Raw genomic sequence first — 72,089 nt, 5'->3', positions numbered from 1 at the left:
CGCAGACTTTACGTATGTGAGTCCCCCAAGTTAAGTCTTTAGTGAATGTGACACCTAGGTATTTTACCGTATCAACTACTGCTAGGTCACCTCCAGCTAATTTGTAAGCAAATCCCGTTGATCTTTTAAAGAAATTTACCACTGAACATTTATTATAATTTAGAGTCAATCCCCAGTTAGAACACCATTTAGTAATGCAATCTAAATCCTGCGCTAGAATAAAACGATCCTCATCCCCAGATATCTCCCGATAGATCACCGTGTCATCCGCAAACATCCTAATGTTACTTTTCACTTCGCGGTTCAAATCGTTAACAAAAATCAAGAAAAGTAACGGCCCGATCACACTTCCCTGAGGTACCCCCGACGTGACTCGAACGCTGTCGGAACTAGCGCCATCAAGGACTACCCTCTGTTCCCGCTCTGAAAGAAAATCTTTAACCCAACTTATGGCGCCCTTGTTTATACCCGCGACCTTTAATTTATGAATGAGTTTACCATGTGGGACCTTATCAAATGCCTTTTGAAAATCTAAGAAGATGGCATCCACTTGCCTACCTCTCTCACCAGATACAAGTAAATCATGTGTAAATAATCCTAATTGGGTTTCGCAGGAGCGGGTTTTCCTGAATCCGTGTTGATTGTCACTTAAAAAGTTAATATTGTCAAGGTGTCTCATTATTGAACTGACAATTATGTGCTCTAAGATTTTACAACAGATAGAAGTGAGAGATATAGGTCTGTAATTACCGGGATCCTCCCTGTCACCACTTTTAAAAATAGGCGTTATTTGCGCGGTTTTCCAAATCTTAGGTACTTTGCACTCTGTGAGGGATTTGTTAAATATAAATTCAAGGTACGGGGCAATGTTTGGAGCTAAATGTTTTATCACCCTAGCTGGTATATTTTCGGGACCCGGGGATTTGTTGGGTTTAATCTCATTAAGCAATTTTAGAATTCCTTGTTGGTCCACTGTTATTTTTTCCATGAGTGGAGTATGTATTGTTTCTTGGAGATATGCGGTGGCAACATCATTCGAGAAAACGCTTTGGAAGAATGAATTTAAGATGTTAGCTTTAACCTCGCTGTCTGTATGAATTACATTGCTACAATCCCTTAAGCAAGCCACGGTTTGTTTACTCCCATTTACTTCCCTAACATATGACCAGAAAGCTTTGGGGTCAGTGTCCAAGTGCTCGCAAAGTACTTTGCGTTTAAATTCCAGTAAGGCGCTACGTAATTGTTTTTTGGTTTCAATTTTAGAGGATCTATATGTGTCCCATAATTGTGTATTCTCAGGAGATGATGTGTTCACGCCTGCCCTCTTTACCCTAGAGTGTAGCATTCTCTGCTTTCGAAGGGCTTTTCTAACGTCTTTATTGTACCACCTGGGGTCGCGATTTGCTTTAACGTATTTTATAGGTATGAAATCTACGATTCCTTTTTGCATGATATTGACAAATTCTGTCCAAGTTTCTTCCACGTTGACATGACTTAAGCGGGTTTTGAACTCGGGTAGTGAAGAGTTTAATTGATTGGCAAAAGATTCAAAGTCTGCTTTATGGTAATTATAAATTTTTCTTTTTGGTTTAACAATCTTTTTTATTGCTATGTCCAAATGGACATTAATTGCTTTATGGTCACTCAAGCCCTCATCAGTTGATACACTAATAATACGTTCCGGCGTGTTTGTAAGAAATAGATCCAATATGTTCTTTCCACGGGTGGGCATGCGTACTGCTTGATGGAGGGAGTTTCTTTGAACCAATTTTATCATGGAATTGCAAGATTCGCGATCGCGGGTCCCAGATTTAACGATATTGCTGTCCCAATCTATACCAGGGAGGTTAAAGTCGCCACCAATTATGTTTATGCTGTTATTATATTTACGTGTAAACTTGTGAATTTGATCGTTGAGGGTGTGAAGTGTTTTCAAATCTGAGTCTGGAGGTCTGTAGAAAGAGCATAAATTTATGTTGGGTTGATTGGTCCGTAGTAAGGTGCACCAAACACTTTCTATGTTATTATTTTCAAATGAAACTTGCCTGCTTTCAAAATGACTTTTAACTGCCACGAAAACCCCTCCTCCGGGTCTTGTATCTCTATCGTGTCGGTAAACTTTGAAATCTATTGGGAAAATTTCTTGGTCGTTTATGTCATTGCACAGCCAACTCTCTGTGCCTAATACTATATCAGCGGAATGAGTTTGGATTATGTATTCTAAATCCGCTGATTTATTTTTGAGGCTTCGGCAATTTATAACAAGTATAGTTAAATTATTTTGATGTTGAATAACGTCCTTATTAGTGCCTGACTGTAATTTAGGACGCCTTTGTGGGGAAGTGCGTGTCACATGTCTTTCTAAATCATTACCAGTGTTGTCAATGACTTTTATATTTTTATTAATAATATTATACGCGCTATCCCCAGATGTTATTGACCCACTAAGTGACCTGCCCTCTATCCTAAAAAAGGCCTACAGTGGTCGAGTATCCTATCCGCTACCTTACTCGCCGCTTCCGCCGTGTAATGGACCCCAGATCGGTTAAGGGGAGTCCTGCAAGATCGGAGGGTTGGTCTGAGGTCGACGAAGGAGGCTCCTATGTCCGAGCAAAATCTCGATAGTCTCTGGTTTATGCCTTCCACTCGGCTCCAAACCAGAGACCCGCGATCCTCCCTCGGAACGATGCTGCAGACCGTTAGTCCCAGCCGAACCCCCTCGACGCCCTGGACGCGCTTCACCTCGGAGCTCAGTTCCCTAAGGGAACGGAGGACCTCCTCGGATCCACGGTCCGTGACGTCGTTGGTGCCCACATGGGCCACGACCTGCAGCCTAGAGCACTTCGTGCCTTTGACCGCCGCCTCGATCGCCTTCGTCACCTGAGGGACTCCTCCGCCTGGTATACACCAGGCGGTCACCCGTTGATCGGCGCCTACGCGGCGCGCCCTTTCCCTCAATGGGACCATTACACGACGGACATTCGAGCTACCTATTACTACAATTCCCTCCCTTCCCGTTCCCTGACGTCTTACCCTAGGCAGTGCCCTCGGAGTAGGGGTAGGGGCTGCAGGTACGGTGGTGCTGTCATCCGACAACACCTGGTACCTGTTGGAGACGGGGATGGTATCTGCCTCCGCAGAGTCCAATCCACGCCGCAGCGTTACCTTCCCCTTGCCCCGAGAGACAACCCTCCAATCGTCTGACCTACGGACGTGAGACACTCCCTCGTTGGGAGATGGGACACGGGGTAGGTCTCTAATCGCCCAGCCACGTGTAGCATTCGGACGAATCCGTGCACCCATATGGGCGTGGTGGGTTTTCGTATTCCCACCCCGAGCACCATCTCTCCTGAGGGGAGTCCTCCGGCCAGCGATCTCCGATCGAAGCTCCCGCACCATTCTCTCCAGCATGACAATACGGGCCCTTAAAGCCGCGCATTCGCCAGTGCCTTCGAGCATGGCAACAGGGGACCTAGATGAAGCCATCCTAATTAAACTACTGAGTTCCCAACAAAAGCTAACCTGTATACACTATGCTAAAATTTCTAAGAGGGGTTAGTTAAATTTAGCTCAATCAATAAGTTACGCTTTGTAAGTAAGTAAAGAAAGGAAAGAAAAAAGATGGTAAAGAAAATAAAACACTCACCGATAACCAATTAGATTCGACGGACAAAAACCACCGCAAGCCACTAAGAGTACCCACTAGGAATACCACCAAACTATTAAAAACTAATAACAAACAGCACAAAAACTAAATAAACTAACTATTTCACAAAATTAATGCTAACACTAAACTACACTTCACTAGGGAAGAACAAACACAGAAGTAACAGCAGGCACGCAGGTAGTCTCAGGTAGGGTCGAACCGGTTCTAGGGAGCGAGCTCGAGCACGTCTGTTCTCGGCAGAAGCCAGGCAGAGAATGGATAATGGATATGCTGCAGGGATACGCTCAGGTTGAACTAGTACAACATTAGAAGGTTGATAAAGCGAATTTCTTGGTTTTTTTGGTGAAAACACATGATTTCTCCATTATACGCGAACGATCGTATAAAGTCGTCCAAAATAATGCTGCCAACACCTCATGAAATTAAAGGAATCAATGTTTTGCTGAAGAAAAACAACGTTCTAGAGGTCTTTAGTTCTCTAGTATGTCTGGGGCTGTTTCGAAAGCCAAATAAATACGGAAAAGGACAGCCATACGTGTATACCGCCCTGATAGATGCCTCGACCTTCCGGTCGGCGAGCGAGCAAGCGGTGGATCACGTGGTGTGGTGATTAATTGCAAATCCTTCTCCTCCTCCGCACTGAGGAAGTGGATTCCACCACTCACTCAGGTGCTAAGTGAGACTGGAAAATCCATTCCTCACAGGCGATCATTAGTCTCAAGATTGGTTTGGCGCAGTAATTACTATGGGCCTTCAAAAGAAAACATCTCGGAAATTAAGACTTTTCTACCTTTTATGCACTTCGGCCAGTTTACATCAACTTTTTGATGACTTTGTTTCTCCGATTGACTTAACGTCTCATGCCTAGAAACAAGGTTTGTATAAGAAGTATCGAGAACAATATTTTCCTGACGTGACTGAATGGCTCGGTGTTGGGGGGTCTGACCTTCAACACTTGCCAATCGCCAATCGCCTGCGAGCGTTCGTTCATGCTAGACTGGGTTTTTAGTGGACCCCTGTTGAGTGACACGGTTCAAGCGAAAATGCAGCATGCATGCATGCAGATGTAACGACAACGTTTGCATGAAGTGCTGAATTCAGACCGTCACGACGGTAAAGTGTACGCATGATCGCAGATCGTATTGGAATTGATAAGATGATAGCGCAACATTTTCACTGAAAATTTTGCAATGCGAAAGATCTTCGCTAAACTATTCCCGAAGATATTTGGCGGACGACCAAGAGTAGAGTCGTGTGTAAGCTTACGAAGACATTCTGCAACGATATCGCGACGATTTCCCAACCCCCTTACAGTCCCAACTTGGCACCGGCAGACTATTTCCTATTCCCGAAAGTGAAATCCTCCCAATAAGGACACCACCATGGGACCCTAAGTGCCGTCAAAGAAGCTTGGGAGCCTGCGGGTCGTGGAAAAGCCGCTGGCCAAAGTGCGTCGACGCTCAAGGGTTGTACTTTGACGAATTTGGAGGCATTTTAGCAAAATCTGAAATAAAGGCATTTTCCCTAAACTTTTCCCGATACCTTTTCTACAATCCTTGTATATGGATTTATTATATTTGACAAGCGCCTCCCTGCAAGCTGCCACAAGGGCTTATTGGCGGTGGGGTTAATGATTACAAGCCAAGGGTAACATTATTGGTTGATTTTTTTCCCGTTGACTTCCTACTGCTGTGGTTTCCAAATTTGCAAGGGAAAAATGATTCGTTTTATCGATAGACTTGCAAGCGTACTCGTATAACTTTTCAGTCGTCTCCCACTGTAATTCGGGTCTAGGATTATTCCTTACGTTTCAGCGTATGGCTGGAATCGAATCCGGGTTCCTTTTTCCTTATATCTCCCAGCTCGCTCTCTTTTTGGATGATTATCATTATTAGGCCATCTTGCAACAAAATGTATTCCATAATGTCTTTCCGTCTACCTTTTAGAGTTAATTTCAAAAAAATATTATGATTTGAGAAGTTTTAAACCATTCGGTCGGGAATATTAGTAAAAATTAGATTATTATGTAAATAAACTTATCGAGTTACTCAAGTGAAATGCTAACATATTATTTCAGGAAGCATGGGATGCTCCTGTGGAAAAAAAAAACAAAAAAATGTCCACGAAGCGACTCCTAATGACACTGCGCTTTTGACGGATTGCAAAAATTAAATATCACTCCGCGATTGATGCTACGAATGGGAAACTCGTCGCAGGTCGATGCTTTCGAGAGGCGAACCCGGTCAAAGACCCGCTCCATGCCTCGGCATATCTTCGTGTCACTTCCCCCACTTATCTACACTCCGTGACCCAAAACATTTCCTTTTTCCAAAACGGCCAACCTCAATTTCTCTAAGGCATTAGTGCGAAGAAAGACATCTTTTGAAACTTAATGGCGTTAATTTCCGTATGAACCGTACGACCTGAATAGTACTGAAAACAAGAGAGAGAAACGGTCTCTTGATGCTCATGTCGACATTTTTCGGAAAACCCGCGCTAGCCAAAGCGGTGAAATATTTTTGCGCTCCAAAGCAAAATCGATTGAGGCGACGGCACGCGAAGGGGAAATACGAAATGATTAATGCACGTTAGAATGCGATGAGGCCGCTGATGAAAAGACCATTCCGAAACTGGAATTTTCCGATCGTTTTTTGGCAGAGACCCTGTGAATGTGGAAGAGACCCTGGCGTAAATGTTTGAGGTTACAAGAGGAGTAAGTACTTCAAAGGGGACAATTAAGGCCTCCTAATTGTTCTAGGTAGGCTACTTTTCTCAAAATGTTGTATGTCTGTATACTTTCCGGAGGTACCTCGTATTTATATACAAGGTCTGTCCCAATAATAGTAGGACTAAGTCGATTCAAAAAAGGTCTTGCGAGAATTGATAATTTCATTCAAAAGTCTTCGAAGTCGCACCCTTGTGCGACCACACACTACAGCCAGCGGGTTTTCCGCCTTCTGCAATACACCTTGTGGAATATGGCGCCTGGAATACTGCTAAGCTCCCTCGTCACGGCCTGTTGTAACGCTTCCACCGAGCCGTGGTGACGTCCTTTCAGCACGGATTTGAGACAGGGGTAGAGGAACAAGTCTGGTGGGGCATTGTCTAAATAATGTGGATTCTCACTCGCGTTGTCGGGAAGCTCTTGGCAGATCAGCCTGCGAGTTACCTTTTGTTCGTCCGAGAGCACTCGCGGCACCAACTTCGTCCACACCTTTCTCATGCCCATGTTTTCGGTCAAAAGTCGATGCGCATCATCTTCAGGGATGCCAATTTCATCGGAAACCATGCGAACACTTAATTGGCGATCTCTGTCCAACAAAACCTTCACTTTTGCAAGATTTTGGTCACTTTTTGAGATCTAAGGCCATCCCGCGGCGTCGGCTGAACGTTCGGCGTTTTCAACATCTTCTCTACCCTCCAGTATAACTTGTGCCTCTCAAAACACCCGATTTATCTATGACGAAATCACCATAAACTGCCTTGAGTCTCTTTGCCGGTTCTACCCAGTTTCGCGCAAAATTTGATGGCGTAGCGCTGTTCCAATAACTGGTTCATGACGGATTGTTACATGATCACGTTGTACAGGTTTCGCACAAAAACGATCCGCACTCCATAAAAGCTGTGAGCCAACTGGCGCCGGTCTCCAGCTTTTCCTGAGACTCCCCTAACCTGAACCTTGCCAGAGAAACCGACGCTCGTCCGTCCGTCTATCCGAAGAAAATATAAGTCATACTATTTTTGGGACAGACTTCATATGTACACACCAGGGTGGCCCTTATTTTTCAACTTTCTAAAATTTTAGCTCCCACTCGCCTATCTTGTTTTAATCAATAAAAAAACGATATGTGCAAAAATTTAGCTCAATCGAATAACTGCAGGGCGACCCTCATTGACCATGAAGTTTTGCAATTTTCGCTCAGAAGGTCGAATTTTCATGTAATTTTTTTTGGTTATTTTATTTTCTTAAAGATTTGCTTTGTTACTTGTTATTTCTTCAGTTTTTAATAATCAATTAGCAAAGGAAATTATAGGACTCGGGAGTTTAACATACCATTTTTTTCCGTAGCATGTGATTTTCTATTACCAAGTTGATATAAAAATTACCAAATATTAGCCGTATGAACTATGTCATGTGGTTTATCATTTAAGACAAATTTATGCTATTGTCTGTGTGTGCCTTGTTTATTTATTTTGAACCAAGTATGGTAATTGGTTTTCTAATTATCGTTTCAGAACTGTTTGTGCTGCTGGTATAAGGTGACTTTTGTGAAGTGTTCTTCCTAGACTTGTAAAGTGGTATCAACCTCTTCAGTTCGCTCGGCACACAAGTTAAAAAAAGGTTTTTATATCAGTCTTTTTGGCTAAATTTCCAAAGAAATCGTTGGAACCAAACTTCCTTCAGTAAAGTTTCAATCGCCTTTTCATACAATCTAAGAGTTGTAAACATCACTACAAAAGTAAGTGCAGCAATAGTGATTCAAGAAGTTTGTGTTTTTTGGCAAAAAGCACGAATTCCTACTAGAAGAACTGACCACTGCATTGATAATTTAGTCAAATTCTATGATGGATGGAAAAATTTGCAGAACAATTTGTCTAGATTACAGGCAAAGAATAAGAAAAAAGAGATTTTTTCGCTGAGAAACTAGACGAGTTGTTTGACATAGCTCATGCAGATGCTTTGGGAAAATGAAAAAGACAAAAAATTCTTAATGTTTCAGCTCCAAAACAAACGACCGGTCTCCATGGTTGGTGTAGATTGATAACTAAATCACAAGGAAGAGAGAGCACTAAAGGACACTGCAATGGATATTGCCAAGAAAAAAAGAACTGATGAAGAAATGGATAGACATTTTGACTTATCAAAAACTGATCATTCCACATCAGTTTGCAGTGAAAGCAGTGATGGTGATAAAGACAGTGAAAGTTCTTCTGCCATCGTTAAGCAAATAACAGCTACAACTAAAGAGGTATATTGTGCCCCCAAACGATTTTTCTTCCTTTACACGCAACGAGTTTTCGCCTTTTGTAACTCTCGTGACACAAACTTTCTTTATGAGATTCTCTATCAGCACCGGTTTCCTCGACGAAGACCCTTAAACATGGAAGAGTGATGCTGGTTACAAAAGTGCAATGAATAAAAATGAGAAGACAGTTGCTGTGGAGGTGTCAAACTAATTCAGGAATACAATAGCATTCTCACAAAAGATGCAAATGAAAAACAAATTGTTTTGTAGATTGCTGCCGAAGACTGTAAAAATTACCCAACTGCTACTGAATCTACTCATAAATATAGTAAAATAAAAAGTCAGCATAATAAAAATAATATTCAATATTCGTTCGTTCACATATGCATGTTTTGATTCTTTCCAAATTATTTCTCTAAATAAAAATGTCTTTCCCTAAAAGAAAATTGTAGCTATATTAAAAAAACATAGTATGTTCACAATTTCCATATTATTCAAGGATTGTTCCAACTTCAAGGCGTTTGAGGGTCTTCTAGTAGCTGTCCGATTCAAAGGAAATTTTGCACAGTCTGTTTTTTTCTTTAATGGGATAAGATTAGGGGGTGGGAGCAGCAAACTTTTGACTTTCGGAAAATACTCTATAGCTAAGAGCCACCCTGTTACACACACACGTATAATGGTCTAATGACCCTTACCTCTGCTCGTAAGCCTGTAGTAAAATTTGCTTTAATCATACCAGTTGTGTCAAAACGGCGTCCTTCCAGCCATGAGTCATGATTTTAATTTTAGGAATAAGAAAAAATCGCAGGAAATCAGGTCTGGGACGTAGGGAGGCTAAGGGTGGACAGTCACATGATTTTGGGCGCTACACTGGCGAATTACATGGCTGAGTGATTAGGGGCAATGTCATAACGAGTGACTATGAGTTGTCTCACCTCAACTCCGGTCTCTTTTTGCGATTTCTATTGTGCAATCAATGCAAAATTCTCTCATTATACTGACAGTTGACTGTTTGCCTTGAGGAAAAAATCCGAAGGGCATAATTTGACTGAAATAAAAGAAAACAGTAGTATCCTGACATTGGATCGAGATTTTCCTGCTTTTTTTGGGGGGGAAGGGGGACGGAGATCCCCAGCCGCCCACTCACTATGAAGATTGAACTTTTGCCTCAGTATCGCAGGCGTAAGCACACAACTCTCATCTCCTGTACGTAATGATATTTTGCATGAATGTTTTGGTCATCGTTCCCTTGTTCAAGGAGTTGCAGGTAAACTTTGATTTTCCTTTTCCGCTCTTCATACGACGAACAAACTTAGCTGCGACTCGATGGAAGGTCAATTGTTCGGTTGTTTCATAGCACTACCCGATTGTGATCCTAACCTCCTCTGCTAGTTCTATGACAAGGCACACTTATTCCATTTAAGAATGTTGTTACAAATCTAGGTCTCCTTAAAGATAGAAATTTCTCATGGTCTTCAAAAAGTTTTTAAAACTTGCAGAGCTGTCTATCAATCCCTCCACTCCTTTAGGAGATATCAGTATGTTATGCCCATCGCATTAAAAAGGTAGATAGTTTCCTCTCTCACTATTCCTCACTTTGATTATGATAACAAAGCGTATCGAGACCTTTCCAAAGAGCTGTCAGTAAAACTACAAAAGGGCATTTAACTCATGTATAACATTCATTTACAAGTTGAAAATTACAGATCACATTACAGAATATTTCAACTAACTTAACTGGCTATTTCTGGATTCTCGCGGGAAACTCAACGTGCTGTTCTTACTCTATCAAATACTAACTTATAAAATCCATCAGAATTTCACCAATTACTTCAATAGCCTTGATAGAATACATAAACTAAATACCCGAGGTAATCATTAACTCGTTATTCCTCATCACAGAACAACTACATATAACCAGTCATTTGCAGTCACAGCATGTCGTCAGCGGAATGAGTTGTCATCCGTTATAACGAATGCACCTTCTCTCCCATCATTCAAGCCCGCACTTCAATAAATTACTAATATCCCAGCAAACAAACCAGTGAAAATAGAGCTGTAAACAGACTTCGAGATCCTTCCTTTTTCTTTCGCAGGAGCATCATACTTTGCATTGGAGATTGTATGTATAACTAGGAATATTGTTCTACAAGTATTTTTGGCATGTATTGTAATGTGTATGTGTAGTATTTGCATGTATTGTATGTGTGTATGTCGTATATTTTTTGTTATAGTTATTAATTAACTAGGCAACTAATGTATTGTGTTGCTGTATGTTTGTCCTAAGATATCATATGTATTAATTTTATTGCTAGTTATGTATAATATGTGTAATTTATCTGTAAGTTAAATATTTTAAATGTGTGACGAGGGGTTAGGGGGTAGAAGATACTCAATCTTTCCCCAAAATAAAGACGACCATCTATCTATCTATGACAATCAGGAGACAGTTTGCTCGCTCCAGATCCTTAATTTCATGAACCTGAGCGGCATCAATTGAGATCAAGGCTCTTCCTGGTTGAGGATCATCCTCGATTGATCAACGCTCACTCTTCACTCGACCAAATCATTCTTAACACTGCGCAGAGCCTAGAAGCTTACCTCCGTACGCTTGCTTCTTGAGTTTAAAATATTTCCATGCATGATTTCCATGTTTTGACGCAAAATTTCACGTTGCATTTTTGCTTCTGTAAATCGCTAATTGTATAAATCGTCACGAACACTGAAACAGCTATCGTTCAATGAACTATTCCACGGGAAGTCGGGAACTAAGCAGAATGTTAAAAAACTTTTAATGGACAGATTATGACAAACGGCTGCGCAAACCGCGCGTCAATTGCCAGGCGCTCCTTGAACGCGGGATTCAAGATGTTCTGTTAATTTATGAATTTTCATCATAGCATAGAATTAAGCTTCTGCAAAGTAAATTACATTAGTAACATATGTATGATCACCACACAGAGAAGAGCCCTCGTATAATCGGTCAGTAAGTACATAATGCTCTTACTAGATTGGTCTGATTTCTTGGTAAGCTTGAAAGATCAATTGCAACAAAAGGAAATATATTTTGAAAACAAAATCAGGATTAATTTAGCTGTGGGATACGTTATTAGTAGAACAAAGTGAAGAATCATACGCGGACTTGAGGTTGAAATAGTTTTTCTCTCTTACGCAAAGTGGCATATGTATGGAGGTGTTAAGAACGTATTACGAATGGCATCACTATGCACAAAATATATCAAAATGGCGTGTGAATAAGGGATTTTTACAGTATTCTAAAAGTATTTTTTAGTGTTCTGGAAGCCGACGCTAGGGTTTGTGGCAGGGGGTGAATGCACACCAGACTAATTTTGATCTGAAAATTTTTACCCCTACCACGGTCGGACAACGTTATTTGGATCCCTTATCGTCGGGAAAAAATGTTATATTGGGAAAAATGGCATCTACATTTATATATATATATATATATAGTACAATACACAGTAACACACAATATAGAAACACAAAAAAAGAAGAACACTCACACGTTATTTCTTGATATTTCGACGGAAACAATCCGTCTTCCTCTGAAGATATAGAAGTAATGACTGCAGTCATTACTTCTTTACTTTCTTACTCATTACTTCAGCAGTCATTACTTCTATATCTTCAGAGGAAGACGGATTGTTTCCGTCGAAATATCAAGAAATAACGTGTGAGTGTTCTTCTTTTTTTGTGTTTCTATATTGTGTGTTACTGTGTATTGTACTATTCGGCACTTCTGTGTTACGTCTACGAAAGCATATATATATATATATATATATATATATATATATATATATATATATATATATATATATATATATATATATATAGGATGTCTCTTCATCGATGTTTATGTGGAAAATGTATTATTACCCCTATCGTACTATCGTATATCTATATATATATTATATTTACTATCTACTCCACACTTAACCACTCTAACTTTATTTACATGATCTCGCCTACGTAGTACGATAGGGGTAATAATACATTTTCCACATAAACATCGATGAAGAGACATCCTTCCAATTCATGCAATAGATTTAATCTGTAAGTTATCCTTCGCTCCATTGAGTGATTCCTAGCCTAGCTCCTCTAATAATTTTATACCCTACTCAGTTTATCATAAAAACGTTTTAGGGTACCTGACAATAATGTAGACGTTTGCAATTACCATAAATGAACACTCGGGCACTCAACACTCATAATTATCCGTTTTCATTATGCAATCGTGAGTGTGTTAGAATAAAGATTTAAATATAGATATTTTAATGTAAAATGTAGGGGGGGGGGTGTAACGTTTGATTTTGTTATGATTGCGTTTAGTGCGAGGGAAGAGCGGGCATTTGAATCCGTCAGTGGTGGATTTCGTTTTATCCCTGCGATCGTTTCTGCTATCAATGTATCAATGAAATGTGGGGGGTCATAATAATTCCATCGGTGTCACAAGTGAAGTCGGGTGTCGGGAAGTCTTCAATTCTTGTTAACGCTCGCTCTCTCTCTCTCTTTCTCTCTCCTTCTCTCTCTCCTTCTCTCTCTCTCTCCTTCTCTCTCTCTCTGCTTCTCCCTCCTTCTCTCTCTCTCCTTCTCTCTCTCTCCTTCTCTCTCTCGCCTTCTCTCTCTCTCCTTCTCTCTCCTTCTCTATCCTCTCTCTCTCCTTCTCTCTCTCTCTCTTCGTTACTGTGTGGCATAAAATCTTAAAGTGAGCAACAAGTGATTCATTGGAGTCATGGCAACATTTATAGAAATGGAAAAACACATGTTTAAAAAGTAAATTATGTATTGGATATAATTAAAGAAACGGTCCACCAAACAATAAAATAAATCCAAAAACCTGTTAGTTAGGTATTCAATGCTTTCCACAACCATTTGTAACAACGAGTTGACGGTGTTTTCCTCAATGTAAACCTAAAAAAAAATTCTTCGTCGTTCCAAATTTGAAAATTATTAGGACGGAAACGAAAATTACGCGGAATTATTTTTTTCTGTAGACGATATCGTCAACTTCCATATCCACTATAATGTCCATTATCTGGAACAGTAGGTCCGCCATAACGATACCATCATGCACTGCGATTATCCTCCCGTTAAGTTTAACTCTCCAGATTCCATCTTTAAGTTGACGAGTACTGTGACTGACGGTTTAAGCTTAACCAGTGATTGTAAAACTGATTTTTGGCTTCGACCAAAGGTTAAAGTTAATGTTCAGTTTAATCAGACATTTTAAAACCGGGAGTCTTTCCCAACCTGATCCCTCCGACACACCCGTCGCGCTTACTACTTTTGCTCTCGTAGCAATGCTCGCAACAAAGCTGGCGGTTTTTCCCTAAACTCTATCCAATTCCTGAATTCCCGCTTTCTCCAATGAATCCCATATACTTGCCGAGTATTCCAAATGTGGCCTAACGAAAGAAAAGTTACGCCTCACTCTTCCCTATTCATTACAATTTCAGAAAACACGTATAATATATTCTTCTACTTTTCTTCAAAGCCGATCATCATATTCCTCTGATGTGTGTGCTCTGTGAAAGTTTTGATGTCTTTCCAAGTATCTAAGCATTTTACCTGTTCTGAGGTACTTATATCAGTCTCATCTAGTCATAGTTCAGATCTTGTTTTTCAAGTCTTTTATTCCAAAATTTCAATGCTGACATTTTATATGTTTAATCCTAATCCACAATTCCTTAACTACTCCAGTATCTGGTATACAACTACATCTATACACTACCCCGCAAATCGTCGTAAGGGCGTATGGTAGGGGGTGTTAGGTCACCATCCATACTAAAACTAGTGTAATACTTCCCTAAACACATGACAGCCCGTGACCTACCGAAAGAGCACATAGTAGGGGGTGGTTAAAACCACTTTGCATACAATGTTGGTAAACACATGACACTTGATGAAGTTTTCTCGGGTTTTCCACCGGGTCAGGGGTTTCATATTGGCCGACATTTCGATGCTCGACTCGTGCATCGTTCTATCTAATGAGTTGAGCATCGAAACGTCGGCCAATATGGACCCGCTGACCCGGTGGAATACTCGTGAAAACTTCATCAAGCAACTACGCCGGGAAAGCACCAGATCTTACATGAAACCTGTTTCCCTGTTAGTAACCACTCCACTGACTACACTTAGGCCACAAATAAACAATCCCCTTACAAAGGGCGGGTTCATACGCAACGCAGTCACCAACAATCAGGTAGCATTCCACTCTTGCAGGACGGAAATTTCACACGTAAATTAGATCTAAAAATTTATTTACACATCACTCCACCACCATTTGTGATATATATATATATATATATATATATATATATATATATATATGTATTTATTGAAAAGATCGTCAGCATTCTCACTCACTCAAGTCTCATTTTTAGGACTCCAAACTCGATGAAATTACAAAAAAACTGCGGGAGATGCCGCAACAGCAACTTATAACGGGGTCATCCACTAATGTGCATTTCAATGCAACAATTTCATAGTGTAAAAATTATTCGCTTTAGGCGAATGATTTTTACACTTGATGAAATTAGTTTGGACGTTGTTGAAATGTACCGAAACAGGAGCGTTTAGGGGGTCCATCCAAAGTGTATTAGTTCTAAATCGCTTTAGGTCGTTTTCCCAACAGCCTAAAAGGGACAATACGCCAAATTGATTGCTGTCCTTGTCCCAATGCCCTTCAAGTCCGTGTCCGGAGCTCACTGTTGGACTTGCGCGCTTGCGCGGCATCAGCGGAGCTCTCCGATGACGTCTCGCGGGAGCAGAGAAATCCAGATGCAGCGGCGTATGTACCCGTACGTACATACAAGTTCTCGTGTTCTTCGCCCAATGATCCAATCGACGACGGAGAAGCTATAAAGCATTCGGGCTTGAAGAAAAACAGAAGCAAACAAAGGCATGTAAAATATGACTGTCGCATTGAAGTGTATCTACACATATGATACCCCGCAAGCCGTCGCTAGGGCGTGTGGCAGGGTGTGTGTGTGTTCAGTCACCAACCGTAAAAGAGAATAAAACCACATGCAAAACGAAACACATCCATGCCAAACTACACCCACAGAGACATATATATTCGTGCAAAAAACATAAACTTTCATGCATGCAAATACATATACTGTCAAATAAAATACACATGCACCTACGAATATACCTTATGTCTACGCACTACGTTAACGCCGACATGTGGAGCAGACCCCAGTTACGTGAAGTGTGCTACTCAAATTTACCCGTCAACGTAAAAATCTTCTTTGATGAGTTAGGACACTGTACAAAATATAAAATATTTGCCGGCCCCAATGGCGGCGGGTTAATATCCTCGTCTGACAACTCAGAGTTTGCGGGTTCGATTCCCGCATAGGTGGTTTTGCCTCCACCAAGGGCTATAAGGGTGTATGTAAATGTAATACTGTTATATCAATGTTCAAAGTCCGATGTAAAGGTCAAAAGGCTGTTTTCGGACCAATGCAAATAAATAAATAAATACACAGGGATGGTAATCGTTCATGTTACGATTTATGGATCAATAAATCAACGAAAAAGCATGATTCATGTTATCTACATGCAATTAAAATCAACGCGTTGAGAAAATTCGCGAGTGCGACATGTCCACACGTTCTGGGATCGCCTCTCTAACCCGGGGGGGGGGGACGGCGGGGTCTCAGAGAAGAGATGGAGAGGGTGGGGGAGGGGATGGCGAGAGAGAATTCGCCCGGGAGGAGGAGAATTGCGTGCTCTCACTCGCGAATGCGCGGAATTCCCGATGTTTACGTTTTATAATCGTTTCGCAGGACGTTTTGCACAGGTGCGGCTCAGATGCATATCCCCGTGATGTGTTTTGCTATGCGATCCCACCGAGGTTGTTTTCATTGAGCGGCGATTGCAAGCACCAAGCCTCCAGCAACATCCGACTGCAGTCGTCAACCATCCGCCCACCCCCTCGACCCTCCCACTCCGGCCATTGGTGGGCCCGGGACCATTCTTATTATAATCTTCGTCCTGATCCCAAACCTATTTCCCGGGGAAGCATTTCCCTCAACATTGTAACAAGGTTTGCATAAAAATTATCGGTAACAATTTTTTCCTGACGTGACTACGTCGCAGCGCGCTCACCGTCGGTTAAGTGCGCGCATGATCGCAGATCGTATTGGCTTTGATAAGATGACGCTGCACACCATTATCACTGAAAATTGGCGATTCGCAAGATCTGCGCTAAACTTGTTCCGAAGGTCTTGACGGACGACAAAAAGAGCAGAGTCGAATGTCTGCTTGCGAAGACCTTCTGCAACGACATCGCGACGATTATCCCATCATATCATATTGCTCCTCCATTTGGTCTACCTCATCCCCAACTAATCTTAAATCCCTCGCTTGCATCTCTCACTTCCTTGCCAAAATAGTCAAACACCGAGTCCCACATTACCGCAATATGTCATCAAATGCTGTTCTGTCTTCCTTGTCCATTTCTAGTCCCCAAAGCTGCAGACTTGAAGCTGATTTAAAACTCCTCTACAACACCCTAAACTCAGCTATTGATTGCCCTGAACTGCTATCTTTCTTCAACTTTAGGATCCCAGCCCGATCCACCCGCACCCACTCCCTACTCCATCTGCCTATTCCTAGAATATCTCTCACCAAGCGCTCACTGTTATTTCGCCTCTCCTCCCCTCTAAATTCACTCCCTCACACTTTCGACCCCTTTAACTTATCATGCAACAAATTCACCACCCAAGCTTTATCCCACCTTTCAGTGAATTAAAATGTTCCCCGGTCCATGCTTGGTTCTCGTTGTTATTGTTATGCTGTTATTGTATTTTGTCCTCTTTCATGTTTTTCATATTTTTCACTGTAAAATGGCGCCACTGTTGTATGTGAATAATGTTTTAAAATAAAAATAAATAAATAAAAATTACCCAACCACCTTACAGTCCCGACTTGGCACCATCAAACTATTTCCTATCCCCAAAAGTGAAATCCTCCCTCAAAGGACACCACTATGGGACCCTAATCGCTGTCAAAGAACGTACAACTACACCCCACCCTGCAAGTTTCCGTGAAGGTGCATGGCAGGTGCTGTTAAGCCACCAGCCATTAAAGTATAGTACGTGGAAAGGAAAACAAGCGCACAGCCAGGCAAGGGAGGGGAAGAGGTTTTTTGGCAGAAATTTGAAGATAGTCGAAAAGGCCGATTCGAAAAGTGGGTATTGGAAATAATTTAGAGGCAATGATAAGCTAAAGACCGATTTAGAAAGGAGAATGTTGAGTAAGACAGATACGCGTCGGTATGCGAAATTGAGAATAAGTATTTTGAATGGAAAAAAGAGGGGTAGAGAGTATGCGGAGCTTAATATCGAGTTGTTGTAAGGTTTAATTTGGGGTTTAATGGGATTTGGTGTCGTATTAGACAGGGCTTAGAAGAGCGTTTGCGTACAGTGTCAGGGCCCAATGAAAACCTATCCTCACTCGTTAGATTACTGCTAATGGTAATTATAATCTGGATCGTTGGTGTTGTTGTGGAGTCGGTAAACAAACGTGTAGAATTCCTTCGACTGTTTTGTAGGGAGTGCTTGAAGGAAGTCCCTTTTTTATATCTAAACTATTTTTTAAGACGAGGATCTATCCCAGAATAGCAATATATGAGTTTTTTTAATACTAGTGTCAATGTTAATTTACACGAATTTTGGAAGTGAGCGACATTTTAACTATCGTTCAGATAGCTATGGTTCCGGGTAAATTTAGCAAAATGCTCAAATAACGTCTTGGAAAGAAGTTCTGGGGGTAATTAAACGTGACCATACGTAAATTGAATGGCCTCTTTGAAAGCGTTCACTAATGACGCGGTAGATCATTAATATCACCTTCTAAAGGCGGATCCTTGTCGTTGCAGCCATTGGTCTCTCTACATTGCCATTATTTTCAGTTCATTGTAGGTTGTTTCTCTCATAGTACTACTGCAAGAACTATAAATGTATTTCTTGTCCTTCCTCTTCGTTTTTTTCCTATTATTTTCCCCTCCATTATATTTTCCAGATTTTATGTCTGAGAACATGTCCAATAAGTTTAATTTTCTTTTTCTCCATCTCTTTTATTAAATTCCTTTGCTCTTTAATTTCTCTCGATACTTCTATGTTGCTTTTCTTATCCATCCATCTTGTTCTTATTATTCTTCTACAAATCCACATTTCCATTGCTTCCAACGGAGCCTTTTCCCTCTATCACAATACTCAAGTTTCTCATCCATATAATAATGTACTCCAAATAAACGTTTCTGCAAAGGATTTTCTACTTTCCAATTTCATGCATTTGTTTCCTAAAATATTCTTTTTATTTTCATTTGCCTTCTTCGCCAAGACTGCCTTCCTTTTCACTGAATAGATTTAACTGCTGTCTCTTGCAATAATACCCCCAAGGTAGCAGAACTCTTTCACTCGTACTTGGCTTATCATTCATTCCCCTATCATTAAATTTACAGGGTGTTCTGTCCTGTTTCTAGAAACTATCATAGTTTTTTTCACATTTATTTTTAATATCCATTTATTCAAAGCTGTGGACAGGGTTTTGAGCATCCTATCCATATCTTTGGCTGATTCTGCTAGGGTCCCGATATGATCTGCAAACCTAATGCAGTGTACCTTTCTTCCAGTTATCTTCATTCCGTTTGTTTTTCCTTCATTGTCTCTATAGCTTCTTTAATGGATAAATTAAATAGATATGGCGAAAGTGGGAATCCTTGTATCACTCCTTTTTATTCCTGTTTAATTACCTCTCCTATTTCAATCAATGCGCTTGCACTCATCTTCACACATTCCTATGGCGCCGTCTCTTTCAGATACTCCTCCATATTTCCAGCGTAAGTAATTTGTAATGCTGCTCCAATTTGTTTGTGACTCGTTTGCGTTCGTTTTTTTTCTTTTGTTATCCGATAGGCGTGGACTGGAGGCTTTTGAAATGTTGGTGTGGAGAAGGTGAAGTGGACAGAAAGGAAAAAAGACAGGAAGTTCTGGACTTGGTGGGGGAGGAGAGAGGTGGTTGCTGGAAGAAATTATCTGGAGTAGTAGCAGTTTTTAGGGGAAGGCGACGGACAGCTAAGGTCATTTGCGCCATTAAGGTTGGATGGGAATGGAGGAAGGGTGGAGGGAAACCCGGCGTCGGCATTTGCTTACTCTTAATAACGAAAGGCGCCAAGGGGTCCACAGTTTAACGTTCCATCCGACGGACGGCGTTCTCCGATCCCAAGGAGATCCAAATAAGTTCGGAAAAAGATAGATGCAGAGCATTTTTATTGGCTTAGGGATGTTGAGGACTGTGATAGATGGATAGGAGACCGTTAGGTTAACGAGGAAGGGATAGAGGAAGCATGGTTGACGATATTAAGGTAGGAATGGAAGGCGTGCGGAACGGAGGAAGGGTTCATTGTAGTGTTGGATGTCAGGTTATGTATTTTTAGGAGAGGTAAGGAAATTAATCGTAGTACTTTTGTGTAGTCAGTGACCATACAAAATTGACCATATATGGTATAACACCATCAATATATACGTAAAATTATATGTCCAAAGTAATTCACCATTTGCTGTTTTTAGATTGACTAAGTAATTAACTTCGGTAATTGGTAAATGAAAAATATACCGATAAATAGGTGAATAAATAAATGGGTGATGGGTTATTTAGGCAGGTTTGAGAGCACATCGTGCCATCGCCCATCGGGGGATGTCGTTCTCTTTTCGGCCGAAAGTGAGCCCGCCACGAAGGCGGAGGGAGAACGGGAGGGCGGGAGCCCCATTCCCCATCCCGCCCTTAAACCAGAGCCCGCTCGCCATCAGCGTCAATTGTCAGTTACCGCGAGTTAAAAAAAAACAACCCGCGCCCTGTTCTCCTCCTTTAGTTTTTAAAATATGTCGCGCGGTTATCAAAGACAATGGCCGCCAGGACATTGACATACTTTCTCGATTGCGGGAAAGGTGTCGTGACGTCACGCCGTCCTGCGATTTATCGTGTAAGGCTCATGAGCGGGAAGGGAGAGGGGTGGAGGAAGGGGATGGGAGGGTTGGGGGAAAGGGGGGGGGACTGCTTGGTTGTTCGTGTTTTCATATCGTCCCGTTAAGGTTCTTTTTAATTTTTCCATAGCTAACTATGTTCATTACTCTAAATCACCTTCCACTCACTCCTACGTGAGCAATCCAAGGCAAGACTATGACCGAGATCGGAATTAAATCCATTAATCAATTATTATTAATCTTCATCGATGATTTAATTTCCAATCTCGGTTTTTACATGCATTACCGTGAATTGAGAGTGTTTTTTAATACAGCATGAAATGGGTAGCATATTCAACGAGGCACTATCGAATGAAATATGTACTGATGACGCCGAGGAATGGGAAGATATAATATAGTATGTAGATATTGAGAGGAAAAGTAGATTCTTAGGATTAGTTTGAGAATTACGTCACTTTGAGGCAATGGGTGGCCGCTCGTAGAAATAGAGAAACGGAACAAAATTTCGATTTGGTTCCCCGCCCCACATGCCACATGTCGTACGTCGGTGGTGCGTTTTATGCGCGGTGCGCTCCCGTTTCCGCTTCGCCGGCTCGGGCGGGACTATTTCCCCGACAAGGGGGGGCGGGAGGCGGGGGAAGAGTGTGACGCCCCGCCGGCAGGTAACGGCAGCAACCCATTTCTCCGGACGAGGCGGGGAGCGCGATGCGAAACGGGCCGCCATCAGAGTGGGGACTTGCAGCTGTGTCCTAACCTGAGGGCCTCCTAGAGGACGTGTGGCAGGGGGTCTGCAGCCAGCATAGTAGCGGAGTGATTCATGGCATTCGGGGTCAAGTCATTTCGCCGCTATTTACTATGTATCGGTCTGTCCGGCAGCCATTTCCCATTACTTCCTTACGTAAATACTGTTGTATTGACCACCGATTTAATGCGGCGCTGAGAATATTTAATTGCCAACAGGTTTTGCCAGTAATCTTCGTGTTTGTCAGTGACACCTAAGACAGGCCCTCCAATTATAATGTGCGTGCTGTTAGTTTATTTAACCAATCTTCAGAAATCGGGCAGCTTTTTTTCTACTTACCGGGTTAAGGGTGGGGAGGAGAGACAGATAGATAGAAGAGTGAGTGGGGGGGTGACCTCCCTTCCTGGAGGGGGGGGAAGCGAGAGGAGGAGGAAAGGGATGGTGGGAAGGGTGTGGGGTCGGCTGGATGGAGGAAGAGGGCGGGAGGGAGCGTAAGAATTGCGATTTGGAATTTCCAGGAGACTTGCCCTCCTCCCCCGGCCCCCGCCTCCTCTGCCTCACTCTCTCTCTCTCTCTCCTCCCCGAGGCCGGGGGAGAATCGCGGCGGTGCCGAAGGGGGCTGGCGGGGGGCAGGGGGGGGGCTGAGGGAAGGGGGGCGGCCGCGGCGGGCGGAGCAGTTAGCCTCCGGGACTGGGGAGCGACGCATATCCATCCGTCCGTCCATTCGCCGCCGCCTCTGTCCTCGTGGCCCGCCGACGTCTCTCCCTCGGGTCCCCCTTCTGCATAGTGCGGCGCCTACGGCCTCTCGTCCTCTCCTCTTGGCGGCGCCTGCACGACCCACTCTTCACAACCCGTCTCCCGGTGAGTGGGTGCCACGGCGGCAACAACAACTGCTTCTCGTGCGACGTCGTGGGAAAATTGGGAGGAACACACTGACGAGTGTGGGTGGGATCGGTACTACCAGTATTCATTTCTTATTTGCCCTCCGGAAGTGTCTCTCTGGCGGCCCGTAGATCGTGTCACATGGAACCTCGAGGTCCACTCTTGGTTTGTCATCAGTCCTCCCACCGCAACTCACGACGCCCGTGCCCAAGGCGGGTCTCCAAGGCGCGACCTTTGCGCCGGCAGGCGAATCGCGTTAGCAGCCGATTAAACCGGCTGTCGTTCACACCGCACGAATGTTGTTATGTTTTAGAAAGTGACACGTGAAGATCATTGCGCCGGATTGCAAATTGTATTTCTAAAGTGTTCCACCGGGAAATAAAATATGAATGAAATATCGCGAAGACTTTTTTCTTACTCTTTTATTCTTCACTATGACGACGCTATTGGCCCTTTTATTTGACAATGAGATATATATCACGTTGCCCTTATCGATGCTGGGGAGTGTGGTGACGTGACTAATAATGAATGTTTAGTAATAGGCCCCAGGCGAGAGTGACCGGGGTTCGAATACTGGGCGATGCCTTCGGGCGACCCTATCAATTAATTGAAGTGGTGCATGCGGTTTTCGGGGCACGGCAAGTGGAAGTGGGTGCAATTTCATGCTCGTTTGGGCCTAGGCTCAACGGCCGCCTGTTACAGCGCACCATCCATGGTTACTGGGTAGGAAATGGTTTCGCTGATGCAGCCGGAATTAGCAGGATATACCCTGCTACCAGTCGGGACGGTCTGTCTATTTGTCAGCCGCATTTCATTGTTAACTGTGCTGAGAAATTCAATGGTACACGGACAATTAGGTTATGACGTCGTAACATACACTTAATGCATGTACGTAAAATAGAATTCTCTTGGTGATGAGCGTACTGGATATAAATAGATATTCCGCTGTGGATCTTAGTGGATTGGCTTTGTTGGTCACTACCCTAAGCCATCGTGGTTGTCACATATTCAAAAATATTTTAAATTATTTTTTAAAAATATTCATCTATTCATTTTTCAATTCTTCTATCCCCAGGGTGTTGTCCATGGTTCCCATCTCTCACATCGCCAACCTCTAAGGCATAGCGGGGCTGGGGCGAATAAGGGGCGGCGGGGGGCGAGGGCAAGCGAGAAGACCAATGCCGTCCAAGGTGTCGGCGGAGAGCACGGAGCCGACCGAGGCGTTGGCGGGAGGAGGTAAGCGTGGCGGCGGAGGGGGGAGGACTGGGTCCAGCGTCAATCGGCGACCGTGTGCTTGACCCCTGGGGGGGGGCGGGTGTCCCCCCACCTTGAACGCCTGCTCCCCTCAAATCATTTCCGGCATTTCGATTGGGACGACGCCTCCGACCTTTCTCGTGTCTCCTGCACGCTCCGCGGACATTCGTCCATCCCCCCGTTGGAATCACTCAAGGGTGCGCGCCCTTTATCTCTCCTCCTCCGCGGGTCAACTTCGACATGAATACTGCCAGAGTGTGGCGGCGGATGCATCGAAATTTCTCAGTTACAAACCACCAAGTATCTGAGTTTTCTGTATATAACTTATTTCCGCCGCAGTCGGTGGTACGCTCGTGAGCAATGCAAACCAGTTAACGCGGCCGGTCTTTGCTCTTGATAGTCGTTCGCACGCACATCGAAGCGGTTTCCCTACTTTAGTGCTGCATTGCACTCGCTATGTACGACTCTCTATCGGTCGGCGGTGGATGATCCTTCGACGGTTTTCATGAAAAGGAAAATGTAAAGGATTTGGAGTTTTTGTTTATTTTCACTGTACAAACATGTTACGTTCTTCCTTCGCGCTACATTATTCCATCGAAGTCACCTAATGGCGGACAAATGGAGGAAGATTGTATGTGACACGTAAAAGTAGAAGAGTTGAAGAGGAACGGGTTGCCATTGCCGTCGTGGAAAGAGTTTTTCCTCCTCTTAACCTTAAAAAGCGAAGGAGTGGTAGTCATGATCCAGAACCTTTTTTCCTCCTTGGAAATCGAGATTGGCTTTGTAGCCGTATTATTATTTCCTAATTATTTATTTTTATTCCTACTTAAAATCTTTGTTTTTATTTTTTGTGTCTGGGCCAATTGCTGCAAAGTGATCGTGCCAACATACACGTTCGTTTTTTTCTCTCTCCGCTGTATTGTGATATATCACTGGACAATATTACGATTGGATTAATCATCACTCCTGTTGTCCGCAATATGTTTTGCACCATGAGGCAATAGGTTGGGGAGAGAATCCGGCCGTCTAGCAGAATCTAAAGCTATCGCCATGATTCCTTAGGTCGTGTCGAGAAGACCCAAAGTCGTAATTATTTTTCTTGCGTTAAGGTTAAGAAATGGGTTTAATGGATGCCGTTGATGCGTTGACCGTTAGTCAAGTATGCTAGAGCGTTGGGATAGATTCGCGAAGAAGAAAATTTGCCAATTACCAACTTTCGTCCCCAGGGGCCATCGCACCCTCGGCCACCTTTCCTTCCGATGGTGCTGCTAATGCACTCGCCGTCAGAACCGGATGGCAACCTGAAAATCCAGACAGTCTGTAAATAAATGATGTCCTTAGACGCCATCGTCAGGGGGTCAGTCCGTAGCGCGGCAGGCGGTCCGTCCTCTCCAGGCATAAATAATACTTCAAGCGTTGTGCTCGCGCACCGTGCATTGAAGACATGTAGTTGAAAAATATATCAAGATGTGTAAGGAAAAAAAAGATAATGCCGGCACCTTAGAAATTAAAGTGATGAGTGTTAGCATATCATGGATAACTGTGAGCTCGTAACTACACGAAAGAAAGGGAAAAGAACCCTAGATAAGGGGATAGTAAATATTCCTTGGATGGGCATCTTCTCTTGGTGCTAGTCAACGCCTTCGTCGTGTGTCCGATCTGTTTCACCCTCACGGTCCAGTCGGTCACCGCCGCGTCGATGAAGGGAGGACGGCGTTGGTTCAAACGAGGCGTCCTCGAGAAGGGCGACAGTCTCGGTAACCCCGAGGGCGGTTGGTTGCCCTTTCCTCTCCTCTGAGAGAGACATCCTCGCACTGAATGCATCGACCTCTCGGATCGAAGGATTTCTATTTTGAATTTACGAAGCGGGTCCACGTTTCCCCAACTGGTGATCCAACTGCTGTTGACAGAATCGTCGAATTTGTAAAGGATATCAATATCTATTTAAACGTATATAACTATGACCAGCTGGTAAAAAATATTTTTTTTTCTAAATGGAAATTCATGAGAAATGGGATATTTGATCTTGATATTAATTATTTTGTTTTATTAACCTTAAGAGAGATCCCCAGAAAGATAAACAAGAGGGGCAGGCGCTAATTTATTTAAATGTTAACTTGCATGTATAAGTGTGCTACCTGGGAGGTGCAAGGGACCTCGGAAGCTTCTTTGAGTAAGAGTGTGGGGCTCAAGAGTGGCGCACCATCCAGCCAGCAGGTGCGAAGCGGTGCTGTCTGCCTGCCCCTCTCCAATCACCCTGCCTCTCCCCCCGGCGCCATGGGATTCCCCAGGGGCCGTGCGTTGCCCTCCTCCACATCCCCAACCCCCGTCAACCCACCACTCCCCCCCTCCCTGGCCGCGTCTGGTTTTGAGTTTACGCCCGAGTCTCTCTCCCCATTCGCTTCTCCGGACATACAAAGAGTACGGTCGAGGAGTAAAGAGTTTAATTCCAAGGGGATGCCTTCCTCCCTCCTTCTTAGGCTTGTCCCATTGCTTAGTCTGAATCAGCATTAAACTGTTGACGAGCTATCACCCTGGCAAACAGTCAACATATTTTTGTGTCACCGTCAATTAATGAAAAGTGCGACACTGTTGGAATTTTGTCTCTAATCTCACTACCATTGGTGATGGCGCCCCGATGGCCTTCTTTCACATTTTATTTTATTAAAAAAATGTGACCCGAGTAATTTTGTTCTAAAATTAATTTTTAATATATTAGCTGTCATAGTAAAGTATGCTAACTTTAAAATACTTAAAAATTTCTCACGAACACTTCACATTATATATATATATATATATATATATATATATATATATATATATATATATATATATATATATATATATATAATGTATAACACTTAGCACTAGTGGACACAGACAAAAACACAGAAACACAAAAAAAGAGACTCACTATTTTTCGAATTTTCGGTGGTCGTTGCCACCTTTATCAAAGAAGAGAGGGACAGAACTCTGAGTTCTGAGTTCTGTCCCTCTCTTCCTTGATAAAGGTGGCAACGACCACCGAAAATTCGAAAAATAGTGAGTCTCTTTTTTTGTGTTTCTGTGTTTTTGTCTGTGTCCACTAGTGCTAAGTGTTATACATTATTATTCACGTCCGTGAGACTTTCAAAAAGTGTTATATATATATATATATATATATATATAATGTATATATATATACATTATATATGTATATTATATTATATATATATTTATAAATACATATACACAATATAACATTTACATTTATATACAATATATACAATAATATTATCGACAAAATATCTATTGCATTCACAGCTAACTTTAGCTTAAAATGGGAACTGGAAACATGTGGTTATCATGTAATTCTTTATGGCACTGCCAAATATAGCTCTCAGATAAGACGACAGTATAAATATGGCCGAACTTAGACTAACTTCATTCGTTGACGTTGATGCGGTTTGTCCTGTGAATATAACATTTCTAAACGGGTGTTTCCCCGGGGTCGGGGCGAGAGACTGTCGACCCCATAGACATTTTTTCGTTACAGAGGTGAAAGAGAGTCTTAATGAATGATTGACCTCCGAATCAACCAGAAAATATCGAGAGTCCTTACGTAAGTGCCTACCACGACAGACTACGTGAAGATAATTCCCTCCTTATTCTCACTCTATGGCCACACACAAACACACGCACACTGCTGCCTCAGTTGCTCAGTCGATCCGGAGCGGGGTGGTGGAGCTAACGGAGGGGCGGTGAATAATAAATAATTCGTCGTCAGTCTGGGCGCGGCAGAGGGGGGGGGGAGGTCGCGGCACGAAGACTCAAGGCGAGTGTTTTCATCTCGCTTAGCATTCCAGACCCTTACTTCTCTCTCTTCATTTTCTGCTCCAGTTGCCGGCGTGCAATTTCCAACAATCGCGCGCGCTTCACCGACCAGAACAGTCCGAATACAGTGACCAGCCTTTCTGCTAGTTGCTCCCCATCTTTCTAGATCTCGCCATTTACTTCCGTTGAGGAGAGAAGTTCCCATTTGCTACCATCGTCCCCGCATTTCATAGTATCCTCTCTATCTCCCCTTCGTGCAAGTGAGTTCAATTCTTCCGCCGCATACGGTTCCGTTGTCGCAAAAGCCGTTCACTTAGGCTGCTTGAGTGGATCTTGCAAATCGCTCTGATCTTGTGCTTAACAAGTATTTTGCCATTCAACTTTCAACAGGCTTCTGACCAATTTTCCGGCAGAAATGACATTTCTCTTGACGACTTAAAAGTGCAAATATTTCCCGGGAGGTGATAGCGAATGTTATGATACTGGATTGGATGGGGGTGGGAGGGGAACATCTCTTGCCCTCTTCGCTCGCCAATCGTGGCCACCCCTCGACTAGGGAGGGGGGCAAATACACCGCTGCATCCATGAAAACCAATATGAAATGCATTTAATATATGCCAGGATATTTTATACCAATGCATACTATTTTAATTTGTAATGGAATTTTCGTTTTGCTGTTTTTGTTTATGGTAGCTACTAACTATTTGAAAATAATGCTCGTGCCCTGGCCTATTTTTTTAAGTTTCCTCTGTAATTTTCATTGTGCTGAGATCTTGGATGGTGTTCGCCACATACTTGTAAATTTATCGGCTTATTATTAAAGGATTTCCATTGGAATCTTTGTTTTTCTCCCGTATTTGATGATAGGAACTGATTCGGAACTAATAATTTTCAGCGTTTTGTCACTCCAAATCCTTGCCACGTCTTTTAAAGCATACCAAATGGTGAAGTAATTGCAAAGGGAAGGTGTTTAAGTGAGTGATTTCCGTAAGATGTAAGAAAAAGGTATTCGGATGATACCAAGAAATATCTGGGTTAAAATTTTCCAGGGAAATGATGGTAACGTGATTTTGGCGCCTCTCGCATGTCTCTCACTAACTGAGAAATAATGATGAATTCGACTCAAAAATCGAGTGTTGGTTGAGGTTTAGAATTTGACCGAGGGCTTCTTGTAATTATTACGATCACTCAGAGCCATTCCGTTCGTTTATTTTTCCGGAGGTCCGTTTATTTTTATTACTCTAATGGCCCTGTCGCACAGGACAAGTGGCTCTTCGTCCTGGCTAAGGGGATGGTGGGTGTGTGGTCGGAAGGGACTGCCATCGTGGAATTCCCTTTCTGAAAAAGTTCCACCTTCTGCGTGCTCTCGACCATTTTCAACAATTTCCTATCCACAAAGAGAGGCATGCGTGAAACAAATATATCACCTGAAATAGTCTGAGTAGTTATTAGGGGAAGCGACCGATAGCTGAGGTCACTCGCGCCATCAGGAATGGATGTGAGTAATTTTGTGGAGTTATGCTATCTAGGGAATAAATGAAGGGTGGAAAGAAACTTGGCGTCGCATTAGGCGTCTGTATCATAACCAAAACCGCCAAGGAGTCCACAGTTAAACGTCCCATCAAACGGACCTGTGTACTTCACATAAAGTACTCTCTAAATGCAGCACCCCAAGTAGGGACCCGGGATGCAACTGAATAATCATGCTGCCTCTGAGATACGAACCCGGGGCTTTCGGGGGGTGGGAAGCCATTACCGCACAATACCGATTCCGCACTGTGTAAATACATCTAATGTTGTAGTGTCGTGTATCCAAGCTAAGCATCAAAAGATCACAACCTGAAATTTGCAGAAGTTACATGAATCCAATTAAAAATCACGTATAAAAGTCTAATGAAACAAAAAAAACCTTAATATTTATCATATTATTTAATTGAACGACGTAGGAATATGGTACCATGGATAATAGATACAAATATGATATTGTACTTTAATATTAATGTCATGTTCATATGAAATTACAGTGTAAGTGCCATGATGAAAAATAATGAATGCTTTATCATTGAGTATTTGATTAACCACTTCTCTTATTAAGTGATAAAATTCATAATAATATTCGCAACTTTTGAGTGAAGATGAGGTTGAACGTACATATGATGCTCGCAGATTATTGTACAGTAATAGTAGGCATTTAGGAGACTACTTTTACTCAAGCGTTAGAAATAAAGCGGAAAGCTGATTAAGTTTTTTTGGTTCTTGTTTGTTAACTTAAAATCATATTTCAATTCTAGTTACAATTTGTTGGATAAAAGTTAATTTTCATTCTAAGATTGCTGCTTATATTATTTTAAGTTCAGATCTCTCTGTTATTATGCGTAATTGGTGTTCGTATATTGAACAGACGTCAATGATATCCCAAGTCGTTCTTTTAGAAGCATTTCAAAATTTCCGCCATTTCCGCCGTGTGAAACTCGACGTTTTCACGTTGGCGCCCTTGTCGCTAAATGAGTATTACTTTATTGCATATCCGTAATTAACGATAATAAATAAGTTTTGGGGCTATTAAATAATTTCTGTCATTGACTAATTGTTAATGTATTTCCTCGTCCGTTGAATACAGTTTTAAAACGGATTCAAGTTCACCATAAACTCGTCAGGAGGCGCCGCAGTCGTGGGTTTTTCCCTCTCTGCGCAGCGACAAGAGCGCTTGGGGAGAGAGTCGAAAGGTCGCGTTGCTATATCCGTTGACTGCTTGAAGAGTAGTTGCTTCATTTACTGTCAGACTGCAGAGTGGTGTAGTAGCTGACATCAGGAGAGTGCTGTAGTTCAGTCCTCGTGTGCTTTAGTTGAAATGAGTTACTTCGGTTTGGATCACCGTTCGCAAAACTTGTTTTGAGTTTTGTGCGAGTGTTACTAAGGAGCCATCGGGGATTAGTGCCGCGCATTTCATTCGTTAGCTATTTTAAATTATTCATGAACTTGAGGGAATGATTGGAGATCCGAGATTATTTTCATTAGTTTGAAAAACCGTTTTAAGTTAGTTAGTTTCATTTATTAGTGATTCCATTGTCTCTAGTGGAGTGACGATGTGGCAAGGACAGCATCCGATTAGCCATATTGACGGTTCCGACTTGGTTTCAGATTGTGCGTCTGACCAGCCGCAGGCGTTATCGCATGGATTACCATCTAACCTGGAGTGTGAAGAAAGTCAACGTCAGTGGAAAAGTGCTTCTAAATTTCAACAAGATGTGGGTGTTGTGAGCTCTGTAAAACGTGATGCTTATTCTTCATCCAGCACAAAGGGTTATTCTGACAGTGGGAAGTGTTCGTTATATGATTCTGGCCGGACTGATTCAGGGTTTTTATCGGGACCTAATATTGTGTCATCCGACCATTGTTTGTCTGAAGACTTGTCCCCTAGGAAATTTAAAGACTCCGGCGTTCAAGATATAAGTAAGGAGGACAAGAAAACCTTCATGAGGATTGATAGTGGTGTGGATGTTGAACTTGAAGAGCCTTTCAGTCATCTGACGTTGAAGAATTCGTCGCTTAACAACCTAAATGTGTCTACTAAGTTACAACAAGACAGCACGAAATGTACAAATGTAAACGTTCCACAATCGGACAACTCCTCGGCAGAACTGTCTACGGATGAATCTTCTCAGCCATGTTTTGCCTGGGAAAAATATTTTCAGCAGGATGACGATGGGGACACGTAAGTGTTAATTCTTTTCTCAATATAAATATGCTTAGTTAAAATGTCTGATTCAATTATGTATTCGTGAAATTTCATCCTTGCATTGAGAATTCCAGAATCGTAACTCGATCGGCATTTGTTTGTTTATATGTTGGCTCTATGAAGTGTCATGGATTCATTCTCAGTTTGCGAAAATAATCTTGATTAACTTTTTAATGCTTTGTTTTGCATCTCCAGTAATGTGACATTTCTTTGTTTTTGCAGCCAGTTACATTTGGCCATCATACATGGCTTCATTGAAGTCGTGTATAGTTTGATACGCATGGCACCGCATCCTATTTTCTTGGATATCCTGAATGACTTAAGACAGGTGAGGCATGCGTTTATTTCTATACATTTTTAGAGATACCCTAAAGTTATTATAACGTGGAGTAAGTTTTGGGCAAGCTGGCCTTCAAGTCTAGTAATCCTGTTTCATTCACGACCCAATTAATTGCGGTTTCATTCATGTCCCCTTTTTGCCGCGAATGGACTGATGTCATCGTGGTTAATTTCATGAAGTGATGATTCTACCAGTCTGCCTGCTTGATCACCAGGAAATTAAACGACACGCGTCCCGCCCTTGTTTTTCGCTGTAATGGTTTTTAAAATGCACTCCACCAATGCGAGAGTGAGGAATGCATGGTGATATGTCTGTGCTTCTGGATATGATCACTTGATAATATCTGTAATGGATATTTTTAAGGATTCCTTTGAGCTTTCTCCTGTTTGTCTATTAATTAATATCAGAAATTTGTTTAATCATGTCTTAGATATGCTGTTGTTGCTAAAAATACCAGGCAATAATCGGTTAAAACAAATTTTATCTTGTTTTGGTGACTTTTGTGTCACTTCCTGGTTTGGTAACCATTGTTTAGCTGGGTTAGCCATACTTTTTACCTTTTCCATTTTGGTGACATATCTTTGCCCTTATGACTGCCAAGAATTCCCCTTGGGTTCACGACCGCCTGACAGAAAGAATTTTACAACAGTTTGTACTTGGGGCGTTGGCCGTTGGGTTTTGTCAGTTTGATTTATAAAGTTATTCATTTGATGATTTGCAATCATAGACCCTTTCATTTGCACGGGATTATTTTTTTGGTTTTATTATTCCGGAATCATTTTCTTTCCTCCTAATGTCCCCCATCTTATATCGAAATGGCAAAACGGTGTTTTTGTGTGATTGTTTATCGTACCGTATCGGATATGGACGTATGGCCTTCCACACTGTTGGGAGTTCCATCACTTGAAAGCAAATTTATTTGGTGTCACTTGTCACATTTTTTGTAATATATTGGAGTAGTCTAGTAAACTTCAACCCACTTAATAGCAATCGGAGTGCAAATACACGACATTTAATTGGCCTTCTCATTATTAGGGAATACCTTTTATGGGTTTAAACTTAATATTAATTTTCACCAAAAACCAGTTATTTCACAACCCGTTTTCAACGTAACACTGCCATCTAGAAACTCTGGGATTATATTTTAATTCTGTCACCGGGTTGTGTAGTAAATTCTTACTAAAGAATGCTAAATAAATACTGACAAGAATCATTCTTATTAAAGTTTTTAGTAAGAATGGGTAAGCTATTTTTACCACTATTAGCTACGTCCACCTGCCAAGTCCGTCGAATCTATTTGGAAATATCAGTGGTAGTAGCATGGCGTGCAATACCTTACCGTATTTCGATGGTAGGAAATTAATGTATATGCTGTGTCCCAACAAGGCCGTTAACGCTAACATCCCAGCACATATGCATATATTCTCTGCCAGATCCCGTGTTTTCTCTACTGTGACATTTCTGTTTGGCTCTCTCCTCGCCTGGAAAAACTTGGGCACCTTGAGAATGAATTGTTGGAAGTAACTAGCCAGTCAATACTCTGTTTACATTTTATTAGACGCTCAATGCCCTCAGCGCTGCGTTTCCTCATTTAACATGGATGCAATAGTGTGATAAAAGAAAGAAGGATATAAAGAGTCCAAGGGCGTACACCCTTATGACTCTGGTGTGGTGAAGAATGTGGCAATTGACGAAAGAATTCTTTTCTCTACAAAAAGTAACAGTTTAATTGAATGAGATTGGCCCTTGTTTTGAACCAAGATTTCCGCCAGCGTGTATATAAATTTTCACGGTTTATGGAGGGTTTTTTGTGAAAATGTTTTTCTTCCTTTCCCTTATTCTAATTCTCCCTTTACTCTATCCTCATATTCCTTAACCCACCTGGTGCTTGTACCCCCTGCCACATACCTTTTTGTTGGATCATTCGGTATTTATGTGGATGAAGAATCAGGAAAACTAAAGGGGAGGTGATCCAGAATCAAGAATCCTTGTGTGTATGAAAAACCCGGGTACAAGTGCGTTTGTTTACTTCTATTTTCTATTACCAATCGTCATTTCTCCAATTTTTTTGTCAGCAAGCCACCTTCTTCATCACTTCGTGTCCGCGGGGTGTACGCATTTAGAATTATCCTTAACTTATTAACGGCTCTAGATGTGCCCTTCAGTCATTCGTTGGCACCATTCCTGTGTCCTATTACTGTATGGTACAGAATTGAAGTGCACACTTAGGTGCGTGGTGGCAGTGTTTGCCATGCGTGGATGAGAAGGGAATATGTGATTCCCTCCCGTGAATGTGTGCATGGTTTTCGTTTGTGGAGGGTGTGAATTGACCCTCCCACCCCGCCATTGCACTCCTCTTTGAGAGAGACCTTTCTTGCCGCCGCAGAGCCCGCTGCACTTGGCCGTCCTGACGAGGCAGGCACGCGTGGTGCGGCGCCTTGTGGTAGCCGGCGCCTCGGTGGACCAGCGCGACCGCCACGGGGACACTCCGCTGCACCTAGCCGCCCGCACCGGTGACCTCGCCTGCTCCCGCGCCCTCCTCGAGCCGCTCTCTTCGCAGGAGGCCGCCGCCGCGCCCCCCAACGCCTCTCACCGACTCCCACCTGCCAGTATCGACGAGAGAAACCACGACGGTAAGTGCCGAGTGACATTAGTGGGGCACATATCCCCGGAATAATTGAGTGTCGACCTGTTTTGCCCTCGGATCGGCCCCTGTCCTCGACGTAAAGTCTGGTTCCTTCTTGCTTCGGATGCCCTTGTCCTCCGCCGCCTGACTCGATGGAAAGAACCCGAGAGGAATTCCGGGTTTGCGTTCGCCGTCTTAAGCATCAAGTTATTCTTGAAGTAGGGCGTGCATGCGTCCTTGTTGTCTTGCTTTTTTTTTGCATGTTGTGAAGATGGATCGAAGCTATTTTCGTGGTCTTTCTAACAAGGGCACAATCGCGTGTTAGTTTTGATTGTAATACTACGCTATCATCTGATGCCGGAGGGTATTTTGCCATCACTCACGGTATAATTTTATTTGTTTATTTGGCATCAGTTTGATTTTTAATATACTACTGCGTGTTGATAGGATTTCGGCGAGTCTCGCGTAATTGTGGTATTGGAATCCTAGTGGGAGGTAAGCACTAAGAGGGTTGTATTGCTATTTGATTCGCTTTTTAATGAATAACGATTCGGAATTGCGAATTTGATACCATTAGATTAAGTGACGGCACCCCGTTCCTGCAGCCGAGTCGTTAACCGTCAAAAATTTGATCCGCATACCTTTGATCATGTGTGACCGTTGGTATGTTGGTAGTGTGTAAATCTGCACGTGATCATTGTCGCTGTTGGTTTCTAGAATTGAAAACAGGAATCCCGCGAGCACTGCGAGTATACAGTCATCGTGAAGATGGTTCTCGTGACGCACTGCTTCCGCATTGAAGGTTTTTCCACCGTGACGGGAGCTCGGCTTGATTGGGAAGCGAAAGTGTCGCCCACGCGTGTCTCGGGGCCGTGTTATGCAGAGGCCATCAGCAGGCGCCGTGGTTGGTTTTTGCTGCTAATGTTCCGAGTCCGCCGGGAACTAAACGGGAACCCCTTGATCTCGTCCGGGCCGGGAAATAATATCCCACCGCCCTATCTTGAGCCAGTGTTCATATCTTAATTAATGTCTGTGCCTTTGCGCGCTTGAATGGTGATGACCAACAATATCCCGCTCATCCTTCAGTCGCCGGCAATGTTACTTGGCTCTACCGCTTGACAAACAGTTTGTTGACGTGGTGCCTCCTTCCCATTTCGATGTTGTCAATTTACCTTTGCTCAATCCTCCCTGCGCTCGAGCCTGGTCACACCTGGAAGGCGACTCAGAGGCGGTTGCCAATTATGACCCTGATAACTGTTAATCATTCCCGTTCATCCACCCATAACTGCCTTTATTCCTCCGGAAAATTTTTTGGAAGTCGTTTTCTGAATATATAACCGTATTTTTCAAGCAAATTAATTTTCCATATCCGTTCATTTTTTTGGCCAACCCGTAGACACGAAGTAAAAGGTTTCAAGCACCGTTGACATTTATGACCTCCTCACAATAGGAAAAGCCTCGACTGGGACGTTCGCCGATGGCATCGAATCTTAGGCTCATTTAAAGTGGACATCGCTTTATTTGCTGTGAGTTGACTTTGTTTAGCAATAGGCCTTGCCACACCGGTGCGCGCCTTTGAAGTTCCTGTATATTTGGGTATTTCATTAGATCTGCTTATTTCTTAGGTTTCCAGAGTAGCCCGAGTTTCCAGTTCACAGGAACATGCAGAACTCATCGCAACCCCGCCACGGGCCCCTCGGAACGAAAGTTTTTATTTCGTTTAATTACCGCGTGGCCTCTATACATATATATCTACATAATGCCGCGCAAGCCGCCGCAAAGGGTGTGTGGCGGGGGATGTTAGGTCACCACCCGCGACAAGGTGCAATACCACGTGCAAAAGCAGCACATACATGCAAAAAAACTACACCCACAGCGGCGTACGCACTCATGCTAAAATCCCTTCATGCAAACACATAGATCATAAACCATCTATATCGCTATATCGTGTCGTCATTGAATACGCACACCCCATAAAGAATTTTGGTTTTTTATTTCGCATTTTGTAATCGATGGTCCATATTTTCCTGCGAAGCGCGATTGCCACTTTTAGGATTTTTTAAAAATCTTCGCCCCGTGTCGTAGCCCTCCGACGGCCATTGCGCTTCCCGGCCCCTCGACCTCGCTGGTTTGTTAGCGGGGGGGGGGGGTCTGCCCTTCGAATCGTGCCCACGCCCTCCGCCCGCGGATTAGCATTCGCGGTTCTCCGCAGTCGCCGCATTGTCTGCGCTTAGTTTGGCGAAACTTGGATTTTTGTCCCGGAGTCATCGGGAGAGGGGGTGGGAGGGCCTTCCGCTCCGTGAAAGTCCCTCCGCCGTCCTCTCCGCCCCTCATTCCCCCTGGACAGTCACCCCTGAGAGGTGGGGAGAGAGGGGGGGCATCTGAACGAAGAGGGGTCGCACCGCCCGCACAACTATTCGTTCGAGTGCGTGACGCCTCCACTTTCTAACACTCGATGCATCCACCCGATGCGTTTTGGAAATCCCCCCGGGTCATTCACCACTCGCCCCCTCCCTCTCTCGTACCCCGCAAAACGAAACCCACCCCGATATCATTTTTAGGCGGTTATAGTTTCCAACCCACTGTTCGGTTGATTTTCATGGCAAGCTACTCTCGTAACTTGTAAGCCCGTGATGTAGAGAGAAGTAGTGTTTTAAGAATAGTCTTATGATTCGACATAGATATCCCGCGATCCTCACCCTTACCACCCCGCCTGTGTGGCAGGGTAGTAAGGGTGAGGGGATAAGGGAGGAACGATATGGGAGAGGACGGGAAAAGGGAAAAATATTCGTGAAAAAACTATCAAATAATTTGCAAACTTGTATACATTTACCCAATGTTATGAGTTAATGCATTACATCAATTGTTCGTCCTGCTCCAAGAGCAGAGTGCTTACTGATAATTAGTGCCTGCGTTGCTTGTGCGCCCACCATTTTTTGAATTTGATTCTTTATTTACCTTTTATGCGCTGGCAATGGGCTAGTGATTAATGTTATGTTATACGCATAGCCATCGGGGTCAAATCAGGTGTTCCCCGAGGAAGTGTTGTCTGACTTGTTTCATTCCGCCTTCACAAGTACCTCATAATGAACACCCCAGTGATATACCGAGAGAATATCCCAGGTGTGCCCCAGAGGAAGCAAGCTTATAACTCTCTTTCTCCTGCCGGGGTGGACGATACTGAGTCGGCCCTGCCCCGGCGCAGCTCACGATCTCCAGAATCGATCGCACACATACTTTTTGCGATCATCAACACGCGTATTTCTGACCTAAGGCGCGTGCACCCGCTGCCATGCTCTCCCAGAGGCTAGCAGTGAACTGGGAAGACTATCTCTTGCCATGTTGCATTGTTTCGGACTCCTCATCCTAAACAATGGATAACTCTTTCCCTTCATTGGCCATGGGAGGGAAGGGTGGGTGGGTTCATGGCGCAGGGGTCCTTGGAAATTTTCCATGTCGTAACGTATCATGCGGGTAAATTTGGATGCCATACTGTTATGGCTCCGAACATGGTCATTGTCGAGGGAAAATGTTTTGCGATCACCGCCATAGTGATAAGGGAGTCCGCGAAAGTGCCATCCATGTTCGGCTGAACGGCTAATACGAATCTCTGGACGAAACGGGTTAAAAGCCGAAAGAAGAGTAGCACCAAGTTTAGCGGTAGTAGTTGCGTTTGGCACTGAAGTATTCATCGAGAGGTGGCACGAAATTCTCTGAAGGAACCGATCGATATGAAAAATTCCTCCCGCCTCACATATTTCGTTATCAGAGCAGCAGGAAAAAATGTGCGAATACCAAACACACCCTGCCACACGCTCCTCTCGGCGGTTCCAGAGCAATGTTTAGCAGTGAAGTCTAGACATGCAGAATTACGCATGTGTTGTTTACTTCCTTCTGTTAAATTATTCCTTCCCCAATATACGAGTGCAGTTGGAATTCCGGCAGTGGCGATACCCCCTCAGCAATTTCCCTCGCACCGCCCCTCCCCTCCTTCGCAAGGAAGCGATCGTGCCGGGGCAGGGGCGGCCGGGGTCTGAGGGGAGTCGAGGGGGCGGGTGGAAATCCCGGCCCGACCCGCCTTCCCCCCACGGCGTGTCGGACGCTGGGAAACTGGCGGGCAGGTCGGGCGGGGGAGGTGGTTTCTCGAGTTCCAACCCCCCCCACTCCCCTCCTCCTTCTCTCTTTCTCTCAAGGAGCTTTCCTTCCTCCATTCCCTCACTCCCGCCCTCTCGGCGGAATTGCGGCCTGGGGAATCCCTGTTTCTGCGGCTCGGGAATTCCTCGCTTCGGCAAACAGTTTCAATTTTATCGGCCGTCTCGTGAGGATTTTATTATTTTTCCACCGTTGGATTCGATACACACCATATGCTTGATGAGTGTCTTGGACGGGAGGTTGCATGGGGGGGGGGGGTGGGGGAGGGTGAGCATCGGCAACACAACTCTTTTCGGTGGCTTTGGGCCCCGCCGCGTATCGGCGTTCGTGTTTTCGGTCGCGTTCCAGGCGGGATTCTTTGGCGACGACCTATTCCCCTTTTTCGAGTTGTCTCCGATCTGAAGTGGAGGTCCTTGATTGATTTGCCTGTTTGCGTCTCCCCCCTCCCCGCCTTTCGGAGGGCTCATTGGTCGCTGAGTGCATCGGGAATGTCACTGTTTACTCCGGCGGCGTTTTATTTGATGCTGGCGCATGCCTGCCGTCTATTCGGGAACCTTCACGGGGGAATACCATTTTCATGTTAACCAAGATCGGGTCGATGTCGCGTCGGCAATGCAGCGTCGTCTTCACGGTTTTCGACTCACGGTCGCCCAATGACGCTTGCGATGCGTATGCCCCACCATGAGAGATGTCCCTGGTCTGTGCTTGGAAGTCTTCTCTGGTGGTGCCCGCATTCCGTGGCGCCGCCTCGAGGACTCACCCACCCACCATCCTCCCCGCGTGTCGGGAAGGACGCGAGAGATCACCTCGGCGGATAAGGAGTCAGTCCTTGGCTCGGATTCCCATTCCTATTCGATTCCTTCCTCTCGCTTCGCTGCTCGAGTGTTTCCCATTCATTATTTATATTCTATTCGCAGGGGATGATTCTTAAGGGGTGAAAAATTGTCCTGCTCGTTCCTCCGCAGTGCGTATGTTACCTTGTGTCATATGCAGCTTTTTTTATCATTTTTCATTCCCACTTTCCGACCATCTCCTCGTCCGAGGAAGCTCAGGTCCTTCCTCTCAACTACAAGCCGCACTGACAGCAAGAGCTGTCGGTTTCGCGGGACCCTTTTACCCTCGGAAGGTAGGAAGTAAAAGTTTCCTTTGATCTAGCCGCCAGCGATCTTCCCTCCCGTCTTTTTCGTGACTTAGAGGAGTGTGTTCCTCGCGTTGTCATTCTGACAAAAGCATGTTCCATAGATAAACGTACCCGTTTAGTGAGGTCCCCATTGCACAATTTTTATTCCTGAATGATGGTTCCGTCATTTTTTCCTCTGCTCTCGACTCCTGTGCTTATGTTGCTTCATGGCTCGCCGAGTGCGAACGGTAACCGCGCTAAGGATGCAGTTTTTCCACGTCGCCACGGAGCGGAGCGGGAATTTGACGAGTCTGGATGCCGTCCGTAAGAATGTCGCTTCCCCGCGGGGCTGCTGACTAGGCGCGCTCGCCCTCCCGCGTGTCGTATACGTCCGCAGCCGCCCGATCTGGCAACAGGGCGCCGTGGAGGGCCGCCGTCGAAGGTGCGCTTCGAGGGGAAAAGGGAGTGGGGGGAAGAAGGGGGCGGGCGGGCGAACGGTGGCGTGGGTGACCCCGTTTCCTGGGATTTCCCCGAGTCCATTGCTCGGAGAGAGTGCGGGAGAGAGGGGCTAAAGGGGTCGCCCTCTGCCCCTGCTGTGCCGTGCCTGTTTTCCTTCCACTTTTGGGGTGTGTATGCAAGTTGGGAGGAGAGGCAAGGGTAGGTGCGGGAGAGATTATATGGCCTCACGGGCGTGTTGTTGTAGTCGAGGGGACGCCTAATACCTTTTCCCAGAGGAAAAATTCCGATGTTTCTTCGGGAAGTGGTTTCGGGGGAGGCGGGCGGGCTTGACCACCCCCTCCACCCCGCTCCCTCCCCCAGCTCACCAGACGTTCTCTTCCCGTTGTCGACCAACTGGGCGTCCGACACTGAAAACTCGCATGCGACTCCCTCTCCCTCATCCAAGAGATGATTGCCGTGTCAAAATTTATTCTGCGTGGATCGATGGGAAACCTTGAGCCAGCGTTTTGGAGGTCTTCTGCATTAGCAGTCCATGCCCAGACAATTTAAGAGTTTGTTCGGAAGGGCGCGCTGAAGGTTCGTTCGTTACTGCCTGGAGGCATTTGAGGCGATGGGCGAATTAGATGCTTGTTTGTGCGTGTGAGAGACATTGTCGGTCCCTGTTCACGATCCTCCTGCCTTGCCGTCCATCAGAATTCATTCTCTTATGTATCTCCTCATTTTCAGTTACATCAAAGGAAAGTTCATATCATACATTTTTATGATCTACTCTTGCATAACTCCGCCTTTTTTACTGTAATAAAATTTAATATGCCTGTTACAATCGTATCTTCCCTTTTCCAGCGGATGATCTCCAGTTGAACTGCCGTTCTTTTTTTTATATATCCTACGTGATTGATCTCGCAGATAATTTCTTGTTACTGGAGCATTGAGCGCATTGAGCAAAATAAATTAGTGTGAGGAAATTTTGCAACTGGCTTTCTCGCGTGCCTGGCTTTTTTTAAACTGTTTTCCGTGTCGTGTCGATTAGTTGGAACGCCATCTTGCTCTTGCGGAAGTTAGGCTTCCTGGAGGTAATTGGCAGGCGAAGTACGTTCGTGGCCAATGTCCCAATGACTTCGGGGATACATGTTTGACATAAACACCATCCTTACCACATCCACATTTTACTGTTTCCATGATTGCGAAAGGGTAGTGGAGATTATCCCCTTTGCCATTTTGGCTGTTTTATTAATGACGCGGGAAAACTGATGTTCGTATGTCGTTCCTCCATTGGTTTTGGGAGATTAAAAGCTCTTGGAAATCCCTCTAGTTTTTTTTACATCCCTCCAGGCTATTGGCTGGGTTCCTTTCTCAAAGCTACAAGCTTTACCAGTCCTGCAATGTTTAAAATTCCCACACGGCATGTATCAGGTGTTGGTTGAACTATTTATTACCATCAGCGACTCGATGTTAGCGTTAAAATTTTTTTTCCTTCTTGGGGGTTGTGAGACGGGTGGCGGTGCTGTAGGCACCTGCCCGCTTCCTTCGCCTGCAACGTGCGCCACGCAGGCGGCCCTCGTTGCCGCGTTAATGGCTTTCATAGGCGGCACCGATGCTCTTCGCATTCATTCGCCATCTGGGCCCGCCTCTCCTCTTGTTTGTGCGCTGGGGATTCCCCGAGATATTCCTCGCTCTTTATATTTTTTCTCGCCCCCTCCCCCCCTCGCTCCGCTCGTTCGGAACGGTGGCGTGGGAAGGGGGAGCAGGCGGAGGCTGCTTCGTGGAGCCGTTCTTTATTCTCATCGTTTCATCCTTTTTTTTTCGTTCCCCATGCCCCCATTTGGCGCGGAGGGGTGGCGAATTCCGAGTCGCTTTTCCGCCCACCTCCCTCTCTTCTCCCTCTATTCCACGCGGGAACCTAAAGGAGTGACTATTGCGGAGTTGAGGATGCGAGGGTAGTCTCAAATAAGAATCTCGCTGCTCCAAAAATACTCTCCCTGGGTCAATTTCTGTCCGGAGTGTGGGGGGCGGGCCAAATGGGGGGGCAAGTGGGTTCCTGAGGCATGAGTCAATTTGAAAGCGCTTGCCCCACCTCCCCTCTCACCTTGCTCCCGCTTTGCTTGCCTTTTTCGACTCGTATTTTTCATCCGAATTATTTTCTTACGCTTCGCGTTGCCCTCCTCCTATCGTGGCAGCGCGTGAACCATTAGAAAAAACTTAGACGAATATGTTTACCTTGTGAAGGGAGTATCCCAGGGGCATAGATCGTGAGGTCTGGGGGGGGGGTGAAGATGGCCCACGGCGGCCTCCTCTCTCCCCCGCGCTGCGTGTTGGTTGTGCATGGCCCGGTTTCCGTGCGCCTTAATGGTCAAGAAATGCGTTTTTTTTTTGTTGAATTCTGCTTTGCATTTCCCTGTTGATGACTTGTATTCCACGGCAATGTGATCCAAATGACTTTGACGAGAAGCGTAATATAGAGCGGTTTTTCCGTTCGTCTGGCTTATGAACAGAGCGAGTTGAGAACTTTTTTTGGGTATTGTATCTTGTCTTGTGAGCCACCCGCCCAGTCGAAATGCTTGCAATGGAAGTGCTTTAATAAAGAGCTTCGATAACGTGTCCCGACATTTACAACTCTTATCGACTCGACCTCTCCGGGTGGAATGTTGACACTTCCCAATCGTTTGGCTGCCTCCCTCGGCAACTCCCCTTGAGTGCAGCCAAACGTTCGCCTATCTGCCATTGATCTCTTACTGTGAATTTAGGAGATTAATGTTTTGATAGTGTTCTTGGCAACGGAGGGATTTATAAATGAAAATCTCATGAAAATGTATTCTTCGTTCTTAACATTGGTGGTTTTTTTTTAATATTTAAACTAAATGCTGGCCTTACGAAAATTTTCCAAGACTACTGTCTCACAAACCATGTTTTAATTATTCTACCCTCTGTCTCTCTGGAATATCGCGAATCCCACTTGCGAATTCATGAGGCACAGCCTTACACGCTTCCTGTTTGGGTCTTATATTGTTTCGGCGGCACTCTTTTCTTTTTTTATATATTTTGTATATCACCGTCACGTCATCACATCCGTTGTTATCTTGCCCCAAGGCGTTCGTTTTTTTCACTGTCTTCAATTTGGAGCGGCAAACGAGCCATTTGCTTTTTATTTGGTGTTTCCCGATCACGATTATCTCTTCATTTTTCTCTCTCCACCCCCTTCAGCGTTAAGACATTGATAAGTTTTGCAGTGTTGCCTTTTGGTGGGGTTACTTAAAGGGTTCAGTAGCGTGCCTGAATGAATTAGCCTAATTTTACGGGATACGAAAGGATGCCTAACAGGAGATAGCCATCGATAGTGCGCTCACCTTCCTCGGTTTCCACCGACTGTCAGTTACGTTCATCTTCGTCATCACTTCGCGGAAATATGTCACTTACTCATTATAGGAACCAAAAATATTAATCTCAACCCGGAAAAGGTTTTCTTACTAATTTTGGTAATTAGGGTGTAAATCACGTTCTGTATTTGTTTTTTTTGCGAGTGTCCGACCTCCCCCTCCAACCTACCCGTTTTGCCCTTTTATGGCTTATCAAAGATCTGGATTATAATTCATATCTCATGACTTTAATCAGATTTTCTCGGGCACTTCTAGAAGCAGGATGCCCCTGTCAACGTTATGATAATACCATTTCCAAATTTGAGTGGAAAGCGACGTTTTCATTGACAGTGGCGACAGGTCCTCCCCATGAACAGTCGGGTAAATTTGATCTTTGTCCCCCACGGCTGATCTGAACAATTTTTGTTAGACCTGTTGCCGCCGTCGGTCTTATTGCACCCTCGGTAGAGGAAAGGGAAACCGGGAAATCTATTCGGAGAAGTAATCAGCGATGACCACAATTTGAGATAAGCATGGTATACTTCCCCTCGAATGATTGCGTTCAGGTATTTTCTTAGTGGTAGATAGTTTTCTAGACACGTATCTTGATTCATTTATTCGTATTAAGCGTTCCCTCCTCTTTTCTCATTGCAGGCCTCATGTGCGTTCACCTGGCGGCCGCGGGAGGCAATCTGGACGTCCTCCGGCATCTCGTGTGGTTCGGAGCGAATGTCAACGCAAGGGTAAGTACTACACCCCATCAGCCCCTCTTCCATCCTCGCATAGGACGCCCCACTCCCCGGTTTGCATTCCCGGTGGTACACTCCCCGAGGTCACGCATTATGGCGATTTGCAACGGTGTTTTAATTACGCTTGGGATTTATTTTTAGAGATGTTGCAAATTTGGCGGGCTTAGATTTATTTGGCGGAAAAAAATTATTACGTAGTCACAAACATATTTGGGAGTTGCAAATGGCTGGAGTATGTAATATAGTATTTTTAATTGAAATAATTCATTGCATTCAAAACATTCCTAAGTATTCCTCTCGGCCCATATACCATTTGATTCCCCCGGACATTTGGGGAGATATAGAGCGTTAGTTCAAATAGTACTCTCCGTGAGAGGAGATTACATATGTTGCTGTAGTGATATTGGAGTTTGGCGTACTGTGGTGCATTCGCCGTAATTCAGGACGTGTTTCCCTTTTTTCTTTGTAGGAGGGTAAGAGCGGCCGGACGGTGCTGCACTATGGCGTGGAGATGGGCAATCGGCGTCTCACGCACTTCCTCATCGAGCAGTGCCCCGTGCACCTCGAGGCTACCACGTACGCCGGCATGACCGCGTACCAGGTGGCGGCCGCCTGCTCGCAATCCGCCCTCGCCCGGGACCTCGTCGCCCGGGGCGCCCGCCCCCTCCCGCTGCCCCAAGACTCCGACTCCGATTCCAGCGAGGATGAGGTGAGTGTGTTCCCAACCTCCTACCAATCCCCTCTCTTTCCACCCCGTCCCTCCCCCTAAACCATTTATTTCTTCCGCGGCGATGCATTATTGCAATTAAACGGATATTTCTGGGGATACCGCGGGCTGCTGTTTGGAGCAACTTTTTCGAATTTGCGATAGATATTCGACGCCGAGGGAAATACCCCACGATCCACCGAATATGTGTGTGGCAGGGAGTGCCAGCATCAGGCGGGAATGGCAAGTGATGACGGAGGAGATAGAAGAGAAAAGGGAAAATATGTAGTGAAATTCTATCAAATGACGTCTAAATTATTATGCATATGGAGGAAGGCTCAATTCAAAACAAGGCTTAATTCAATAATAATAATTAATTAAATAGTTATTTGTTATGCGAAAAAAAAGGGATAAAAATGAACCGCAACTATTTATATGGCAGGCCTCCACCATAGCAAGACAGATCATGTAGAACGGAAAAGTAAGAATACTACAAATACAGAGACATGCAACTCATGGTGTTGTCATGTCTGATATTTTTCCATTTCTTAGTAAATTTCGGGAGGAGATGCGGAGTAAGGTCTATATTTTTTTCCGGTCTGGAATTAGTATTCGAATTGCGATTCGGATGCAGAAATTGTGTGGGCCATCGCGCGCGCTGGACCTGGCAAAAACCGAAACCGCAGTGGTGGTATTCTGTCGAATAATGAGAAGTGATCCCCGTCAAAATTACCTAATCAGTATCCTGAGACCCGGGAGATAAATCGGTCGAATGTCTCTCTGGCAAGCGGGGAATAGTTAGGAATGGAAATGTTAAAATGAGTGCTGCTCTTATAGAATGAAAATGTCTCGGGAGATGGAATTTAGCAACGTTTCACTCGTATTCTCCCCACTTGGTTTTATTACTTCCCATTTGAGTTTCGTTTTATTTTCACATGTCCAATTCTATTACCAGATCGTCGTGCTACCTTCGCTGGCCGTCGTCTCGGCGCTTTCCTCGCCGGCGACCCTTCCCAGCACCCCTTCCCCCTCGCGACTTGGTGGCCCTCGGGGGCCTCCCCACCTGCGTCGCGCAAGCTTCGCGCCACAGCTTTTCCCGTATCTGGGAAACGTTGCACCAACTCCGTTGCCGTCAGAACGTGATCTTCGACACTGCAAACGGAATTAGCGAGATGGAATCGGGTGTGGATAGGGAAATCGTTCGTTCGTCCTAGCGTCGACCCTCTTTCGTTGGTCAGAGGCGATTGGAGAGCCTTCTGCCCACCGGAAATGACGCCGTTTGATGGATGGCTAAAGTCACGAAAAGTAGAGAGAGAATGGTTATTAGGTTTTCCCCTTCGTGTGTGTTTCCTATATTAGAATATCTGGCAATCGAGCTTTGATATGGCTAGGGTGTAAAGAAATACCGATGAACTACTTAGGTAGAGGTACCCCCCGCCACACGCCCTTGCGGCGGCTTGCGGGGTATTATGTAGATGTAGAGGTAGAGCGTTTATAATATCGTCAGATTTAGCTGTGTTGTGGTTGCGAGGAATAGTGTGAATTTAGTGATTTTCGGTGTTGGAGTTTTACCTCACCATAATGTTTTCACGCATTTCAATACTTTCGCGAATATCGTTTCCCGACCTATTTGATAATACCCGCCGGTAAAGTAATTCGTTGTATTTGCGTCAGCGCTCTGTTGGGTATCCATAAGCGCATTCGTATTTTCCAATCTTTCATTTTAATTGTTTCGTTTCCGCTTGACAAGTGATATAATGTTTACCTTTGTGTTTTTTATCGCCGTGTGGATGTTCGTTTACGAGAATTTCCAATCCGAATAGCAATTTTCTTGTTTTCATCATTAGCCAATGCGAAATTTTTATTGTCATGTAACCTGGAAAGCTCTTTGGATTTGTGCGTGTTTTTTGTTTCATTTATCCCAATTGATCAGTCCATTTGGCACTTCCTTAAATTCTATTCCATATTTATGGCACGTCCATTGTGTTGAAGGCGTCTTGGTTTCAGGGTGTCTCCTTTCCTGTCAGGTGCCTACGTATACTCTTCTCGCAGGTGGTGTTGCTGCGAGTCGGTTCGCTGTAAGCCCGCTTCGCCTACATTGATTTGAATCCCAGGTGACCTCATCCATTTGAGTGGGATGATGTCACAATTAAATTACATGCATTGGAAATCGTTGCGAAATTTCAAATGTTAGGCAGCCGCCGTATATATTAGTCAACATGGTCACAAGAAGGTCTGTAAAAATGGGGCTGTTTCGTGGTCGCTGCAGTCTAGTTACTAGCCCGGCCCGCAGTATTTTTTTTCGTCGTGCTTAGTTGCAACTTGGAAATTTTAAATGACAAGTGTTGACCAAAGAATTAGTCGCTTAATCGAGCAACATTCCCCCTCCCACTCCATATTGCAAGGAGGCAACAATAGGTGACGTAGGATCTGGTGCTTCCCCCTGCGTTCTCGCTGCGCGAAATCTTCTCGGGTCAGGGGTAGCATTACAGCCGAAGCGTTGCCGCTCGTGTCGAGTTGCGAAACGCCAGAATGCCACCCCTGGCCTGGTGGGAAACCCGAGAAGAAACACTTCGTGCGAATTTTGGTGACCTTCGTGTAGGTAATCCTTCGCCAATCCATGCTTTGATTCTGTTCTCACGACTCTGATTAAGGTGACTCGTTCATGATTTTACTCAATAGGTAATATACACATTCCAACTTGATTATTCATCATGCTAAACGTTCCAAGTTCCTGTAAAAATTATTCGTCATTGTTGTGAATCCCAACGCGGCGGGTATTTCTGTATCATACGTTTCCCCGTAGCGACCCTTGGCCAGCTTTCTTCGATACCTGTTGATTCAGAATTATTTCTGACAATTACGCTACGCGTTCCAACTTTTTGGCGGCCGCAGAGACGCGGGATATAACCTTTCCCGGCATTTTTTTCGGGAACCTTCAAGAGCCACCTCTGTCGTTCCGCTGGAAAAACCGGTTTTTCCTCGCGCAAATATGTATCTATACTGTCGAAAATATTGACTGCCGCTGCGTTCGTTGATCTCTCCAGTGGGCGCCTGGCTAGAGGGGGGGGGGCTGCTCTGTTGATTTCGCCCCCTCCGCCATACCACCCCGCGGCCTCCCCTCTGCCTCTCTTTTTGGTAAGGAAGGTGCTGCCGAGGGGGGGGAGTGAAAATTTCCCGTCCTCCCCTTATGGGCGCCACCCCCCCTCCCTTATTACGCCCGCTCTCCCTGACCGTCAAAAAGCTCTCTCTCTCTCCCACTACCGAAGTTCGAAAGCGAGTCCACCGGGGAAAGTTTTAGCGGCGTTCGTGTCGGTGAAGTGGCCCAAGGGATGCAAGGGACCGTTTCGCAAATCGGAGCAGCAAGGCGCCCGCGCGAAAACGAAAGTTTTTTTGAAATTACACGTTGCCGTGAGAAGTTGCGATATATTCGGGAGAAAGGGACGGTGGGAACAGGGCTATCTAATTCCCTCCTTCCTTGATTGTTTTCCCCCCAGGGGGCTGGGTTCCTCCCCCCCATTCCCAGCATTCCTGAAACCAATATAAGTTGCCCTCCTCCGGGAACTTGGTCCTCGTTTTCATGATATGATGATGATTTTAACCTGGAGGACTTCTTCTTGTTGTCCCATTTTTTTATTGAGCACACAATAATAATTGGTTTTATATTTATATAAGTCTGACTTTGCTTTAATGATTGTTATGATGAAGCATTTTTTTTCTTTTTGTTATGACGAATTATGTTTCAAATTAGTTAAGGAAAGATTAAAACGTAAATATGGACCATTTGATTTTTGTCCATCTTTTAGACTTTTTGACTCAAACATTTATTAACATTAAACATTAAAGTTTAGTTAATTTTTAGTATGCATGTCTTTGCCTCATTAGATGAGCTTGAAGTCAAACAACTACTTCAATGGTCTCAGGATGAATATTGAGGCGATTGACATCAGTGCCTGAGCTGAGAGTGCATGGTGCCCCGAGCCTGTGGCGCTGTGATGCGAGGGGAGGACGAGGGTCGAGATGAGAAGGAGTCTACCTTCGCTTGTGTGCGCCATCCAGCCACAGGAGGAGGAGGGCGGCGGGCGCAGCTGCTTCGAGTGCGGCCCTCGAGCCTTGGAGCGATATAGACTTGTATGCCTGTGGGAACCACAAAACGAGGCTATCAACAATCTTCCCCCTCCATCCCCTTCCACAGAATGTGTAATCAAGACTTAAAAAGGACATTCGATACCTGTTGACTGAAGAGGAGACTTGTGGGCAGCTGCTTTTTTTTTAAATAATTGCCACGTGATGTAACTGTGTAAATACTATTCTTGTCAATTGTTGGAGTGATCGATGTCCTTTCCAGCGTGTGTCGACGTGGATCGGAAGGGGGAGGGTGGTCACTGCCCCACCACATAGACGTTTTTTAAAGAACAATTTGTTATGGGAGAAGAAAGAGTTGAATGTTTTTATTTGTATGAATGTGTGAGAGCTTTGTGAGTGAATCATTCATTGTTGTTGATGTGATTTGTGGTCTTTCTTTGACCAGTATCCACGAGTATTTCACGAAAAGAGGAGGATGAGTTTTAAGTATAAGAATGCATCTGTCATTGAAGAGTGAGAGAGAGAGAGAGATGAAGGGATGTTTGACTTAAGAATTGTTTTCATCGGAGTATGAGTGTCCATTGGCAATGCATTCTCAGCCTCTGTGCACTGGGTGGGAGGATTATTGATGGAAATGATATGGAAAAAGACTGTTGTCATCCTTAACTCCCTGATTCAGGAAAGAAGTGTACCTGCCGCATAGTGAGAGGGTTTGAATTATTATTTTTACCATTTGTGTCCTGTTTTATTATTTATTATTTCAATGCCATTTTCATTTGTATTTTGCCATGTGCCTTGAACGATTAAAAGACATTTTGCCAAATTGAAATTCTCCACTTTTGGGGAATGTTGCTATTATACTGATGAATTCATGTTAATTCTCAAATTAAGAAGCTGTATAGATGCTAAAAACATTAAAAGAACTGAGGAGTTGATGTTTTTTCAGATCCTCACTAGGTCTAGATTCCTAGGAAAACAGTAATAATTGAGTAATGTTTTCTTTTTATTTTGTATATACAGTATACCAATTATGTTACTTGTTAAATATATCCAGTCAATTTGAAAATAAAAACCAAGTTGACTGACATGTATTTGAGTTTTCCTTCACCTTGCAAAACTCCTAGACAACTATCTCCATGGATTTTTTGATTTGGAACCAGTAAAATCTACTTCAAATGGCATTTTGTCATATTTTCAAGGACTCACCCTGCATGCCGCTGGGTTTTGTGAAAAAGAAACGTGCATCAAACGTCACCACCCACACCTAATTCGGCCATGTGCTGGTGTTGGATTGCTAAGAGGCCAGATGTTTATCTTACCAGACACTCCTGGAAGTGTTATCTGGATTACATTTCACTGTATCTCTCTCAATGAGGCCCATGAGACAAAGAGGTTTTCCAAAGTAAACCTCTACAACCTTGGAAAAACAGTTGTAATTAATACTTTGGTGATTCCCCCAAGTCGTGACAATGCTTTGGAATTGCTTCATAGCATAGTATATTGTCGATATTTTTTATATCGATCGCTTTTAGAACAAAAATCGGATTCGCCGTTGTTTAGTTACTCGAGGGCTTTTTGAAGGGTGGAAGTGTGTCAATGTTTTAATATTATCTAATTCATTCAGTTTCTCAAGGTTTATCTTATTATACGTATAAAAAGCCCTGTATGTTTTCTTCATAAGTAGTGTACGCGTTCGGTGTGAGCATTACCTGTAACTGTAATGAGAATCGTTTTATCAAAAACTTAAGTACGCTTTTTATGGAATAAAAAGCCCGTTTGATCCTAATTTCTAATATGCGAGGGGGTTTTATATCTGAATGAGCCTTACCAAAAGGGGCGGGGGAGTATAGGGAATGTCCTCGAGTCAGTCGTGCCATTTCAACCAGCGTTGAATTCTATGGTGCCCTGGGCCATTTGACTCCCTTTGCCTTTGGCTGCCCCTCTTGCCGGCTTGGGACCTGGGGGGGGGGGGGATGCGGAATATCTACCCTCAGCGGCGAATCCGCAGCGGATGGCCGCAGTAAGAGATTGAGTGGATGGTCAGAGTTGGTGGTATTCTGGCGTGCTGGGTTCCGAACTTCCGTAGTGGCGACTGGGCTTCCCAATTGCAGCAGTGGGTCAAGTCACTAGGAAACGGTGATTAGGTGGGCGTCAGTAAGCCACCCCAAAGTCACAGAAGTAAGTGATTGATACTTTCTTCTCCTAAATGAAATAGTATGTATGTATTACAATGCACCAATATCAGAGTGTAAAAATCTGGACTCGCCTTGACCGGGATCCCGGTCAAGGCGAATCATTTTTAAACCCATAAATTGTTGTATTGTAATCTATATCTGCGGATGACTCCGTCAGAAGTTCCTGCTGCGGAATCTCCCGCAGTTTCTTGGAATTAGTATGTATGTACTTTGTCCCCGTCTTCGTTTTACCTTTTTAAAGCAACTTTCTGAATCCTACGAAATTTCTTTTTGGGAGTGGACTTTCTTTCATTCCTGCTACGAAATAGGATGCAATGGACAGTTGCGGACCATAGTACTTTTTGTGTGTGTCCTGAAACTTAACTTCCGCCCCGTACTATTCATCAAGTATTTGCTGCACGCACGGCATGATATACGCACGCATGCGAAGGTACCGTGCGGAAAACTAGAGTGCGTAGGTATTTGGACAAAATGAAGTCACCATTTTATCGAGAGACTCGTTCAAAAGGGGCACTATTCATTCCTCTCGAGGTCGCAGTTCTTACGCTCGGACGCGAAGTTATTTCGTGGGTGATGAATGAATTCATTGCCCGTCCGAATCGATTGCCAAGTCAGTTGTTCATTCCGAGGAATAATATGGGTGCAAAATCACCAATCGATTCAAATAAATAAAAACTCGCGGTTGGCAGCATTGGTTCCTACGAGGAACGTCAACATTTTGGGATTTGGGACAGGAGTTTGTTCGTGGATTTTTACGTTCGCTTGCCATCATATCACATCAAAAGCATCGTGGGGGTGGCCATTTCTGCGATTCAGTTTACTGGATATTGCAATTTGCACATAAGGAGACTGTTTATGGTGTTAAATTGGGCATTGCCTTTTTTTGGTTACTTTCCAAAATATGTGAATTTTATGATATGATACTACATAGACTTTGGGCATATTCTTGGACTTGATGATTTTTATTCATTGGGAGTGAACGGAGAACACGGCTTTGGTGAATTTTTCTATTAGACATCGCTTTCTTTTTCGAACCGGGATTCGTGTTTTGCATTGCCAAATCTGTAGAATAGTATTTCGTCCTCATTATCGTTCCCTATGACGAAACTGATTCATATGCACGCATTTCGCTTCCAAACATTTTCGGTGGACGGACGACTCGTTAAACCTTTCAGGAAACGCTTCCACTACGCTTGGAGGGGCGACTGCGGAAGCATTAACCTCTCTGCTCACTTCAACTCCTCCGCTCGCGACAAATGGCTTGGCCGTCCGGCCCCCTCCCCCCCGTGGGGTGGAGGACACCGGACCCTTCCCCCCCCTGGAGGGAGTGGGGGATTTTCCCCGGCCGGCCATCGGCAGGAGGGAGGGAGAGGCCGCCCTCTCCGGCGGGTAATCGCCCCTTCGCGCTAAGCCTTCCGCTTCCCTCCAACCCCTCCCGGCCCCCTCTCGCTCTCTGCCGGCTATTTGCCTCTTTAAGGCGATGGAGGCGGCCTCCGTGCCTCCCCCCCCTCTTTCTCTCTCTCTGGGATTCCCGCATGTTTCAAGAGCGCTCTCCACCTCGGAGCACGCACGCACAATCGCGCGCTCTCGCCTGGCAGATCCTGGAAATCCCGCTTCGTTTCTCCATCGCTCTTGATAAAATGCGAGGCGGAGGAGGTGGGGGTATGGAGGGGAGGGGCGTTCGGCGGCTGGTGGGGTGAACGGAATCGAGAACGCTGCCTGCCGCACTCGAGTGCCTCCGCTCGGCAAGCCGTGTGTGGGACGGCGACGCCTCTCTTTCCTCCGCTGCACCAACGTGCGGATGGGCATGCATGCACACCTCCTCCCCCTGTCCATCCGCAAGCAGAAGGGGGCGGGGGAAGATGAGGGAGGGACGCTTTGTGCCACTTCGCCGCCAATCACCGACGTAATATAATATATCCCATGCCCCACTCCGGTCCGAAACATTCGGATACCCGCAGTCAACCAGTGCATTCTTTCGTTGGTTCAAGTGTCGATGCCCCGAAACTTGTCGGCGAATGGGCAAAACTTAATCGTCAGAGTGGCTGGCGATATGGAGAAAGCAGTAAAAAAAGTGAGGAAAGTCGCCCTCGAAACAAGAACATTCGGTGAAGATTCAGGAAATTTTGCTGAGATGATAGTTTTAAACGGATAGAAATAAATAATCATTTAAAATCCATTTCACATGATATTTTTATTTGACGAAAACGGCAGAAATATTCATTCACTCGTGGTGATTTTTTCGAGGGAAAATGTACGTACGGAGGTCATTTTATGACCAATACTCCAAACAACATCACAGAAGATACTATTATTATCTAGCGCAGGAACATAACTAACCCATCTGTAATATACGAGGGTCATCCGGAAAGTAGTACCCGTTCGTGCCGCATGAAGTGCTGACGACGCGAGTAGCCGCTGGACGAGGTCAGATAGCTTCAGTGGCTTGTCTGCCTTCTCTGAGCCAAGTTGCGTGACGCTAGCATTGCCTGTGTTGTTTCTGTGATTGTTTACAATGTTTAAAAAAATTGAGAACGCCGCCAGTTGTGAAGTGAGGGCAGTGATTAAATTCCTCAATGCAAGAAACGTTCGCCCATGTGATATTCATCGCCAATTAAAGGAGGTGTATGGAGACAATGTAATGGACGAGTCGTCTGTTCGGCGGTGGTGTCGCAACTTCAACATGGGGAGGGGGAACACACACGACGATGAGCGTTCGGGGAGACCGTCTGTCATTACAGACCAACTGGTGAGCTCAGTTGACGAATTCGTGAGGAACGATCGGCGCGTCACAATTGATGACATCTGTGAGCATTTTCCCAATGTTTCTCGAACAATTGTTCATGAAATTGTTAAACACCATCTGCATTATGCAAAAATTTGTGCAAGATGGGTCCCTCGCGTATCTCAATGAGCTGGCGGCGAAGGACTATGCAGCAGGAATACAGAAACTTGTCACACGTTATGACAAATGCCTTAATTTGCTTGGAGATTATGTTGAGAAGTAGTTTAAAGTATCCTCTTTCAAATAAAATTTTTTATGTTTGTTAATATTTACTTTTGTGTCTTTATTTCACGAACGGGTACTACTTTCCGGATGACCTTCGTATGTATATATATATATATATATATATATATATATATATATATATATATATATATATATATATAATATCTACGAAATGGAACGCTCTTCGGCGACGCACAAATATGTAAAAACAGAGATTTAGATTTTTAGAATATAGAAACACAAAGGAAGGACACTCACAATTTGTTATTTGACGTTTCGACAGCACGGCTGTCGTCTTCAGAATCTTTCCTTCCTTTGTGTTTCTATATTCTAAAAATCTAAATGTGTGTTTATATATATATATATATATATATATATATATATATATATATATTTATATATATATGATACTTATGTGCAAGTCTCAGAGAAATTAATGATAATGTATGTGAAGTTAGCACTAGCGAACAAAAAAAGAAACAAAAAACTGACACGTTTTCGAATTTTCGGTGGTCAAGCCACCTTTCTCAATAAAGAGAAGGACGGAACTGAACTTTTCATATACATACATAAATGATTTCGTCGACGTAACACGGAAGTGTTGAATAATCAATTGGACAGCAACAAACAATATAGAAACACATAAAAATATCACTCATACGTTATTTCTTGACCATTTCGACGGAATTCTGCTCCGTCTTCATCGGAAAATATAGAAGTAATCTATATGTAATGTATTTTTATATATACATACATAATGTCCGGTACTGAACTCAGAATTATTAGAATCGTATCATTTAAAACGGGGAATCGTGTTCTATGGATGTTAAATTCGTTCAGTTTTATGCCCTTTTTTTAGTATACCCGAGAAGTGATAGAAAATTTTCTACCGGCATGTTTTTAGTGTATTGTATAGTGTTTTCACAGAGCGCGTATTTTCTGGGACTTTGATTGATATTTTTTCCTTTGTAACCCTTAAAACACCCTTCCTGCCTGTAGATTGTACCCCCTGCCACACACCACCTTTGTGGATCGCGGGGTATTAATGTACGTAGCTGTGAGAAATGAGTTGAATTTGATTGCCTACACTAAAACGAAAAATAAATATGATACTTATTTTCTACCCGATTGTTGAATCCAACTACCGATCACGGATGATCAGGATCGTTTCTAGTGACTACTGTTAATGACGCTCCAATGCACATTATTTTTATAGGATAGCAGTTTTCGTGATTTTTTTGTAAAAATGTGCTCTTGGGCGAAGATTCCACGAGGATATTGAAATATGTCACGATTTACAATTCGGGAACATTATCAAAGGACTTCTATAATTGCCAATGTCAATCATCATTTAATTGCGCAGCATCGCCAAAACTCCGCTACCGTTCCTTAAACGTTTACCTGCGATTCCAATTCCTTGCCCAGATTTCCTTTTTTAGTTTTCGGAATTGTAAACGTTTTGACATTGACATTAACTCTAACCTAATACCCATGTCGTTTCCTCGTCTGCACTCTGGATGGAATCTGACGTGATGTGGCTGATAAATGCTTATTGTCATAGAAGCATAAACGCTGACGACGACCAAAAACACCAAACGGAAGCGCGTACGCATGCGCAAAAATTATGAGGTTCATTCGAGACTCGGGACCAAGATCGCATCCTAGATTGAGCATGCTGATTTCAACGCTGAGAACAGTCGCTGAAGGACGCATCGCGCAAAATGACCGTATAGTAACGGAATCCATCAAAAACTCACCTTGACCGTTTGTCTACTCATCGTTAAAAATAAATGGAACAGAATAAAATCTTCAAAGTCGATTAAGTGGGCTAGTTACATCACCTTTCAGGAATTTTTTAAGCATCTCGTACTATATTTCAACCAGAAATATCAGTTACATGGTAGGTGTGTATTCGCACAACTTTCTCCACGCAACTTAGTGCTTTCAGAGATTACGGGAATGTTCCTGATAACCCCAGTCGTAATTTTGAATATATATTGGCCGAATTTTGTGTCGTGAGATATTCTCACACGATTCAGTTTTTTCACATCCTTCTAAAATGAAACAATGGATTTTTTTTGCCGAAATGGTAACTCCTGAATAAGTTGGCGTTGATCGGTCAATCAGTGGGAGAAATTTTTTTTTCGAATGACTGAAGATAATATTAAACAATGCCAGTTGATGTGGCATGATTTCTCTTCGACTTTCTTGTTACTTGTTGAACTAAAAATACTTCTCGCTGAAGGTTAAAAGCTCTCTTGTTTACCTTTGAGGCGTGATCCTTCATATAGATACCTACTTGCCATTTTTCCGATCTTAGGCGGTGCTATCTAGTTCTTAGGCAAACAATTTTCGATCGATGCCGCAGAATGAGACTTTGATTTATATAACTAATCTAGGTCCTGTTCTGTTATCGCATATCCACGCCATTTAGTCTTATATAATAGCTTATGTGTCATCACCCTTTGATGTATAAAATTTTGGGTGAAGAGATGTCTAATTATAATGAGTTTATAGCTTAATTATCGCGGAAGAAAAAATGACGGAATCTGATGTTAATATAATTTTCAACTCGTTTTCGAGCGATGTATTGAATAGTTGAATCTGAAAATCGTTTTTCCTGTTTCCAAATAAGTTCGGTCATATCTAGAGGTAAATCATGATAACAAACCGTAAACCATTCACATGATTGATTGGATATTTGTAATTAAAAAAAAAACAATCATCGATACATAATCATCGGAACATAACCAGATGCTATGAAGATATTTATGAAAAAGTCGTCTAGTTATGGTCTTTTGATTACTTAACTCGAATTCATACACATGCATTTGAATCCCTTTGGACTCTTGGAGTTCGAGATTCTTTTTTTTATAGAAAGATCGTTAGATTAACGAGACAAGTACTCTCTTCACGACCACTATTGTGACGACTTCGAGCTCCTTTACTCGATATCCTTTCATTGCCCAAGAAGTCCCGTGACACGAGCATACTGTCTCTCTTCGGTTATTCTCTCGCATTCGCCGATGATTCAGTCCTTGGCATGGTAGTAAGACTCCGTCGGATGTCCCTTTTGGGGTTCCCGCAGGTAACTATTGAAACACTGTCGCAAGAAAGAGCCGCCAGCTTCAAAGTGCGCTCAAGGTATTTCACGGGGCCATTGCCATCTTACCCGCCGTCATTCCTTATTCTAGAGAGTTTCTACAACTTCGCAGTCATTTCTCGCGCCACAACCCCCAGTGATCTCTTCTATTTTTTCCAGTCGTCACACACCAGTCCGCGTTTGGTCATTTTTACCCTTGCGGCCTCCGAGAGGCCGTCCTCGTTCCCAATGGTACACACACATACCTTTTGGGACCTCTCCTCCATTCTTCTCATATGTCTGTGACGTCTCATAAGCTACCGCTAGGGTATGTGGCAGAGGGTGATTACGCACCAGATTAATTTTGACCCGAATATTTTCCCCCCTACCGCGGTCCAACAACGTTATTATTTATTATTTTTTTATTTATTCAGTATTAGTCCGAGAACAGCACATTTTGGCCTTTACATCGAATTATTAACAACGATAACAATGGTCACATTTACAAACACCCAAGCCCTAGATGGAGGGAAACTCACCCAGGCGGGAATCGAACCCGCAACCCTTGGAATGGCAGACGAGGACGTTACCCCGCCGCCACCGGGGTCGGCAATATTCTGATCCCTTATCGTGTTATGTGAAAAATGACACCTTAAATATATCTGTTCTACACTTAAAAACACTCTTATTTCATTTACATGATCCCTCCCCTTTCTTAGTACGACGGGAATAATGACACATCTTCAACAACACCTCTGAAGAGTCTTCCTTGTTTCCAATTTGTATGCAGAGATTATAATCTGTAATTTAACGCTCGCTTCAGCTGCGTTCATTTCGCGGCGGGGAGGCTTCCGACGGTCGAGGCGGGTGCCCCTCATCTGCCTAATTCGAACCACCGTGGAATGTGCCATAGTCAATGGAAACGCTCGCAAAGATGACTTGATTATCCTAATCTCACGCGACACTTTTCAAGTCGATCTGAGTCTGATCACTTACCTGTCTCCTTGGCCGAAAAGTCATTTATGTAGATCCAGAGATCGAATTGTATCGCCGAAATTGATTTATGTAGTGCCTTCGGTGGGTCTAAAACCCCGATATACTCTAGTAGATCAGATCACCAACGTAAAATCAGGGAGTTTTTTTGTCCATCGGATAGATTTCAAATGTTTTTTTTCCTCGAACTATTGGGCATAATAATAGACAGGGCAGCAATCGCGTAGGAGATAATTAGAATCTGTAATGTATATATTTAAGCTTGCATTTATAATATATTAGTTTCTTTTTCAGTTATATTGCTTATTGGTTTTATTTTTGTACATCTAAAACGTTAAGCCTAAACTGTAGTAGATCATAGAAAAAATTCATTTCAATTTTTATTATAGATAATCATATTTGTAATTTGATATTGCCTTAGCATAGACTTACGCAACTATTAACTTAAGAGTCTATTAGCACACATATTCAGTTGTTGTATTTTGTAATTTTCAAGATTTTATTTTTTGTAGGAGTAAATACATTAATATATCTATAAATGAACATATCGATATTGACCTGGTGGAAGCGAAACAATTTCGATTGAAATATGTCAATATTTCGTCACATCTATTGGCTCATATTTAGTACGGATGGAGGGGGAGGACTTAGGTCAAGTAGCAGTACGCATTAGTGGTTTTAATTGTGTTCATAAGTTACCTTTATTAGTGGTTTACATGACTTATAGAAAGTATCTGTACGTCGTATTATTTTACGCGACAGAGTTTGCAGCTAATCAACCGCCAGTTTTGAAAATTTTCATATCTTCATTTGAAATTTCATGAAAATTTTCGTGAAAAATTTCATGAAATTTGAAAAAATATCAGCAATAATAACAATTAGGCCCCGACGATGGCATGGCACGTAATGGTACCCGTACTTAGTAATCTATGAAAAGCTTGAAGCTGGCGGACTTGGTGCGCCATAGTGGCAGGGTGGCTGAGAATTATTTTTTTGCCAGGTTTTAAAATGTATCTCCCCCCCTATGCCGACTCCGCGCGCGAAACGGGTCGGGGGGAGGGGGAAATGTTTTGATGGCCGTAATGCGTGCCAGTTTGGTGAGTCGACTGGTATTTCGAGGAGTCTCGGAGCTTCAGCAGGCATTCCTCGAGCCCAGCGCGAGTATTTTTAGTCGAGGAAGGGGCGGGAGGGGGAGGAGGAGGGGGATGGGGCGAGTGATTCTTGAATGTCTGCCCACTCTGCTCCCCCCCCCCCACATTTACGTGACGTGTCCTCCCTCCCGCTGCGCGATGAGAAAATATATTAATGGTCGCCATCTCCGCTGCCGGGTCAGTATGTATGACCCTGTGAATCCAATGCATCGAGGGTCGATACTTATCGTCGATATGACTGGTCCAAACAACGCAGTCCGTCGTCAACATGGGCAGTTTTGTCGATTATAATTTTAATCCTTGGCAGGCAACCTTTTTAGATTGGTTTTTCAGATGGGGACAGGCTTAATATCGCGCGACATTTCTTAGCTTCGTCTAAAGAGAAACAACCTGGCTTCCCACAGTAAATACCATTGTTCTTCAATACACCATACTATAATATCTAACATTCTTGTAAATGGACGTAGTAATATACATGTAAAATTAATAATAACATCAATTTATCTGAAATGACACATGTTAATGATTCGTTGGAGTAATTTAAATGTTTCTATTTCATTTATATCATATATTTCTATCTGAAAGTGTAAAATGTATTTTTCTGTCATTGAATTTACTTTATTTCTACAGAGGGTTGCCTCAAAACGAATTAGCTAAGTGAAAACTAAGGCATTTGGAATGGAATTACGTATTGTGTTGCATATGGATAATTGATGGTTTCCGGCGTAACTTTCTGGATTCGATTCATATTGGAAATGAAAAATAGTAACTTTGTGATTCCACTGAAACTTTGGCAGTGGAATCACTAAGTTACTATTTTTCATTTTTTTCATTGCATATGGATGTTGAAAGGAATTAAAATATTATAACCATTTTTATATATCCCTAGTAGCCTAGATCTATGGTCACTATTTTGTCAATGTTAATTATTGAACGATTTGGCCGATAAATTGATAATAATTTGACTAAAGACATATAGAAGAGTACGTAGTGTACTGAATGTTCCATGCGATTGAACTAGAGGTGTTATTCCATTAATCTGTTGAATTGTCGTCGGAAATCAATTGTCGATACGCGATATGTTACATATAGTCATATCCGATTGTTAACTCATTATTAAATATCGACGATTCGGGAAATAATTAGATATGGACGATTTAATTTCGACATTGGTCGATGAAACCAACCACAGTAAGGATCTTTGTATTCCATCGGCAAGTGCAGAGATATCTTCGCGGTGAAGGGTTTGTCGTGCACACGCCAACGGGGGTCTACAGATGTCAAGGGGTCAATCCCTCATTACCTGTGCTCCCTGAGGTTTCCCAGGAGTACCCGAATCCCCAACAAATAACTGATGGAATTTATTTGGAGATATCCAAAGTCAGTTTGAGGGGAATTCCGGCTCTCTGATGTCAACTCCGTGCCATCTTAACTCAAACCTGTGATCTGCTCTCGAACGCATACACATATCTTTTTCCCTTATGCAGTTTTACGTTTTTTTACTCTTTCCTGTTTGACATGCTGGAATGTTTTTTAAGGCATAGGTATTTTGTTTCTTTGTTTGTATGATTTCATTACCAATGGTGGGGACTTCAAAAATTTGGCACTAAAAATATTTCATTGAATTATACGATCATGAAACTTCTAATTATTCAAGAATGTGAGGATGATCAAGAAAGTAAAATGTATGCGAAAAGACTAAGACATTTAGCATACCCCTAAATCCTGCCTTCATCTCTCAAAAACACTATTATAATTAAATTTATGCCGGTTAAGGTAGATGTTGAATGGAAGCAGAATTAGAACGTCACAACGAAATATTTCGTTGTACCTCTTAACAAAATATAACTCCGAAATCACATTAAACCCCTCTTCATCTTCACAAACGTCTTTCCACCCTTTATTTTGTCCAACATGCCTATCCTATTTCTACCCCTTTATCGTTTGCCTAATGTTCTTTCCTCTATATATCAGTTTTCAGCATCCCATTCCCAATCAAAACGCTCTGAATCCATCTCCCATGCCTCCTTTGGATTTCTCCCAACACTCTCCTTAATGATTACTACAATCTGAATTTGTTTCATTGTAATGAACAGTCAGCGGATGACTCCGTTAAAAGTTGCTATCGCGGTATCTCCCGTAGTTTCTTGGAACCACGTTTCATGCCAAAGTTTTAACGAGCCTTTTATAAACATTCTTACTCTACGTCCCTGTCATCAATTTTCTCCTCCTTGTGAAAGCTTCCTGGCCTTAAGCAATTCTTCTCCTTAAGTCCTTACTTATTTGGCCATTTTCGTTCAGAATACTTCCGAGAAATGTAAACTGTCCCACTTGCTCTAGTTTCTTAACTTCTATTTTACAATTTAACCTACCGCTTAACCTATGTTTTAATTACCTATATCCTCATCTCATATCTATCACGCTGAGTTTCCTATTTACTCAGCAATATTTGCAACCCCTTGGCTGACTGACAAACTTGAGCTTGGTCATCAGCAAACCTAACTGATTATACGAATACCCCGCCCACTTTCATTCCTACCTCCAGTTCTTCCCATGCCTCTTTAATCATTTCCTCCCCAAATACGTTGAACAACAACGGTGGTAATGGGCAACCCTGCCTTACACCTATTCCTAATACTGCTCATCCGGACTCCCTGTTCACCACTCGCACCTGAGCAGTCTGAGACATGTACAGGTTGCGGATTAGCCTCCTGTCCCTCCAATCTATTCCTGTTTCCTGCGATATACTCATTAGTTTTTCCCAATTCACTCTATCAAACACTTTTCCGAAATCTACGAAACAGACAAAGACATCCTGATTTTATTCAATATCACTCTCGATTAGTGATCTCATCACGCGTGCCTCTTACCTTCCTGAACCCAATACTGATCATCCCCTAAGTAAGCATTTGCCATGCTCTCCATCCTATTGCTCATGATCCTGAGGACCACTGTAGTTATGTGCGAAATTAGGATTATTGTTCTGTAGTCCTTACTAATGGCCCTCTTTCCCTATTTTGAATATATATACTAACTGTACTAACACTGATCTGACGATATCTCCTCCCTCATAAATGTTGCAAATTGGTACGTAAAAACTTCCTTCCATGTTCTCTTCCACATTCCACGTATTTCTGTGGGAATATAATTTACTCACATGGCCTTATCTGATTTAAATTACTGTAATACCCCTCAAAAACCTGTGACGGCAAAAGTAAAGCAGACCGATACAATCAAGTCCGCGTTTGTTCATATTGATGAGATGTTCCGGTCCAAATGATATCTCTGTACGTACCGGAAAGTGAGAATGATAATGCATATGCAAATTAATTAAACATAATAAAGTTACACGCCATAAGACAAGTATCTTGGAAAATCAAGGACTTAGCTTCGTAATTCGACTCGATTAAATACTTAGGCGTTACCTTCACTGACGATCTCTCCCGGGTGAAATACATACGAGGAATGTTTTGTTAAACTGAGTTTTGTATCCAAAGTGCTAGGGGATCTAGGTTGGAAATCATTCAATTGAATGGAGGTTAAATTACAGATTGAAACTCTTGCATGAATTGAAAGGGAGTCTCTTTAGAAATAAAGTTGAAAATGTGTTATCACATTATCGCACTACGGTGGGTGAGATCATATCAATAATATTTTACAGATTAAGGATAGAGCAGATAGATTTAAGATATCATTTTTCCACGCACAATATGGGATCAGAATTATGTTGTTCGACCGTGGTAGGGGTAAATATATTGTCGTCAAAATTAGTCTATAGCGTATGGAAATCTTAATGCACGTGCAAATTAATTACACATTATAAAGTGACGAACCGTACAGCGTGAAGATGCTGCACCTCAGTGAAACCTGGGTTACCTTAAAGTTTATTTTATATTCCAAAGAAACTGCGGGAGATACCGCAACAGTGAATTTTAACGGAGTCATCAACTAAAATTTCAGAGATTAAGAGGACGCCTCGGTAGTTTAACTGGCTAAAGCACTCAACCGGGCATAGAGGGAGCCGGGTTCGAATCCCGTTCAAGGCGAATGATTTTTACACTCTGAAAGTGTTGCATTTATTTTATATATTTGAATCGGCAAAGTTTTGCTTTGTCATTGTTCATCATGGAAAAATTCCACAAAGTTACGCCTGAAACGATTAATTTTACTAAAAATACTGTACTGAAATTATTATTTTCTCATATGTTGGTGGCCTTGCGTATGTATTACCTTAGTGAAATGAGCAGTGATGATGAATTTGAGTTATATCTTTTTTAAATCCAATTATGACAAACGGATTATTAATGTTAAACTGAATAATACGTCATAATCGCAGAACTTTTAGAATGAGATATTACACAATATAAATGAGACGTGCGTGGATAATTATAGAAAATATTAACGGCTCATTGAAAGGATTACCCCGGTAGTTCACGTGCTCACCTATGATAATGTTATGACCGGCTCTGATTCGTCACCTACGTTCCTCATCCACAGCTCGCTTGTTCGAATAAGGGGCGTGGACCGTTTGTCGTGAACTCTGAAGCCAGGGGAAAAAACAGGGGGGATTTTCTTGATCTCGTCCTGGCAGACGGACCACCGTACACATCCGGGGTACAAAAGAAGTAGCCAAAATAAAATAATAAAAATATTTTTCTAATTACGTCATTTGCGATGTTCTTTTTTTTGAGGAGAGGAGGTGGAATACCTGTAGATGGCGTGCGTGGCTCTCAAATGTCGCAAGGATGTGGAAATCGTTCTCCCTCCTCGAAGGATTCACCCTTGGCCAACTGAATCTCTCAGCTGAGATGGAAACTTTCGCAAGGATTCGAGGTCTTTGATGAAGATAAGCGAATCGAAATCTCATTTGAAATTCGGCAGGTAGCAGTTACTAACATGGCATTACCATCAAGGCATCGTTGACTCGCAACTTTTTGCCTCACATCCACGTAGATTGACACAATACTCTCTTAAGTCGCTGCGGACGCATGTGGAAGGCATTAAAAGGTCCGAGACACAAAAATTGAAAGTACATAAAAGGCCGGTTCCAAAAGGAATAAGACTGGGTCGATTTGAAAAAAAACGCATTGGCAAAATTGATACAATGATTCTAAGTAGCACCCTATATATATATATATATATATATATATATATATATATATATATATATATATATATATATATATATATATATATATATATATATATATAGTAAGTAGCACCCTATATATATATGTGGGTCGCGGTAGTCAAGTGGGTAGAGCGTTCGGCTGCCGACCGGAGGGTCCCGGGTTCGATTCCCGGGCAAGGCATTCTAAGCATCTTCAGCTCCACCCAAGCTAAAGTGATTTTTCGGGTACCAGGTCTTCCTGGGAAACCATAACCGGCAGAGGGAAAGGAACTGGCCCCCCTACCGTGGTGTGTGAATTTTCACACGCCGTATAGGGCTTAGTACTGGGTGAGCTCTACCATCACATACTAAACCGACCTTCGGGTTGATTACTGTGTTTATGGTTATATATATATATATCCGTGAGACTTTCAAAAAGTGTTATATATATATATATATATATATATATATATAACACTTTTTGAAAGTCTCACGGACGTGAATAATAATGTATAACACTTAGCACTAGTGGACACAGACAAAAACACACAGAAACACATAAAAAAGAGACTCACTGTTTTTCGACCTGTGTTTTTGTGTTTTTTTGTCTGTGTCCACTAGTGCTAAGTGTTATACATTATATATGTATATATATATATATATATATATATATATATATATATATATATATATATATAAATCTACCTTAAACGGTAGATTACCCAATAATAATAAAAACTCAGATCCTGACCCGCTGATGCATAAGAGAAAGGCTGAAAATATAAACCATCTGTCATGTGAGTGTCCTAGTTCAAGCAAGCATGCATGTGTGTAGAGGGAGATTATCTTTTGTGGCAAAGTGGCGGTTGAGTCACCTTTTTATCTCGCGGGGTGCAAAAACATTGGGATACCCCATTCGGTAAATACAAGGCTTTACAGATAAGCATGTTTGACTGCACATGTGACTGTATGCGGCAAGAAAAATCACGATTGTTTGTGGCAGGTAATCTCCAATATTTTACGCATCGGTAGAGTCGGACTCCTTAGAGTGTAAGGTTTGCCGTAGACCGCTTCAAATCGGCGAACTCACAAAAAATAGAAGGCACAGGCGTACCCTAGACTTTGCCATATACTACACATGACACTCAAGGATTATTAAAGGGTATAAATTAGAGGGGCCAGTATCATTTACTCTACGGTCTACGGTTTACCAGTAAGATCTGCTACCCGAAAAATCAAATACCCAAGGGTGAAGGCGAGTGTGCCCTGAGGCGTCACCCGGAATTGAACCGGGACACCCCTGTCATTAATCCGACGCTCTACACACTTGGCTGCGAAGCCCCAATAATAATCATTATTACTGTTATTGGTATTTAACCTTTTAAAGTTGGTTTTGGAAGTGCACATAGTAGGGTAAGGGCTAACGATACATTTTCTTGTCTCTTCTAACAAGACACAACCGCGCATCCCAACAAGTCCCTCTTCATCTCCATTTACTTCCTTTCGCCCTTAATCCCGTCCAAAATCCCTCTCCTTTTCCTACCACTTCCTCGCTTGCCTATTATTCTCCCCGCTATCACGGTCTTAAACAACCCATCGCCAATATAAACGCTCCGAATACACTTTTCTTTCACCTCCTTTGGATTTCTCCCCTCAATCCCCTCTTCTCCCCTCTCACCTTGTCTACCACTTCCACGTTTGTTTTCCTTTCCATTCTCGATTTCACTTTTTCATCCTTTTCTACATCTACTTTTCAGAGGCCTCTTAATACACCTCAAACATCTGCCTTCAGCGATCATGTTCCCGCACCGCACAAATCTACGCTGTATGCCAAAGTTTTTACTAATCTCTTCCTACAGAGATTAGTAAACCCCTTGGGGGTTTACTAATCTCTGTAGGAAGATTTTAAACAACAAAAACATTGTTATTCACAAATAGTTTATGTTGTTGAATGGACATGCCAGACCTCTGTGAGCGTGCCGGGTGATGTACAACGTTTCGTACGTATTGACCAGATGTCTACACGTAGAGCTTAACGTCTAGAGCTCAAATGTTTGTTAGGATGGTGTGGGAAGCCTTTGGCTGGAGGGGAAGGAAATGATGAGAGTTTAAGAGCGGAGTTTAACAATCAACCGACCAATCGGTGAGAGGTTGCCTAGTTTGTTTACGACACTAGGTGGTTTCCCACGGCCTTCTCATAATATAACTTGACACTGAGACTCTAGCGACGAGTGCTTTCGAGAGTACCGATTTGAGAATCAACTAGCTGGCGATTTTATTTCACGAGGGATTTTCAAAGCCGAGGAACTTTGGGAATATATGTAGAAAAATAAGGAGACATTTCATTTACCTATCGCTGGATAGCACCTTAATCCTTACCATTATTGCGCTAAATGACCGATTTGGAAAGTGATATATAGAATAGAACCACAAGCACTCGATGAATCTTCACAAAATAAATTCACACGCACGCGTTATGTGGCACAATAGGGGTCGTGGTTTCCATTCGCGATGAATCTAATTAAAAAAGAAACGTTTGTGACAATGGATTTCATGGAATGAAAACATTTTTCCCCTTCATGCATTCTAATTTGTAATTTTTACATGTATACTATGATTCATATAATGTCCTATTCACTTTTTGACACGCATTAACGTTGTCCATATTAAATAAGTTTGTATTTTTCCGCTGACTTCCAAGGTCTGTGGAATATGACAAACTTATATCATGTGGATATCAAGTAATTTCACCAAGTGTAAAGTATACGTATTTATTCTATTAAATAACTAGTCCACAAACAGACAATCCGCCATTCAGCTTGAATTTAAATAAAATAAATATCTATCCACCACCACTTCAGCTATTAACTCGAAGGTCGGTTTAATAGATGGTGGTACAACTCACCTTGTACTAAGCCCCTATTCGTGGGGTCTTCAGGGGTGGGGACCATGAGTTCCATGTCTATATGATGGTGGAGTTCCCTCTTCTTATTTTTAAATGCTGTCCTGTGACCTGCCTTGTTCAGATTATCAATGCCTATCGTACATATGGTTTTGGGTTCATTTTCATTCTCATTTTTTCGCATAACAAGTGACTACTTTGACAGGTAAATTAACCCTTGTTTTGAATTGGATCTTAGTCCAACATGTATGCAAATTTTCACGTCATTTAATAGTTTTTTAAGGAATATTTTTCCTTTTTCCCTTCCTCTCCCATACCCTCCCTTATCACTCACCCTTCCCATTTGGTGCTTACACCCCCTGCCACAAACTATTTTGGTGAATCCAGGGGTATTTAGCTCGATGTAGCTACCCGGCGGCGTGTGAAATTCACACATTAAGAGGTTAATAAGGGAGGCCAGCTCCTTAATTCCTGTGCTGGTTTCCCATGAAAATTTGGTACACCATGATGAATCTCACCGATTGTGATTTCAAATTCCACCGCTACAACTTTTTGCTTCTCAGTGTCCGACGAAGGGATTTCGATCAGCGTCTCGTGTATTTATTAGTCCACCGATCAGAGGTGATGTTTCATGACGGCCCAAGGCACTGCTATTGACAAAATATCTTGGTCTCTGCTACATTCTAAGTCCCGCTCGGCAATACCCTAAATACCCTGTTTTAAATTTTTAAGCGACGCTTTATTAAAATTTTTTTGTGCTCTCTCGAAATTTTTTTTTGTGTTTGAACTTTTTTTAGTTTTTGCAGTTTTTTGAGTTTTTAGCTTTTTTAAACTTTGTTAATCTCATAAAATTTTTTCCTTCTTTCATTTTTTGAGCTTAGATTAGTTATTTTTGTTTCTTTAACACTTGTTGAGCTGCTTTGATTTTTGTGAGATTTATTGAGTTTTATTAACCTTTATAAAATTTATTTTTCAGATACCTTACATTTTCCTCCGTCAAACAAGGGAGGCCTCTCGCTCCCTCGACTTTGCTCACATAAGAATCTCCCCTCTGCCCCATAGCCGCTCACCCCATAGTATCCCCTGCATCTATGTACTTTCCCCATCTCCTTCCTTCCACCTCAGCAGCTTCTTTTTCCCTTTCATAACTTCCTTTTCCCCCATTTTATTTTCACTATGACCAAATTTCAAACTCCTCTAATCTACGGTTATTCACATCCTACAAAGACCAAGTTTCGGAAACATGCAACGCTATGGTCAATATTTATTTTTCACTAATTTTTCGACATGTAAGGTTAAACATTAAAAGAAATTGGAGCAGTTGGCCTACCTACTTGGAAGTGATTTGGACCAGAATGGTCAAATTAGTGGGGGTATAAGAAGAAGATTTTTACTAGGCTAAGACTCTTTCGAAATGAGGAGGAGGAGGTTGATGACAGGGGCGCTGAGTGAGCAGATTTTATTAAAAATCAAAAAACTAACGACCAGACGTAATGATTTGACTCGACTTGAGAATTCCGAAATGCAGTGTTTCAGAGATGGGTTAAGGGGTGAGTATTTGGACAGATTGCAGACGGTAGAGCTTACGCAAGGTCCTTAACCTCTTCCATTGAGGGTACGCTTTGGACCCGTCCTCAAAGCTTCCGAGTATCGTCAGAACTTCCTCTTGTATGCCCCGCAGTATTTCCTTCCGTTCATCGTAATTCCTACGTGCCTACATGCTGTCTACTCTCTTCCTCCCTCTTCCCCGCTTACCCAACCTTAGCCCCCTATACCGTTCTAGCCCCCTAAATATCTGTTCGTCTTTTCCTCTTTGTCCAACTTATGTTCTCCATTCTGCGCCACACCCAAGTGCAGAGTTAAATCAATGAATATCGGGTGAGTTCCAACCCTCACATATCAAACCACCCTTATGGTTGCTTGCTGCCGTCAAGGTGTATTACGTATTTGAAGTTGGGAGGGGGTGGATGTATTCATTCATGCCACGAGTTTTTTAAGTTGAACATGACACAATCAGTTGGAAGGTGATATTAGTGCACTTGCACTCGTATTCTCCGCCACGGTTAAAGCGCTGGGCCACTCGCATCTTTCCGTTTCCGAGACGACGTGACAACACCTTTTTGTAGTGTCATCTTATCGGACGCTTCAGTTCAATTGTCATGCGGTGTTTTCATCATTATCGCTTATATCTTAAGGGTCAATCTACGATATGATTGCAAAGGAACTAAAAAGGTTGTGGGCATGATAACACCACATTATCACGTTCCTTGGGAGGTGGCATTGCTTTTAGAAAGTTGTGGAGAATTGGAGGGCTGGCGAGAGATTATATATATATATATATATATATATATATATATATATATATATATATATATATATATATATATTTGTGGGTTTGTGGGTTGCGGTAGTCCAGTGGATAGAGCGTTGGACTGGTTGACCGGAGGGTCCCGGGTTCGATTCCCGGGCAAGGCACTCTGGGCACCTGCAGCTCCACCCAAGCTTAAGTGATTTTTCGGGTACCAGGTCTTCCTGGGAAACCATAATCGGCACAGGGAAAGGAACTGGCCCCCCTACCCTGATGTGTGAATTTTCACACGCCGTGTGGGCTTAGTACTGGGTGATCTCTACCATCACCTACCGGTTAAGGTAGGTACTTGGATGGACATAATTACTAATTAAATAATTTGTGACCCCTATCAAAACACAATATCCGACTCTACATCAGGTCCCTCTTCAGCTCTGAGTACTTTCTTCATCCCGTCCAACACCCCTGGCCTGTTCCTTCCCTTTCCTCGTCTGCCTAACATTCTCCCGTCAATTACAGTCTTCAATATCCCGCTGCTGGTCAATACCCCCTTCAGCCCCCCTCATATATATATATATATATATATATATATATATATATATATATATATATATATATATATATAATATATATATATATATACAGGTATGTATGTATATATACTACCTTGATCAAAAAGTTCCCGGAATAACCACCGTGTGGCGCTCCCATCGTTCCGATTTGAGTTCTGTTTTTTTTGTTAAATTGGTACATCTGTTGTTGATATTCCCTTTAAATCTTAGTGTCATAACTTGACATTTGCAAAAGTTACGTAGCCAAGAGTACATCTATCTCTGTGTGTGTTGGCGATTTTTTACAATTGCAGAAATGGATTTAAATTTGCAACAACGAACTTGTATTAAATTTTGCGTAAAAAACGGAAAAAAAACGGATTTAGTGGCGCACGGACGTTGGAAGGAATAGCCAACGCTGTCATCGCACAGATGCCGGTATCCCTAGCCACACTAATGCTGTGTATTTTCAACGCGTGTCTCGCCATCGGGCATTTCCCATCCCGATGGAAGGAGGCGCGCGTTGTGTGCATACCAAAGGCGGGGAAATCGACATCGCCGGCAAATTTCCGCCCAATATCCTTGCTCGACGGCCTGGGAAAGCTGTTTGAGCGGGTCCTCCTGCGCCACATCGTCGCCATCGCCGAGGAGCTGAACGTCGTGCCAGTACATCAGTTTGGCTTCCGCAGTGAGCATTCAACAACGCACCAGGTCGCCCGCTTGCTGAACTTCGTCACTGAAGGCTTTAACCGACGGCACTCCACCGTCGGCGCCTTCTTTGACGTCAGCAAGGCGTTCGATCGGGTGTGGCACGAAGGCTTGCTGTGGAAGCTGAATAGCTTCGGATTTCCTCGATGGTGGACGGAGCTTGCGGCATCATGGCTGCGAGGACGATCTTTCCGGGTCAGCTGGGGATATGCAGTCTCAGAGAAGCGGCAAATCAGGGCGGGCGTTCCTCAAGGAAGCTTGCTCTCGCCGCTTCTTTTTAACATCTACTCTGCGGATATCCCGGCAGACTTCGGGAGCAACGTCCTCGTGGCAACCTATGCGGACGACATGGCGATCCTGGCGAGATCAACACGGCAACACATGGCGGCGCGCTACCTACAGAGGGCGGTCGACGAACTCGTCAGCTGGTACTCAAAATGGAGATTCGGTGTCAACGAGGACAAAACCCAGGCGATCGTCTTCTCCAAGGGACCGAAGGAGCCCGGCGAAATCCTCGTCGGAGCGACGGAGGTCCACTGGGCGGAGACGGTGCTTTACCTGGGCGTTGTCCTCGACAAGCGTCTCTCCATGCGGCACCATGTGATGAGGACATCCGGCATCGCGGCATCCCGGCGGCAGGCTATCGCCCCGATCCTCTGCAATCCTTGCGTTCCTCTGCAGAGGAGACTCAACCTCTTCTCGGCGGTGCTACGACCAACGCTTGCATATGCCGCACCCGCCTGGTGCGGCATCATGTGCGACGGCGCAAGGAGCAGGCTGTATATCGCGGACAGGAGAAACCTGCGAGCAGTATTGCAGATCGGATGGATTCCGGGGAACGAGGCGCTTTGGTCGCTTTCCGGAATAAAACCCCTGGAAAACACGCTTCAGGAGCGGTCGCGGGCCTTCCGGAGAAAAGCGGCATCCTCCACCCACGGGGAACTCCGCGGCATCACTGATGTCGTGGTTTGCCCGTGGGATAAACATCCACGCCCATGTGCAGCGACGGGGGAAAAGGAAGACCAGCCGCCGGAGAAGCGGCGTAAGTGTAACGGCCATTTCGGGGCCATTTAGCCCCGAAATGGTACGACACGAACGGGGTCCCTAGGAAACCCCGGGAGAAAAGCCGAATCGATCATCGCTGAAGAGCAGGAATGCTGGGCAGCGAAAAGACCGGCGAGGAGCTGGTCACTCACCATAGGATAGGACGTTGGAAATGTTGGAAAAGTGTTTCGGCAACGATTCTCTAAAAAAAACGGTCGTTTACCAGTGGCACGAGCGGTTCAGAAGTGGTCGTGAGTCAATCGAAGATGATGAACGCAGTGGCAGACCATCGACATCGAAAGTCGGTGAAAAAATTGATAAAGTAAAAGAAATGTTGGTCAATAACCGCAAATTAACCATCAG

The 72,089-nt window shown here is 43.5% G+C and overlaps 1 protein-coding gene across 3 annotated transcripts; it reads left to right on the top strand.

Annotated features, from left to right (window-relative positions):
• The first annotated feature begins 30,061 nt into the window (after window positions 1-30,061).
• LOC139691341 (NF-kappa-B inhibitor cactus-like) lies at window positions 30,062-49,759 on the top strand. Of its 3 annotated transcripts, none has more exons than XM_071589117.1 (6): window positions 30,062-31,057; window positions 31,304-31,409; window positions 33,808-34,054; window positions 43,786-43,874; window positions 44,350-44,589; window positions 48,510-49,759. In XM_071589117.1, the coding sequence occupies exons 1-6, from the start codon at window positions 30,429-30,431 to the stop codon at window positions 48,519-48,521; spliced, it is 1,323 nt and encodes a 440-aa protein (XP_071445218.1). In that variant the 5' UTR covers window positions 30,062-30,428; the 3' UTR covers window positions 48,522-49,759. The 3 variants fall into 3 exon arrangements, with proteins under 3 accessions (XP_071445218.1, XP_071445217.1, XP_071445216.1); XM_071589116.1 differs by lacking the exon at window positions 48,510-49,759 and adding an exon at window positions 48,449-48,481; XM_071589115.1 differs by having other exon boundaries at window positions 30,063-31,057; window positions 48,472-49,759.
• The last annotated feature ends 22,330 nt before the right edge of the window (window positions 49,760-72,089 follow it).

Source organism: Hetaerina americana, unplaced genomic scaffold, assembly GCF_022747635.1.
Source record: "Hetaerina americana unplaced genomic scaffold, ioHetAmer1.1.p SCAF_33, whole genome shotgun sequence".
In the NCBI taxonomy this organism is placed as follows: domain Eukaryota; kingdom Metazoa; phylum Arthropoda; class Insecta; order Odonata; family Calopterygidae; genus Hetaerina; species Hetaerina americana.
This window is presented reverse-complemented; position numbering and strand designations above follow the sequence as displayed.

What these genes read in the sequence shown, in the direction of transcription:
- LOC139691341 (XM_071589115.1), top strand. Translation starts at nt 30,429, where the DNA reads ATGTGGCAAGGACAGCATCCGATTAGCCATATTGACGGTTCCGACTTG. An exon ending in CAGGATGACGATGGGGACAC is followed by an intron (nt 31,058 to 31,303) that starts GTAAGTGTTAAT and finishes TTGTTTTTGCAG; the next exon opens with CCAGTTACATTTGGCCATCA. An exon ending in CCGATTCCAGCGAGGATGAG is followed by an intron (nt 44,590 to 48,471) that starts GTGAGTGTGTTC and finishes TTGCCTCATTAG; the next exon opens with ATGAGCTTGAAGTCAAACAA.